This window comes from Bison bison, unplaced genomic scaffold, assembly GCF_000754665.1.
Source record: "Bison bison bison isolate TAMUID 2011002044 unplaced genomic scaffold, Bison_UMD1.0 scf7180017864302, whole genome shotgun sequence".
In the NCBI taxonomy this organism is placed as follows: Eukaryota; Metazoa; Chordata; class Mammalia; order Artiodactyla; family Bovidae; genus Bison; species Bison bison.
This window is the reverse complement of record NW_011494874.1, coordinates 7,280,908-7,338,744: the sequence shown is the minus strand read 5'-3', so window position 1 is coordinate 7,338,744 and position 57,837 is coordinate 7,280,908. Positions and strand designations below refer to the sequence as shown.

The 57,837-nt window shown below is 36.1% G+C and overlaps 2 protein-coding genes across 2 annotated transcripts; both read left to right on the top strand.

The window, feature by feature from the left end:
* The first annotated feature begins 6,019 nt into the window (after window positions 1-6,019).
* Window positions 6,020-47,777, top strand: LOC104996972 (poly(A) polymerase alpha). Its single transcript, XM_010851391.1, has 21 exons — window positions 6,020-9,320; window positions 9,723-9,789; window positions 12,301-12,382; window positions 14,118-14,227; window positions 14,678-14,731; window positions 17,513-17,624; window positions 18,276-18,365; window positions 18,456-18,594; window positions 20,446-20,518; window positions 21,855-21,975; window positions 22,927-23,011; window positions 27,547-27,600; window positions 28,133-28,252; window positions 29,363-29,472; window positions 31,887-32,008; window positions 34,980-35,122; window positions 37,448-37,548; window positions 37,745-37,965; window positions 41,643-41,705; window positions 43,561-43,635; window positions 45,659-47,777. The coding sequence occupies exons 8-21, from the start codon at window positions 18,509-18,511 to the stop codon at window positions 45,752-45,754; spliced, it is 1,470 nt and encodes a 489-aa protein (XP_010849693.1). The 5' UTR covers window positions 6,020-9,320; window positions 9,723-9,789; window positions 12,301-12,382; window positions 14,118-14,227; window positions 14,678-14,731; window positions 17,513-17,624; window positions 18,276-18,365; window positions 18,456-18,508; the 3' UTR covers window positions 45,755-47,777.
* On the top strand, window positions 9,094-17,632 carry LOC104996971 (poly(A) polymerase alpha-like; the record flags this gene model as incomplete). The annotated part of the gene is made up of 6 exons (XM_010851390.1): window positions 9,094-9,320; window positions 9,723-9,789; window positions 12,301-12,382; window positions 14,118-14,227; window positions 14,678-14,731; window positions 17,513-17,632. Coding segments are annotated over 6 exons (660 nt in total), but the record flags the coding sequence as incomplete, so codon positions are not given.
* Window positions 47,778-57,837: the final 10,060 nt, after the last annotated feature.

Genomic DNA, 57,837 nt, shown 5'->3' with positions numbered 1-57,837 from the left:
AATTCTCCAGGCCAGAATATTGGAGTGGGTAGCTGTTCCCTTCTCCAGGGGATCTTCCCAATCCAGGGATCGAACCTAGGTCTCCCGCATTGCAGGCGGATTCTTAACCAGCTGAGCCACCGGGGAAGCCCCCTAAGTTGTAGATTGGAACCAAATTCGACTCTGGGTTCCATGTTTCATCCTCATCCTAGAACTGTAGCATCTGTGTACGTTTTTGGTGTTTCCTCAACTCAATTGGCATCTGTTGATGTGTCTTAAGTATACTTAAGTTTCAAGTTCGGGTTCTCGAAAAATACTTGTTCAGTCTTTGGATTGCAGGTCTGCAGAATTTTATAGCATTTTGATTTGAAAACTTAAGGATTTGGGGAAGAAGAAAATGTAGAAGTTTAAAATAGATAATCTTTATTCCTCTTCTGTTACAGAATTGTCTCTCAAATTTCTATTCCCTCTATATTTCAGAAACCAGATTCTTGTATTTTACAGTCTTTGTAGTTTTTAAGGTTTTATTTAAGAATAGTGTTCCTGTCATTTTGGTTATTAGCATCTAAATTGGGTATCCTGGAGTTACTATGTAATACTATGATATAATACATTGTTGAATATTTTTTTCTGATACACTTTAAAATTTTTTTAGATTCTCTAGTTACATTTCCCTCATTTTCAAATTATGCTTGACAAATACGGATGCAGGAATGCTGTGATTTGGCCATTTTTGTTGTTTTTACTTCTAGCCCCTTTTAGACGGCAAAGGGACAGTTAGAAGTGCCCTTAGGAAAGAGGGGGAAATACCTGGCCTTTGTTACAATTCAGTAATGAGTGCTTTTCTCTGTATAATCAACCGTTTATTTCCAAAGTTTGACCTTGGAATTCATCATAATTTGTTCCCCCTGAGGGTGAACTATTGCTTCATCTGTAGGTGCTCTGATGCTTACTAAATATTGGCTGGATGAGCCACCTGGACTATATATTTTAAGGTTGTAGTTAGGTTCTAACTATATTTAGTACTTCTTACACAGGCTGAAGGTGATACAGCCATTTAGAATAATGTGTTAGCAAATACTGTAAGCTTGACTGTTAAGCTACTAGTAAAATTTAAATATATTTTAAACTTTTTGTGAAAGAGTAGATTGTATTATTTCTGCTAAGAATTAATATTTAGTGCACATTCAGATATTTTACAGAGATCGCATATTCTTACTTTGTTCAGTGTCCTTTTATCCTGCTCGAGTGGACACATTATGTTTACGTTAAGGCCTTTAAACAGCAAATTATATAATTTACACCTTAAGATTATATATAAAGATATATATATCATGTTATTGTGATTTATCTGATTACTTTCAAGGAAGGTAAGTTAAGCTTTCAGTTTTAACTTTACTGACTAAAACTAACAAGAATTGAGTGTTTTCTGTTGACTAGTATCTACATTTTGAGGCAGTTGGCCCTGTTAATATGATGGGTCTCCAGTTCCAAATGTCCCATATAAGGAGGCAGGGATCCATCAGTAGCTTGAGCTTTGTTTAAATTGAGATGAAAGCCGTTAAATATTAACCATTTCCGAAAACACCTGGTGATTTGTTGTCCTTTCGGTTAGTGTGTTATCTGCTGAGACTGCTTTTTTCCAGTTCTCCAGTTGTTGAGAGTGCACACCTCCTTATCCTTTTCCTTTGGCATAGCCTTGATTCTTTCTGTACTATTTATTGTAAGCTTTTACTTTGCACCCATCTGTTGTTTAAAGATCTGAATCCCTGACCAAATTTGAGATTGTCACTAAGGATAGAGACTATCTTTGTATTCCTGGTTTTAGTATTGTCTCTCATACATATTTGGGATCCTAATTCAGTAAATTTCAGCCTAGTAATATAGTTTTTTGGAAAAAATAAATGAGGAAAAAGTGCTTTTAGGAAAATTGGATTAATGAAGTTTGATAGATAACCTTGAATGCTTTACCAGTGCTCTAAAGCTGTAAATCATGATTTGTATTTAATTTTCTAATCACAGAGCATTACACTGAAGAGGCCATCTTAAAGTTTTTATTTCAGTTCTTTATTAAAATAACCGTTTGATTAGGATAAACTACAGAGCCAGGAATCAAAATGCTAATTATTGATTTAAATTGAGCAGTTGTTTGGTGTCTCTTGCTGTTGGTGAATGATTTAGGGGGAGGGGGGTTTAGCCTCTTTACCATCATAAACTTAATGGTGAATAGTAAGAATCAGATTTTCAACTTCTGTATGATTTCATCAATTAAAAAAAATGCTTTAACAAATCAAAACAAAATGTTACAAGATGAAATTATTCCACAAGTCAATTCTGCTTGTTATATTTCTATGCACATATAGACATAATAAACATAGGTGGTTCAGATGGTAAAGATCTGCCTGCAATGCAGGAGACCCAGGTTAGATCTCTGGGTGGGGAAGATCCCCTAGAGAAGGGCATGGCAACCCGCTCCAGTATTCTTGTCTAGCAGGCCACAGTCCATGGGGTTGCAGAGTCAGACACAACTGAGCAACTGAACAACAAGATGGATGTAATAATACACAAATGACTTTTGAAGATACAAGACTGTATGTTGTGAAAGATGTCTGGAGGCTTAACTATTATAGTCAGATGCCTGAGGTCATATCCTGACCCAGTGAATTTAGGTCAGCCTTTCCTGTCTGGGCTTCCTTGGTGGCTCATAGGTTAAAGCGTCTGCCTCCAATGTGGGAGACCCGGGTTCGATCCCTGGGTCGGGAAGATCCCCTGGAGAAGGAAATGGTAACCACTCCAGTATTCTTGCCTGGAGAATCCCATGGACGGAGAAGCCTGGTAGGCTACAGTCCACGGGGTCTCAAAGAGTCAGACACGACTGAGCAACTTCACTTTCAACTTTCAAGATGAAGAAACTCAAGAGAGCAACTTTCCTGTCTTGAGTTTCTTCATCTGTAAAATGGAGACAGGTAATAGTAGAGTCATTCGAAGAGTTGGGAATAATGTAAAGTGCTTGCCACACTATCTGGAATATCCTGAGGTTTCAATAAATACTATTATCATACTTACATCCTGCAACACCTGACATGGTGAGCATCTTTCCATGCTACTACCTCATTCTTTTTATATAGTGTAGATTTAAGTTGTAAGAATGCACCATAATTCGTCAGTTCTGTATCATATTAATGGATATTTAGGTGGTTTCCAGTTTGTAATGCACTGTGAACAGTGTTCCAGCAAACAACCTTGGGTATCTTTTGTACTGTTCCTATGAGAAAGGTCAAATTCCAGAATCTGTGGGGTCAAGAGAGATATTTATTTACAAATACCAAGCATGGTCCCTTTATAAAGGATAATGCTGGAATAGGCACTGCCCATTTCAAGATCATTGTTGCTCTACAGGATTTTGGGCCCATATTTGGCCTGTTTCTAATCCATTGTATTCCTACCATTGAGCAGTAGAAATTTGTGCTTTACTGTACACATTTTATGTATTAAAAATGTATTGTAAATTAAAGAGCATATGTCTTCCAATTTCAGGGCCTTCAGTTTAAGTCCTTGTGTCCTAGTGAATTTGTGTAAGATAGATTGTTAGAGGTGAAATTGCTAGACGTAGCTTTAAAAAAATTTTTGATGACTCCAGATTGCTTTTAAAAATTATATGCCAAGTTCACCTCCTTTGTGATGGATAAGAGTGCTCATTTTCTTATACCATTGCTAACATTAATTAGATGGTTATAAGTCTTTCATTTTTACCAGATAGACATCAGCCCTCTTTTTCTCCAATCTGACAGGGAAAAAAAATGATTGTCTTAATGTGCTTCCTTGATTTGCAATGAAACTTTTTAAAAAGTTGATATAAGAACATATTAAGGATACAGGTTTCCCTTGCTATCCGAAAGTAGAGGGGTCCTATGAAACCTTTTGTAAGCCAAAATGGCATAAAATGAAAAAGCAGCTACCTTACGTGCATCTTGCTAACAGATGCGTAGAATAAATTGAGATAAAGCATAGCAGCTCACAGACACAGTTCAAAGTTATAGCAGTTTGATGGTGAACATACATATTTCCTGGGAAAGGAGGTTGGTAGTAGTGCCACTCTTGCCACTCAGGGTGCAGGCTGTCTCTGAAACAGCTTGCAAAACAAACAGACAGTGTTTTTGCCTTTCGCCTTTTTTTGTAAAAGTGGAAATCCTCCTTGGATTTCATTCAGGTAGTGAAAACAAGTACTAATGTAGTTTTTCATTGGAGTGTTCCTTACTTTCCTCACTTACTTGAAGTGGTCATCAATATACTATATCCATGACTGATCATACTTTGACTGTTTGAAAGTATGGCTACTTAAGTGAAGTCACTCAGTTGTGTCTGACTCTGCGGCCTCATGGACTGTAGCCCTTCACACTCCTCCGTCCATGAGATTTTCCAGGCAAGAGTACTGGAGTGGGTTGCCATTTCCTTCTCCAGAGGATCTTCCAAACCCAGGGATCGAACCCCGGTCTCTGGCATGATAGGCTGTTTGAGCCACCAGGGAAATCACTTAACTAGTTTACAAATGATAGGAACTTGTAGCATTTGAGTCAGCTTTATAGTTATGGCAGTATAAGTGCCATAAGAGTGGTTCTTAATATTTCAGAGTGCAAGTATTGTTTAAACTGGATGCCTAAACTTTTGAAACAAGTTTCTAGCCAAAACAAGCAGCCTACATTCATACTCCAGTTTGACAAAAATGTTGTCATTTCTAAGTTCCCTAATTAGATTTAGATCCTAGACAGCCTAGCATGGGGAAGGGAAGGATCTTTGTGTTTGGAAACTGGTCCTCTGTGACATAAATGTGTTACAGTATTTAAGTTTTTAGTTTGCCATCCAAAGCAGAGAAGAGCTTTAATGACTCCACAGAGGTACAACTTAATAAAAGTGACACAACTAATGGCAGAGGTGAAATCAGAGCAGCGTAACTAGTAGAAGGGAAATCAGGCCTGCTTTCTCTCTATCAGATTGCTTTTGGGTTGAGAGCAGATTTTGTGGACCCAGTTTTGAATGCCTTTACACCAGAAGTCATGTGGTTTTTAAGGAAGCCCTGATTTAGGAGGGTAATGTTTGGTAGGCAGTGTGTATGGCAGACTGGCATAGTCAGGGAATAGAAGAAGTGGGACCAAGATGCCAAGAGTCAGAACAAGTATTGGAATGGAGTTGTTATATAAAATGTTGTTGAAGTTTAAAAACAAGAAAAAAATAAAGGTGGGCATGTGTCATTTGCAAGCTTTGCCTTGATGTAAATTATTTTAAATATTATAAAGAAAATGCCCGTATGTTATAAGAGAGAACTCTGAAAATATTTAGTATTATGCTCTCTTCCTCCCTCCTGACCCCCAAAACAGTAGAATGGGGGAAGGAGTGTTGGGCTGCCCTTTGTAATTTTGTGCATGTGAGCTCACTCACTCAGTCCTATCCAACTCCTTGTGACCCGGTGGACTAGCCCACCTTGGCTCCTCTGTCCTTGGGACTTTCTAAGCAAGAATACTGGAGTGGGTTGCCATTTTCTCCTCCAGGGGATCTTCCTGATCCAGGGATCAAACTCTCATCTTCTTCATTGGCAGGCAGATTCTTTACCACTGAGCCACTGGGAGAGCCCTTTGTAATTTTGAAGGGTAGGGCACAATTTCTGTCTTGCTCTGATCCAGAAAGGATTAAGATTTAAAAAGGCTTTAGTCATATTTTGAAAGCTGGCAAGATGTTTACATTAAAGGTGGATGAAGAGGATGGATCAGGGCAGAGGTATAAAACTAGAAATTAGGGTACTAAAATAGTTCTTAAAGAAGTACAGTGATTTTTGGATTTTTGCAGAGAACTTGCAGGATGACCATCAGTTTTGCTGTAAGAATTCAGGCAGTAGCCTAATGCTAAGTCGCTTCAGTCATGTCCGACTCTGTGTGACCCCATAGACGGCAGCCACCAGGCTCCCCCGTCACTGGGATTCTCCAGGCAAGAACACTGGAGTGGGTTGCCCTTTCCTTCTCCAATGCATGAAGTGAAAAGTGAAAGCGAAGTTGCTCAGTCGTGTCCGACTCTTAGCGACCCCATGGACTGCAGCCTACCAGGCTCCACCATCCATGGGATTTTCCAGGCAAAAGTACTGGAGTGGGGTGCCATTGCCGTCTCCGCAGTAGCCTAAAGGTAGACACAAATATGTTCATGAGATGAAAGTGAACCAGTTATTCAGGAAAAGCACAAGGATTCTTGATATTTAAATGGAAAACCAGAAAGACATTTTAATGGATCACAAATACCCTGGCTCTGTATCTAGTTTTTTTCCTTATTGTTTTATATAATTGTAGAAGTTATTTTTTTTAAATAGTTAAGTGGGAAGAAAACTGCATATTGGTAAAAATGTCTCTAAAAAGTGATGGACCATGGACAGGTGGCTCCTGTGCTCAAGAATTTCAGGAAGAGCTTTTGCATTCTTGGGATTGATAGCTAGCTGTCTGGTGTATGGTTCCAGGAGAAATTCTGTAAAGGAGAACTTTTCAAATTACCCAATATTAGAATGTGTATATTATCTTTGTTAGAAACAAGACAGCAAAAAAGATCCTTAAATTTTGTCCCTCTCCTTAATTTCTAATGTTAAAATTAAATGGAAAAATTTGACTTCTTCTATTCAATCATAGCTAATGTTTCTACATTTCAGACGTTCAGAGAATCTGGCATCCTAAAATTCCTAGTCTAGCTACTTAGGCTAAGCTTAAGCTATTTTTATTGGAGGCATAGGTGTCTTGTACCTTTCAGAACATGTATTTATTTCTTTCCTTTCATTTGGTTGTGATTTATTTTTATTTCTTTCATGCATGTTCTTGAGTTAGTACATATTCTATATATAACTTGTATTAAATATGTACACATATAGAGATAGGTGATGTATATGTTCTTTATTGCATTAGATGAGTCAAATAAATGTGGTTTATCTTCTATGATGTGACTACATTTTGAATAAACATTTACAGCTGGGGTATGATTTGTTTCCCCATCAGAATGTTAATAAGGAAACTAATGTAGATGTCAACATTTTTCCCCCCAATTAAAGTAAGCAAACTTGGTGTGAATTTAGAAGTCTGAGCTTACTTGGTGTGAATTTAAAAATCTGAGCCTATATCCAGTATTTTTGGCAATATAATTGAAATAGACAGTGGACTTTCCTAGCATTGTTTTTTGTGTGACAATGAAGAACCTGAATATTGAGAAAGAAAAAAATGAGTCTGCCAAGAAAGCTTAATGCCACAGAGAATGGGCACCCATATTTTGGTGATATTCAAACTCAACTGGTAATGAATTTAGCCCCTTGAGAAAAGAAGAGTGCAGATGAACTATTACTTGCTCAAAAAAAAAAAAAGAAAAAAAATCAGTAGAGGTTTAAGTTAGGAAAATATGAATTCAGTTTATACTTGACTTGAAAGCTCTCATTACTTGCTTGAACCAAATCTGGCTAGAATGAACTTTATATTTGTTTTCTTTTCTGGCTTTACTTACATTAAAATCATTTATAAAATATTTATAATCCTGGGGTGGTCATGAAGGGCTGTAGTTTACTTGGAGAAACTCATATGAAGCAATGAACAATGCACGAGAATTTAATTATGCTAAGATATGTGGTAAGTGTATTTTTTTACACTTAGTATGTAATTTATCTGGAATCTATTAGAGCATGGTGGGAAGAAATGGTTGGGCAGTTTTGAGGGCTACCTTTTTTATGTCAGTTTTATGGAACCTGAGGATAGCTATTTGTTGATTGACAAAAATATGTATTAACCAAGATACTATAAATGTATTTCCACTTAGGTTAACTTCTATATTTTAATCATAATATGAGATATTTAGTCTTTTAACAGTGCTTGGTGCTCACGTGGAGCCCCAGCTCTGAATTGACATCATAGTCTTGTGTAGCAGTGGAGTTTATATTAAAGTTACTAGGAGGAAGTGATCTGACATAAATTAATTGCTATAAGAGATAAATCTGATTCATATTTATTCAGCAAATGTTACTGTAAGATCTGAATTAGAATTGAGACAATGCATAACTTGTAAATGCTGTACAGCCTATTGACTAATTAATAAACACTGTGGGTTTCCTGGCATTCTTAGGTATTATGTTGATATCAGAAGACAGTATAAGACAGGGTCCCACCTAGTATAAACCAGAACCCAGGACAGTAGTGAATAAATGCATAATGGGACTTAGCCGCATAGGATTCCTGCACCTTATTGCTCTAGTAGGCTATTGCACTTAAATTTAAATATATATATGTACATATATATATATATTTAGGACTTGGAAAGAAATAGAGATGTCTGTGTATATAAAATAAGTTATTTCTTAAAGAACAGAATTTAGGGCAAATACCTGATTCAAATGTTAGCTTTTTCTCCTTACCTGGTTTTGTACATTATTTGACCAGGCAGTTTTTAGTTAATAATTGTGCTACTTTAGAATCCCTGTCCATTGACTTATAAAGGGAGGGGAACAAAAACAAGAATTGCTTTCACACAGAAAAATTGAGTCAGGTTAATTTCCTAAACCATTTAGAACATACTGGACCTTTTTACTAGTTATGTTAAAACCCTGTTGGTTTGTAAAAATCTAGAATTTCTCTTAAAACAGAAAAACATTTGACTAATCATTGTTAAAGTGTAAATCTAGTTTAGTGTGACTATAGTTCTCCCCCTCCAAGTAACTTTTCTGTTATTTGCCTCATTATCTATGAGTTATATTCATTGCTAGTCAGATGTTAAGTTCCACTTGGTGAATCTCTTGTGTTGGTAAAACTTTTTGTATTTATCTCATCTCTTTAGAAATAACAATTTAACAGATTTGGCTTCTTTTCACGAAGTGAAATTTCTCAGAAGTTCACTGTATCCTTGATTGCATTTTCTCTAGCAATATATTTGATCGGATATTCATAATTTATTTAGATGTTTAGATAGTAGCAAAGTTAAAATCCTTGGAGTGGGAGGAGAACTAAAGTTTTCTTCTTGGTCATTTAGTTTTTGCATTACTTTTTGTTTTAAAACATGTTTTTGGAGTGAATCAACTCTGTAGAAATGCATTTTTTCTAGTTATGCTGATTTGTTTCAAATTGTGGAAATTTTTTGGCAGTAATTTTATCCAGTTCTGTTTGCAGTCCAGTTACAACACAGGGATCACAGCAAACACAGCCGCCACAGAAGCACTATGGCATTACTTCTCCCATCAGCTTAGCAGCCCCCAAGGAGACTGACTGCCTGCTCACACAGAAGCTGGTGGAGACTCTGAAGCCCTTCGGGGTTTTTGAAGAGGAAGAGGAACTGCAGCGCAGGTCAGTGTGTGTATGTTTATGTTTTCTTTTAAGGGACAATTTTTTATTGACATAGTAGGTTAATTTGAGGAATTCTTTACTGAGAGAATTTTTCGCCCCAGTATATATCTGTTTCAAACAAGAATGATACCTCAAAAAAACTTTCCATCTATATAAAGGTCTGTTTCCTTTATTTTGATTTGCAGTAATTTTGGTTAGTATAGTACTAAAGCATTGTCAGAAAGAGGAATGCCTTGCTTAGCCGAAAGATTGTCTTGTCCAGTGTAACAGTGCCTACATGTAGCTACATGTAAACTTTCTTTCTGATAACTTAAAAACTGGTCAAAATTTAGGAAGCCACATATTAAAAGTGATCTGGAATAACAAACAACTTGATACTTGACTGATATCCTCTATCAACAGGATTTTAATTTTGGGAAAATTAAATAACCTGGTAAAAGAGTGGATACGAGAAATCAGTGAAAGCAAGGTAAGGTGACTTAATTGTATGGGAAGAAATTTATCAGCTGAACATGGCAGTTATCTTATCTATTCTTACTGAGTGAATTTAGTGTCTTGAATGTTTAGAATCTTTTGTTTTAGACTGTTGACAGTAGAATTTATAGTTGGTGTCTAGCTATTTTGAAAACAGGAAAAACTGGATTAAATTCAGTGATTTCATAAATACATTTTAGTTGAACACTTCAAAGCTGAAATTCTGTGATTACTTACACATGTCAGAAATATTATTTCCCCCAAAAGGTGCTTTAAAAAAATGTATTAAATATGTATATTAAATATTCAAGACTCTTGTTACCTTTTAAGGAATTCTGCAACAGTAAGCATTTTTAGGCCTTCAGTTACTAAACTCAAACTGAATATTTAGTTTATTTAGTTTTTTATAATAACATTCCTTGAGTTTCTAATATTTCATAATAAATAATACAACTGTTGAATCAATGACTAGACTTCTGGTAAAGGAAATGTATATATATTTCAAGAACTTGACTAAAACTTTAGCAGCTGGATTATTCAAAATTGAGGATTCTGTGTGTACTATTTGTCATTGATAGAGTTTTGGTAAAAATGTATTTTGAAAAGAACTTCCTTTTGAGCTAAAGCAAAGGATGTGCAGGTTTAAGTATTTTTACTCATTTATTGAACTTTGTGATTCGTCATTGTGTAGAAAACACAGCTTTGCTTTAATGGGTTTTTATTAGACCTTTAAGTTGAAAACCGTAGACAAGGCCAAAACTTAAGATTTATTTAATGTGAAACAAGAGTTCCAACTCATTGATAGTTTTGTTTCAGTAATTTGAGTACCTTGTTAGTTTCATTAACTGATAATTCTTGATATAATTCTTCTTCCTCATTTTCCTGAGGGTAAGAAAAATTATTTGGATTAATGAAATTAATTTCATGGGCTTGCCTGGTGGCTCTGCTGGTGAAGAATCCGCCTGCAATGTGGGAGACCTGGGTTCAGTCCCTGGCTTGAGAAGATTCTCTGGAGAAGGGAAAGACTACCTACTCCAGTATTCTGGCCTGGAAAATTCCATGGACTGTATATAGTCTGTGAGGTCACAAAGAGTTGGACGTGACTGAGTGACTTTCACTTGGTGAAATAATGCTCATTCCTAGTCACACTTGTGTCCTTTTCTCTGTAGGCTGTCAGTAGTAAATTGGTTAGAGAATGGGACTTGAGAGGTTAGGCTTTACAGGTTTGATCTTTCATGTCTCTTTTCCTAGGGGCCATTTCTTTTGTTGGTTTTAAGACTTGATGCAGAATTTCTTCATATTGACACTGTTGATACAGTTGAACCACATAGTTCTCTCTTTGGATCTTAGTTCCCAACCCAGGATTGAACCTGTGCCCTTGCAGAGTCTATACCACTGGATGACCAGGGAATTCCTTATATAGTTCTTTTCTGGGGATTATGCTGGAAGATGTTAAAAGTAGCACTCTTCCAACTGAATGCACTGCTTCTGTCCGGTCTCTCCAAATTGTGACAACCAAAAATATCTCCAGTTAAATCAGTAGAGAATTTTTAATGTATTACTTACAATTAATTTATAAATATTTTGGGGAAATTTTATATAAAATTTGAATTTTCACTTAGTTTGATTTATTTGCCATTCTGTATTCTGACACTTAAAAAAAAAGGTTTTCAATTGTTTTTCTGTGATGTTGTATTAATTAAGAAACAAGAGAGTCCCTGAGCCTGTTACAATTTGTGTTTAGGATTTTTGGAGTATGAAGTAACAATTTGGTTACTTTGCTTTTGAAAGGGTGGTGGGGAAGAGTTGTCTTTTTTATGTTCTGCTACTGAATAAGACTTCACTTGAGCGACTGAACTGAACTGAGGAATTAGAAAGTAAAGAGAAACAATGACCTAGCACACATGAAGATTTTGTGTGTGTGTGTGTTGAGACATTATCTTTATCCCCAAGGGCAGTTAAGTATTCTCCATAGTGTGGTAGTGCCAGGGTCAGGAAAATGAAAATCAGTAAGTTTCGTTTTTCTCAGAATCATCCCACTAAACTATTAAATCATCCTACTGAACTATTAAGAGTAGCATTATTGACTTTAAAGCCACTCTTGATACAGTAAAATTTTATAGTCTAATGTACTGTTATATTCTCACATTCATGATTTAATGCACACCTTGTCATGATTAAAATATGTGATTCTAACATTGCTTCTGTGGAATCACATGATCTCCTCGACCACCATCTTCTATAAAGAAGTTATATAAGTTATAATTCAGTTTCCAAAAATGTGGCAAAATATTAGCACTGATTAAAAGTTGAAAATTGCTTAAATTTCAAGTTAGGTTGATCTGTGAAGGCCTGGTATTTTATAGAGCTTATAGTTCATTTACCTTGTGTATAAATTTGCATGGAAAGTGTTGTTTTTTTTTTTTGTCTAATGTACAGTGTTACTTGAAATAGTTACCTTTGTGCTCCACTGGCAAAATAACTAATTTTTTGTTTGCTTCAACAGAATCTTCCACAATCTGTAATTGAAAATGTTGGTGGGAAAATTTTTACATTTGGATCTTATAGATTAGGAGTACATACAAAAGGTAAATACTGTTTTAATTATCTTGAGAAAGAATACTTTTAAAATTAAAAAAAAAATTGTAACAGCACATCCATCTCAGTTACTTATGGTGTATTATACAACTTAGGTTTGTATGGAAGTACTTCAGGAAGCCTAAATTTGATAAGAAGAATGATATAAAGTGATGCCTTCTATACCTGTAGTCTTCAATGTAGTATTGAGTAAAATAAATTTCTGTTTCTTAGTAGAATTAGCCATATTTTCATTGTTGAATAACCACATGTGGTTAGTGGCTATCATATTAGAAAGTGCACATAAAGTACAGGTTTTGCCACTGGGGAGTGATTTGGGGCAGTGCTGCTCTGTATATCATTTGATGTACCTGAAGAATATCAGTTTGGAAATCAGAACAAAAATGAATTAAAGTTTGGGGGGGGAAATCCGTGTCTTTCCTTGTCCTTTTTATTACAAAGTCATGGAAAAAACCAAAAAAGGAAAAAACCAAAAAAATTATCTTCAGTCAGTATCAATCACTAATAATATTTTCTTAGTCACATTTGTAGGTTTTCCCCCCTGTTGGGGAGAATATTATTGAGGTCTTTTTTTTTTTTTTTTAAACTGAGCGTAGTTAGTAAGCTTTTGGTCTTAATGATCTTATTTATTCTTCAATATTCTTATGTAACAGATAGGAGTCTGAGACTTAAAGAGATAATACAACTTGAACAGTTGCTTCCAGCCATCTCCTGGCAGAGCTAGGATTCTAACTCTGGCAGTCTGAGGCTGTAGTTTTCAACCATTAACCACTACCCTCTGTTAAAACTATCTGGCAGGGGACAGTCCCTGGTGGTCCAGTGTCTAAGACTTGGCTTTCCAGTGCAGGGGATGGGGGAGCTAAGATCTCACCTGCATCCTGGCCAAAAAGACCAAAGCATAAAATAGAAACAGTATGGTAACAAATTCAGTAAAGACTTTTGGAAAAAGTTATCTGGATTCTCTGTATTGTGGCATTATTCCTTCTCCCCATCTCCTGCTACTCTGTGCTGGAAGCAGTGCATTTGCTTTGGATGTGTCCTGTGAATTTTACGTTCTTTTCTCCCTTCATGAATACGCCAGATGTCCTGCCTTCAGAGTTAGTGCCTCAGGTATTGAGTCTTTTAGGAAAATGACCATGTTGACCTGATTTCATATTGATCTCCTCTGTTTATGACCCCAGTTACTGGTTTTGATCATCTTTTTTTGTGCTTCCTTATGTACTCAATGCTGGCCTTCTATCAAGTCCTAAATTAATAGCAACCATCTTACCATGGTCTGCCTTTTTGGATTCTTGCCGATGGTGCTTCTTGCAGTGTATAGGTCCCATTTAGGTGCAGGTAGGAGCCTGGAAGCAGCAGTCATGATGTACAGACAGGAACTGTATGCTTTTTGTTTCCCTGATGAACATGGCTGTGACTAGTGACAACAAGATATTGGATGTATTCTTGACTAATTCCTTCTCTTACCATAAAAGTTCCCATCTGAGTCAGGTTTCTTTGACTCCCAGTTGACCTGGGCCACTGCAAATAGAAGTTGCTTTAGGAAAAAATATATCCCATCAATTAAGGTCATGTTTATTATACTGACTGGTAGCTTTTCTTTTTGTTTTTTTAAGGAAAGGGGTGCAGTTTAGAGGCTCATTACTGTCAAATACTGCCATGATAAGGTGCAAAATAATTTTCTTGTAATACTAATTAGTAGTTGGGGCTTAATTTTTTTTCTAGGTGCTGATATTGATGCATTGTGTGTTGCACCAAGACATGTTGATCGAAGTGATTTTTTCACCTCATTCTATGATAAGTTGAAATTACAGGAAGAAGTAAAAGATTTAAGAGTACGTAAATGTTCTGGGTGAAAGGGGAGGAGTTAAAAAAGTCAGTTTAGTCAGTTGCGTGAGTTTTTTATGGTGTAGCCATCAACTTTATTGAACTCTTGTAATTTGCCAGACCTTTTTAAGCTTAAGATAATACATGCTTGTATTTTATTCTTTACAGCAGTCTAAAAATTATAAATCTGTAATCTCATGTACAGAGTAGGAAATGAGGCTAAGCAACTTGGCCACCATCATATATCATAGTAGCAGAGATCAAGGGTTTGAACCAAGGCTTGTCTGATTTAGGATTCTAGTGTCTTAAAGTATTTATTGAGAACCTAGTTTGTGTCAGTCATTATGGTAAATTATATTTAAACAGTTTTAAGTATTGCATTTATTTAAGTGTACTAAAACTAGTATAATTCTAATGTATAGTTTCAGAGACACTAAACTTACTTAATTTTCTCACAGGCTGTTGAAGAGGCATTTGTACCAGTTATTAAACTGTGTTTTGATGGGATAGAGGTAAGGTTCAAATAGACAGTTCTTACTATTGTAATTTTGATAGATACAGGTTAAAAACTTGATTTATTTCAGAGTTTTGTAATTGGTGAGATGGTGTGATATTAATAAGAATTTTTTTAATGGAAATGGTAACCTGTTCTTTTTAGTCTTTTTTAAAAAAAGAGACTTGTGAAACTAGAAGTTAAAATACAGACAAAAATGTACTGACTTTGAAATGCTGCTGCAGAACAGTTTCCTTGATAGGTTTTCCATATGCAGATTCTATGTACTTTTAATCTCACTAAGGCAGTCCATGGGTCACAGAGCCATGACTGAGCTACTGAACTGAACTGAAAGCAATATAACAGTGTGTTTTTGCAAATAGAACTTTTCCTTGACTTTCATTTAAGTGAAATATGTAAGAAGTTGAGAGAAAATTGTGACCTGGTGTTATGTGTGCTGAAATGTTTTCTGATAGAGAAGGATACCTGAGCTTAGGTTCTTGAGGTGGTGTGCCGTTTTCTTTGCTGTTTTCAGCATGTGTTGTGACAGCAGCTGCAGCAAAGCTGACAGTGCAGCAACTTCAGTATTTGTCACGTTACTTCCGCACACATGATGGTGCTGGAGCATCACTGACAGTAACTGTGGTTTTAAAGTTTTACAAACTAGAAAGATAATACTTCATTTTTGAAAAAGTGGTTTCTGTAATTGCTGCATACGGTGCCTAATATATATGACTAATAAGTTGACATAAAATGTTAAATTTGGTAAAGGATTATCAAGTTCAGGCAGTTTTGATTTACTCAAGTGAAAGTTGCTCAGTCGTGTCCGACTCTTTGCAACCCAATGGACTATACAGTCCATGGAATTCTCCAGGCCAGAATACTGGAGTGGGTAGCCTTCCCCTTCTCCAGGGGATCTTCCCGACCCAGGAGTCAAACCCAGGTCTCCTGCGTTGCAGGCGGATTCTTTACCAGCTGAGCCATACTTACTGTCAGTTTATTAAATATAAAAAACAACCTGTAACGTAGGTGATTCCTTGTTTTCCCAAGATTTTTTTTTTTTTGGTGGAGACCCGCCTCATTGTGTAAATTTTTCAGAATGGAGACAAAAGTCAAATGGTTAGTTGAAATATTTCATGTGTTTGTTACCAGTGAGTTGCTTTTTGAGTTTACGTTTTTCCCTCCTCTGAGCCTGTAGTCTTTATTGAAAGTGAAAGTGAAGTCACTCAGTCGTGTCCGACTCTTTGCGACCCCATGGACTGTAGCCTACCACGCTCATCCGTCCATGGGATTTTCCAAGCAAGAGTACTGAAGTGGATTGCCATTTCCTTTTCCAGAGGATCTTACAGGGATTGAATCTGGGTCTCCCCCATTGTAGGCAGACACTTTACCGCCTGAGTCACCAGGGAAGTCTGTAGTCTTTATTATTTCTGTCTAAATTGGGGGAGATACTATATTTTGGTATCTGTATCATTGGAAAATTTAGACTATACCAAAAACTTGATTTGTGTAGTTTTTTTCCTGATCTTATAGGTAGGTGCATGTTTAAATGATTTTTCACAGTGAGCTCTTAAAGTATACCTTTTTAAAGTAGTCTTATAAAAAGACTTGTTTCTCTAGCAGCAGAGTTTGGAACCATGAAATCATGCCCTCAGGAATAATTACCAAATCTTTGCCAAATTTTCTTTTGCTTCCATCTTTCCTTGAAAAAAGGAGAAAAAAACCAATTTTGTCAGTAGCATTCTATGAATAGACCTCAAAATAAGCCAGTTTTTGTTTCTGTTAGTCAAAACTAAGTTGGAGAAATAGACTAATATTATAAATACATAAGTTCATAAATACAAGAAGCTTCCTGACATGTTTATTTGGGCCACAGTTAATCATATTAGCCTTATATTTGGGAACCTTTCAGCATATAATCAATACACAGTTCATGTATTAATGGATGGAAACTTAAACCAGTTATCTAAGTAATCCAGTATGTATGCATTTAGCAAGGACAGTGAATTTAACTTAGTAAGTATGATTAAAATGGCAAGTAACTATTTATAAAAGTTCAGTTTAGTATTACCATGTTTTAAGATCTGGTTAAAATACCTATGGTAAGAATTTTGTTTGAACTTTTGGAATTATCATGTTAACAGCTGATGAAAAGATTCTGGTTTTAAGGAGTATTAAGTGTTTTCTTTTTAAAAGAAATGTCTTTAAACTGGTTTGGAAAAGAGTAGTACATGCATATGTATAACTGAATACTTTGCTGTACAGCTGAAACTAATACAACATTGTTAATCAACTATATTCCTGTATAAAATTAAAAGTTCAAAAAACAGTTTGACAGATATGGAATGTTAAACTTTGTTGTTTTTTTTTTTTTTTTCATGAGAAAGTCTTTTATTTATTTATTTATTTTTTAATAAGAAAAAAAACTTTATTTGAAGTATTCACAAGAATTTTAACATAGTAAACCTCAACTCAAACATTGACACAAAAACAATAAAAAATATTAAAGAGTATCATCATACATCATTTTGGCAAAACAAGATGGTCCAAGTTCTTGTTACAAAACATTGCATAGTGACATTTTTCCTGTCAAATGACTAACTGGATGAAAATACCACATTTCTTTTGTGTCCTTAAGAATATGTAGGTCATTTATCGATTATTGAGTTTTGAGAAGATTCATCCACAATATATTCCTCTGAAAGCTCATAACCTGACCAATTTTGCCATCATTAACAGAGTCTAAGAGTGCTGCTACCTGCCTCTTTCCATTTATCCTTAAACTTTGTTTTTGTTTTAGATTGATATTTTGTTTGCAAGATTAGCACTGCAGACTATTCCAGAAGACTTGGACTTAAGAGATGACAGTCTGCTTAAAAATTTAGATATAAGATGTATAAGAAGTCTTAACGGTATGTAAAAGCCTACTTCCTTTTACATAATAGCAGTTTTGGTCAAATATGAAATGGCTTTCAACTCAGGTTTTGTAATGAAGCTTTTAATAGCCCTATTGATTATCTGTAGTGAGTCATATAAAACGAGCTTTTTACTTAATAGTTAGACTGCAGTGAGATATCTAGTAATTTGTTGTGCTCATCGATGTCTTGCACTATTATTTCTTTGCTCTCTGGAACTTTTAAATAATGTCTGACATTTGTACTCTGTTGCTAGAGGTTTAGGTCTCACTGTGTAACTGTTTAAGTTTTGATCCCAATAACCTTCATAACATTTTCATCTATTGCTGCATTTGAACACTTATTTTAACATTGCTTGTTAACAGTGCTCTTAAAGAACAGTTCTGAGAAACTTAAGTGGATCATGCTCTACTCAGTGTGTCTGAACTGGAAGACATTTTAATTCTGGGTTGAAAGTTTGCGATGAAGCAGAGTACAGTTCAGATTCTTTGGTTTAGGGTAGTGCTTGTAGTGCCTCTTAATTAACATTACTGATTTTAGAAGCAGATTTTTATTTAATTTGACATTAGTCTCAGAAAATTTAAAAGAAATACTCTCATTAAACCTTTGATGATATGATTTTTTTTTCTTTTTACTCCTATTAATCAGGTTGCAGGGTAACCGATGAAATTTTACATCTAGTACCAAACATTGACAACTTCAGGTTAACCCTGAGAGCTATCAAACTGTGGGCCAAACGTGAGTTCAGAATTTGTTGGCTAGCTTATTAAACATGTTTAAGCTTTGGTTCAACACTAACTTTTCCTTTTTGCTTTTCCCTATCAACAGGCCACAACATCTATTCCAATATATTAGGTTTCCTCGGTGGTGTTTCCTGGGCTATGCTAGTAGCAAGAACTTGCCAGCTTTATCCAAATGCAATAGCATCAACTCTTGTACATAAATTTTTCTTGGTATTTTCTAAATGGTATGTGTTTAGATTATATTAAAATAAAATTGATTGTAGACACTGAAGTTTAGTCTTATTTCTATGACATTTCTGCAGCTGGTCTCAGATTCAAATTTAAGTTCACGATGTAGCAGTGTAGATAGCCTTGGGGAGATCGTGTTGCATATAAAGTGACAAGCCTAATTCTGTTCCTTTTGCCAGCTTTCCCAGGGTAGTAAGGCAGGTCCTGTTTGTACTTCATGCGTAAACCTACTCTCCAAATAAACTCTGAATTTTAGCTGTAATGTTTGCTAAAATCCAGTGAGTTGATAGGTTGGGATATTAGTTACTTTGGATAAAACTTCCCACCTCGTTTACTCTTTGTTGTTTGTTGTTAAGTCACTTCAGTCGTGTCCGACTCTGTGTGACCCCATAGACGGCAGCCCACCAGGCTCCCCCGTCCCTGGGATTCTCCAGGCAAGAACACTGGAGTGGGTTGCCATTTCCTTCTCCAGTGCATGAAAGTGAAAAGTGAAAGTGAAGTCGCTCAGTCGTGTCCGACTCTTCGCGACCCCATGGACTGCAGCCTACCAGGCTCCTCCTCCCATGGGATTTTCCGGGCAAGAGTACTGGAGTGGGGTGCCATTGCCTTCTCCACATTTACTCTTTGAATTCTTCTAAATCTGTAGACCGTTAGTTTCTCATGGTTGTTTGTTTTGCTTTTAGCTGCCCATTTATCTTTGGTAGAATATTAAAGATATAAATGTTTATATGGCTTTTAAGGGTAACTATAAGTGCTTGAAAAGCAGTTGATTATCCCTTTGAAATTATTAACCCAGGAAAGGTTTTTTTAAAGCTCTTCCTCATTTAAGCTTGGTCACATTTGTCAGCCATTATTTAGGTAAGATAAAAGATTGCTATTTCATATTAGTTGCTTTGACCCAACAGGTTAGAGTTCTTGGTTTTTAATCAAATTGATCTGAAAGCTTTGTCTTCCCTATTTGTGTCAACCTCTCTACCTTCTCCCTCTAAAATGGTGTTTTAGTAAGTTTTATAAAAATTAGAATTATTCAGAGATAATTTATAATTAGAGCTTTGTCACACTTTTCAGAACACACCCTGTAATTTATGGATTTGATAGCATTTAATTATATATAACCAAAATTGGTGAGAAAAATGTCAGAATTTCTCTTTATGCTGCACGTACATAGCAAATAATATTTTTAAGAAGCTAGTCTTGATACTGTGTGGTGTAGTCCACGGGTTTGCAGAGTCAGGCACCACTTAGTGAATGAACAACAACAACAATCTTGATACTAAAGGTGCCAAATGTTTTCCAGTTTTTTTGTTTTCTCTTATATAAAGACTGAAGTAGCTAACTCAACAGGACACATCTTTAAAACAGTGTGTTCACATCATTACTCATATTCATGTTAATAAACTTTAAGTCATGAGATAGAGATTATAATTATTCATACTCCTTTGCCTATAACGAATTAGCTTTTCATCCTGGGTTGTCTTTGGAGCTAGCATAAAGATAGGATTTTTGTCTTTTCATGGGAGATTCTATCCTGTTCAACTTTGAGATGAACACATCAGATTGTCTTGGGGTGGTACTTTTTAATTTGAATAGTGCTTTATCCGTTCTTTGAGAGGTAGAGAAGATGTTTGACTTAAGTCTGAGAAAGCTACCAGGTGGTTGGAGTTAATTTCATAGAAAAAAATTAATCCAAGTAGTCTTAACGTCGACAGAGGAGTAAAAAGTTATATATACCAAGAATGCAAAATGAATGAAGAAGAATCACATTCACAAATGCTGTATGTTTAGCAAAATACGTGTAGATGGTAATATCCAATAGTCTTATCAAGTGCTACAATCTTTTTAAACAGGGAATGGCCAAATCCAGTCCTATTGAAACAGCCTGAAGAATGCAATCTTAATTTGCCTGTATGGGACCCAAGGGTTAGTGTATTATTTTTTCCCCTACAAATTCGCACTGTGCAATAACAAGTAGAAGTCATCTGCATAAACTGAGGGAGACTTCCCATTCTGTTACATATGAGTGGACATGTTCGTATCACACTTTTTTTAAATCTCAACTAGAATTGTCCTCTGGTGTGAGAAGCATAATTATGTACCCTGGAACCACATTTAATTGTACGTAGTTTATAATATCAAAGTCACTAACAATTTATATATAGAACTACCTTGTAAGTCAAAGTTGTGTGGGCATTTGTGCTTAAAAAAATAATAATAAAAGGATACTAAAAATCCCTGTATTTTTTTTTGTTCGATCTAAATATTCTGTTAAAATTGGGTTATTGTAGGAAAACTGTTGCTTAATGTTTAATCATGACAGATAATGTCTAAGCAATATCACTTCAATTACTATGATATAATTGTAAAAATTGGTTTGGCGAAATCAGATTACAAAAGCATGGTTGGGCTGAAGAGGAGCCTCCATTCTGCTTTTTTGGAAGTTATGACCTTCATTGCTAACTCAGTTTAAATGTTAACAACATGCACTTTATTAATGGATAAAAGAAATTTAGGTTTGTAAGGCTTTCTAGGTTTATAAAATTCTATTTATCTACACTGTTTATTTTTTCATTATAGTATCAAAAATATTTTCAGTTTTAAGCCTTGTTAATGACATCAGGTTGTATATTTTCAGGTTTTCCAAACCTCAAGACAATTTAATTTGGGAAGGATATGAATTTACAATTTTTTCTGTTAAAAAATGGCACTTTCGTCATTAGTTATATGGATTAAGATTAATAGTTATTAAATTGTTTTGTTATCTTTTAAAATGATACCAACATGGATAATGTAGTTGTACCCTGTGTTAATAAGCTACTCCTGATAAGTTAAGGGTATATTAAAGACTTTAAGTTTCCAGCTTGTTTAAAATTCATTTTACACAGAACATGCTGTAATGTGACGTTTCTCAAAAATGTAATTGTGTGTGCATCCCTATTTCTGTTGTTGACAAAAGAAAAACTAAACATCAGTAGGTGCCAGTTAGAACCTTTATTTTGCTCAACAGGCTCACTGTTTCTAGTACAGTCACCAGAGTAGTCATGCCCAAATGATTGAAACAACCCATTAGTTAAGACCAAGTCACAGTTTCTGTAAAGAATTCCTTAAAAAAAAAGTCTCTTTACATGGTTTTTCTTTCTCAACTCCAGCTATGAATGAAATAAAGTTTAATCATTGGTTCAGTTTAACAAGGGGTAAAAAGTCCAAGTATCTGTTGACTATGTACTTGAAGAAACTGATTGGCTGTTGTTGTATGTAGGTAAACCCCAGTGATAGGTACCATCTTATGCCTATAATTACACCAGCATACCCACAACAGAACTCCACGTACAATGTGTCCGTTTCAACACGGATGGTCATGGTTGAGGAGTTTAAACAAGGTAAGTGTTTATCCTTATGCTCTCCTTTATACAGGAAGGATTTACATACCATTGTTCACCCAGTAATCGGGTATTCAATTAAATGGAAGAAAGCATTCACCAAAGTGGATTCTGGTGTTATTAATTACAGATTATATTTGAGAATTAACTTGAAAAACTCAGTTTAATTTCTTTTAAGCAATTTATTCTTAATTATATATTGGAAGATTTAACATTTAAAGCTGTGTCCTTAGCTGGGCCTTTTATGATTTAGTGCCATACTATTGCCATGTGAAATTTTAAATAGTATCAGTTTGTCTCTATTGATTGACATGAGAGGCTTTTAGCAGGCTGTATACTTGGAAAAAGCTTTGAGTAGGATTTTGGCCACACTGCCCACTGTTTTAGAATAACCTCTAAACTTCTGAATCCTATGAGTATTGCTAATTTGAAGGAGTAGCTATGGTAAATGATCTTTGAGGGAAGTAGCTTGAACTGGATTATTTAATTTGACACAAGTCAAGGAAATAGAATCAGCTGTATGACTACCAACTTCAAACTCAGATTTGTAAAGTTGTTTTTGTAGTCTAAAGGGGCTCTTCATGGGAAGATGTTACTGTCCTTTTACAGGAAATTTTTTTAGAAGGGCAGGAAAGTCTATGGAAAAAAATTTTTTTTTTCTTGGGTAACTCAAGTGCTTCAGTTTTAGGAGGGAGGCATTCTATGAGCATGGCATTTTAAAGTAATGGCAATTTTCCAGAAACCTGAATCTCAAGTTCTCCAGCTTTTTTTGTTTTTGAAAAGAGTGGACGTATGTAAGAATCTTTATGCTGTAGAGTTTGTAGACTAAAATTGCTGTTAAAATTATGATTTTAGGATTATAATGAATGCATGTGGTATAGTTAAAAGATCTTTAAAATTCTAGATTCTTAGACTGAAGCATGCAAATATTTTAATATGTTTTTAATTTAGGTCTTGCTATCACAGATGAAATTTTGCTGAGTAAGGCAGAGTGGTCCAAACTTTTTGAAGCTCCAAACTTCTTTCAAAAGTACAAGTATGTATTTTAAGGCATGTCGGACATGTTGCTCTCTTAAGTATTGATTTTAATGGTAGCATATGTGACATCTCTTGCTAGACTAATGTAGTTTGAATTTTGCTTTAAACATGTATACACGTTTTCTTCTTGTTACAAAGGGCATACTGTTTTAGAAAACATACGATTATTTGTCAAGGTACAGTGTAGTCCCTACAGTCTTGCTGCCTGATGTAACCGAATTTCTGCATTTGTAGCAACATCAGTTCTGAGGGTTTGCTAGTCACCACCAAAACTCTAAATCTGCATAATTTGGCAAAGGAGTGAACTGTTAAAATCTGTAGTTAATATTCTCTTCTAAGTAATTATTTTCATCCAGTTCTGGAAGCTTATTCTTAAGATTTTCTATAACACAGGCAGAGCTAATAATATGTCAATATATGTAGTCAGCAAAATGTTTGCAGTCGTTACAGCACATGATTGGCCTACCGTTTCCCCTTACTGTTCATAAAGCCCCTCAAGTATTTCTACAAATATTTTCATGGACTCTCAGTGGGTGTCATATTTTTTACTAATGGTTTTAATATAATGATTTAATACTTCAGAATAGGTTAATAGCCTGATTGTGTTGGTTTTGATGAAAACTGTAAGTTATAATAAATCTGACTTTAAAAAAAAAATGGACTTGCACTTTTATTTGCCCTGAGCTGAAAACTTGCCAAAGTCCCACTTAAAAAAATTTTTTTTCTTTAATGCCTGAAACTTTCCTGACCATTTGATCTTATGTTGGATTGTGTTTTGTAATAACCTAAGCAAGATTGCTTTATGCTATTTCCCCAATTAAAAATAAGAATGATGACCTTCATGATGTCTCTGTGTTTTGTTTCTGTATCTTTTGCATGAAAAAGCAATAATGGAGCCAGCTTAATTGTTGTGTTCTGGGAGCACTGCATTGTCAGTAAAAATTTTAAATAGCGTAACATTGAATGTTCTTGTTTACTATTCCCCATAAGTTGTGCTTTTCCATTTGGCGGACAAGTTTGCATCGTTTTTTATTTTAACCACTGTTGAGCAAGTACCTTTGAACATTTAAACTAATAAACATATTTTGATACTTTAAAAACTGGCATGAGAGAGCACATGATTACTTGTAAAGAGAATAAAGAAACTGATCTTGTAGAAGTATCAGCATCTCTTAATCCCTGAAACTCCAAGATGAAGCTAGATAGATTCTTCTTTTTGTCCCATTTTCTTGTAGGAATGAGAAGTGGGTAGAATGAAGTTCTTCTAAGTACGTACTTAAGGGGTTTCTTTCTCTTTTTTCACTTTAAGAAAGGTTAGTGTTGAAGCTGAACAAATCTTGATATTGTCATCTATTTAAATTTGTATTACTAGAACTTGGAAGGGTGTGTGTGTGTGTGTGTGTGTGTGTTTTGACACTTGTTTAATCTTTCTTTTAAAACTTTTAAGGTTATCCTTCAAAACGTGTGCCAAGTAGTACATGTAAGGTGTGGTCTGTTGACTGATTGTCTTCACTGAATTCTCTTGGAACAAATTATTTTAGGTTATTAAAAGCAACTTGAAACATAGAAATGAGGATGCAGCAACAAATAGAGGAAATTGTATCAGATAATTTCAGCTGTGAGCCCTGGGAAAAAAGATTTGAAAAAATGACAACAAGCAGCTGATTTTACCTATACCAAATTCACTTATGTCTTAATTTTTCTCAAAAATTTTCCTCTTAAAAAATTGGTAATTGTTATCATTAGACTGAGTATTCCCAGGTTTGAATTTTTCTTTTACTATATTATATGAAATACTCCAAAGATTAGCTGTTCAACTGAATTGAACCGCTTAGTTTTTTCTTGTCAAAGTTGGTTAAGCTTATTCAAGTATATCCTGAAAGTGTTGTGTTTGTTATGTATAGGATTCTAAGTCATCTGTGGTCTACCTGCCTACCTTTCTTGGAAGGGAGAAAACCAGGAAGGAAATTTTCAGTTGTCTTAGAAAGCTTGTGGAAAAGGGATAACATTGCCTTGTGGAATTTTACAGTCTTAAGAAAATACTTTTCATGTTCTACCGTTAAAGATACTTAAGCTGACATAAGTAACCAGCAGTAAAGTAAATCACTATTGACATAGGAAGTGTGAAGACTTACTTCAGATGTTCAGTTTCCTTAGGAAACAAGGAAGGAAAGGTATTAGGGGAAAAAAACTAAATGTTCTCAAGAATAAGACTAATGATTGATCATTTCAAGGAGTCTGTATGTATAGAATAATTTAGCCTCAGAACGTGTTAAAAGCTTTAAGAGCAATGAACTCTATAATTTCTTGAACCTGAGTTACTTGAAGATGGAACTGCAAGGATTTTTGCTAAAGAAATAAATTAGATTTTCGGTATAATGTCTGGAGTTGTTACCTACCCAGGGAAAATGTTCATGTGATGAAATGGCCAGGAAACCTACCTAAAAAAATGCTTTTGGGGGGATGAATAGTTGTGAGGTAATAAGAACAACTAAAGTGTTTTTAAAGAGGTTTTAATTCAGTATGTGGTAGGTTTTTATAGTTAGGTTTTAATTGAAAACTGATAATCTTTAAATCTGGGGAAAAGTTAATCATTTTTGCATTTTTCCATTTTAGTACCTGAAGCACAATCATGACATTGTGAAATAGAGGATAGTATTTTTTGAAGCAGCAACAAAATTGAATATAGTCTAAGTTTAGAGCTATTTTTAGTCTCTGTGCTCTGATAGGAAACTTATTAATGGTAGATTATTTCTATTACTGTGTTTTATATCTCCCACTTCATATTTGCTTAAATGAGGCTGAGTCAAGAACATTTAACTTCAGCGTACATACTTGTTGGTGGTTTAACACTTTCAGCTATATTTAAACAGATGCCTTTATTGTAAACCATGTGCAGAGTAGACCCCTCCCCTGCCCTGGCCCATTGGCTTTCAGTAAGAACCAAAGTTGAACTCTCTAAGCTTTAGAACTTTAAACTTTTAATTGCCAACAAGATTATGTTCAAGTGAATTTATATTTTGCCATAAATAGAAAACACTGTGTATCATTTAAGCTTTTGTTAAAGACTCAGATGGTCATTAAGAGCGTCTTTTTCACTAGTGTGGTGCTAGAGTGATTTGGAGATCTGAGTTTTGTCCTAATAGGTGAACCCGGACAACTTTGTCTTCTTGAGTTTTTGTGTGCATGCCTGCTTTTTATACTTTGTCTTCTCCTGTTACAAGTTGTTATACTTTTCAATTTTTCTCCATACCCCTGCCTCCCCGCCACCCCCGCCCCCCTCCATAAAGTTTGTTGTCCATTCTCAAACTCCCAGGAAACTGGAACTCAGGTTACTGAGCTTATTAGGGTTTTGTTTGACTTACAAGAGCATGTAGGGCCGTAAGAGAATTTTCTGTATACGTAAAATGCATGAGCTTTTAGTGCTTTTATGTGACTTTTGACTTCTATTTATTTGGGCCATCTGTGTGTGTTTCGTATGTTTGGTTTGCTCTAAATAATTGCTGAACAAATTAAACTGGTGAAGGAAAGAAAGTATTGGTCTCTGGAGTTGGACTGCATATTTACTTTTCTCTCTGCATGTTTTCATATTTATGTGTATTATCTCTGTTAACCTTAAGTTTCTACATCAAGTTTATTTAAAATTGTGGTCATACTCTTGACTTTTCCAACTAGTATCTGGATTCAGTAATGATGTCAGTTTGCCTTTTGAGGTAAAGTTTCTGGTGAGAAGTTTAACTTCTGTCACCATTTTAATGGATTTTGTAGAAAAGTACATTGAATTGAAATTTTTTTTTTCAGTCTTAGGAAGTTGAGTTATACTTTAGATTTAAATAGTTTGTTTCAAAAACATTTGAAAATAGATACTTGGTCATGATCATGTTTTCTGAAATGAAAACTTGATTTTGTTCCAATTTGAATGGTATTGAATTCCACATAGAAATCATATTACTTTGTTACTCTCACGTTAATGATGTCTGCTTCTTTGTTATAGAAATTCATAGTGTTGTTTGAAAAAAATGATGAGGCATGACTTAAGTATTGTTTACTTTTTGCTACCTTTTAATTTGAATTAAAAAGCATAATGTATTGGATACTATTTTTGAAATTATTGATGTAGTGTGTGTATATTTAGTGATCCTGCTTTTGTGGCTAAAGCCTTGGTGCTTTATTTCCATCAAAGCAATTTTGCTTTAATGGGTTATATTTTAGTGAGGTGGCTCTTTAAAGATAAGGCACTCCACTAGAATCATTGAACCAAATTATCAGTGATGTTTAGTCAATGTTTTTGAATTAAGCTGCTTTGGGGGTAATTTTTCGTAAAATTACTTTCTTTTACAGAAGAATTAAACTTGCCCAGTAGTTGCTAAACTTGTGGAATTTAGTGTTTATGATTTTATGTGCAAACTGAAATTGCAATTCTCTCTTGCTGAATTGATCTATAACTGTCACGAAGCTTATTACATTATGGTGTTAATATCCAGCACAAAGCACTTAAATGAAATAAATAGCATGTTGTCTTTATCTTCAAAGGCATTATATTGTACTTCTAGCAAGTGCACCAACTGAAAAACAACGCCTAGAATGGTGAGTAAAAGATTAGACTTTACAAAACAAAAAAAATACTTCAGAACGAATCAGATAGCCCCAGAACACAGTAGGAGATGGAAGTCCTTAAAACATCAAGTTTGATTTTGTTCATAAATACAGCTTTACTACTTAAATGGAAGTTTTAATGGAAGTATAGAAATTTGGAGATCCGTATACAACTTTGTTTTTTTTTTCTTATAGAGATCCATGTATTATTTCTTAAGTGTATTTAAAGTGCTTTCTTTTAGTTTACTGATTTTTGTCTGTAAATATTTCTGGGGATGTCTTTTGTAACCTTCCTTGTTTGAAATGTGACTTGATTTGCTTCTTGCGGTTTTTACTTCATTATTTTTGAGCTAGAACATAAGGTTTTAATTTTATCTATGGGAGTTGAGACAGTTGAACTGCCCTCGTGTATTCAAGTTATCTTCATATTATAGCTTTATACAAACTTACTTGACTTTGTGCATTTTGTTTTATTTTTTAATTAAAAAATAATTTTCATTAATAATGAGTGACATTTGTTCAGGGTGGGCTTGGTGGAATCAAAAATCCGAATCCTGGTTGGAAGTTTGGAGAAGAATGAGTTTATTACACTGGCTCATGTGAATCCCCAGTCATTTCCAGCACCCAAAGAAAATCCCGACAAGTAAGCAATTCTTTAAAATCTGGATTCCCCATCTTTTCAGCTTTTGCTCATGGAAGTTTTATAGGCAGTTTTTAATAACTCGAGTCACTATTCTTTTGAGCACATCAGGGTCAGACCAGTGAGTTCCAATTCTTCACTTTAGCAATATACCTTCTCCCCTTTTTGTAGAGTGGTTTTTAGAATAGCTGCTGTATCAAACATCAATCTTTGCTTTTTTATTTTTTTTACAAAGAGAAAATGCTTTGATTTGACCTTGCAAAAATTTGCTTTGTGGTGGGTTCTGGGAATTTAAAAACATAAGTTACTAAAAGCTGCCCCACTTTATTTTAAGAATCTTTTATAGGTCAGTTTCCAGTTTGATTGTTGCAGTTTTATTAAGCATATGAAATTCTACTTTGCCTATAACCACTTTATTTGGTGGGCGAGGGAAGTTTTAATAGCTTTTTTTTCAAGATATAGTACTAAAGATTGAAAAATATTGGTAAATAGATCACTTAAGTTGGTGGTGTAATAGAATAGCTATTACTGTTTTTATAGATGAATTTCTTTTGCATTCATGTAAAAGAGTTGCCATTTGAGTTTTTTATACATTTTTTTTGTTGCTGCAATCTTAATCATTAAAAAGACCGATCCGTTCAATAGATGTATCATTAAATGTTCAAAAGTAGCTGAATCACCCATTATTATTCTTGTTATGCTGTGGTCAGACTTCATGCTACCTTTTCAGTTGAGTTTCAGGAATTATATATTAAGGTCTAGTTAAATTTTTATATCTAGACTAGTTTTGTTTCAGATTTTTCTAAACTGTCATTAATTTATGTAACTTTCTTGGAAGTGCCTTTGGTACTTTTGATCATTAAAAACACTTTATGTTAGTACATAGATAATGAAGAGGATATTTGTCGTAGGACTCCAGTTTTTTATAAAACAGTAGAAATACAGAGGGCAGATGTAGAGGAGGAATTTGAGTTTTGATGGAATTTGGTTTATAACTTAGTTTGCTTGTGTATTTGTATTCTGAGTTTTTCCATGTACATTGGGTTGTGAAGCACATTGATAACTGTTTTCATGAAATCCTTATAAATTATTATAATACTCTTTATTTTACAGGGAAGAATTTCGCACGATGTGGGTGATTGGGTTAGTGTTTAAAAAAACAGAAAACTCTGAAAATCTCAGTGTTGATCTCACCTATGATATTCAGTCTTTCACAGATACAGGTATATTTCTCCTTGGATAATCAAAACATATACTTGCATATTTGAATCATCTTCATGTATACCATAGTAGAATTTGTAATAACTTGGGAATTTGTAATTACTTGGGAATATTTTACAGTGATCATCAAAATAACCTTAATATTTTTGGATTAGGTATTAGTTTCAGTAATGTCTAATATATTAAATAATTTTTTTCTTTTGTGGTATACCTAAAATTAAACAGTTGAACCACTTTAAATTTAAGTTGTGTGTGATTACTTTATGAAATTAGAAATAGCCTGGGTATTTGATTCTCTTAAAAGACTGAGTCTGTGTCTGATTGCCTTAATAGTCCTGAACCTTAGAAAATTTTGGAGCTAAACTTTGGTGAAATGAGGTTGTTTATCCTGTGAATTATAGACTCAAGTTTTAATTCATGAATGTGCTTAGTTGCTCAGTTGTGTCCGACTCTGCGGCCCCGTGGCCTATAGCCCTCTAGGCTCTGCCCATGAGGAATCTCTAGGCAAGAATACTGGAGTGGTTGCCGTTTCCTTCTCCAGTTCATGACTAGGGAATACAGTATGAGTTACATTTTGGATTGACCTGAGATACAAGGTAGTATGGTTTAACTAAAACCTTACTACTAGAAGTAGTTAGCAGAAGCTAAGGCTCTACAGAAGTAACAAATCATGTAGAGATACTTGGACTAGAAAATTTATTTTGTGCATTATACCTTATTGAACTGCTTATCACACTTTGTACTTATGCTCCATCAAGATTTTATAGCATATTAAAGAAATATTGGGGAAAGAAATATTTGGTTGTCCTGTATCTTGAAACATTTTAATGGAATACTTTGTGGGATTTTCTGACAAAACAAATGTAACTTGTTGAAAGCTCAAGTTCTTGCCCTTGTCTCCTTTAGCATTAAATCTTTTTAATCTCAGGTGAGAAATGAGATCTGGCAGCTGTGAATTTACAGTTGCTCAAGTTAGAAATCTTACAGTCTTTGAATCCTGTTTTCCCCATACTTGGTATTAATCTATTAAAAAAAAAAATCTTGTCCCTATTTTCAGAGTACATTGAGATTCTTGGTACTATTTGCTATTTCTCCTGCTTTTACCCAAGCCTCTTATCACTGGTCTTTTGGATCACTGCCATTGTTGTAATTTTCTTATTCTGCCCTTCATCTGTTCTCAGTCAGCATCCAGATGATACTAAGCTAAATCATGTCTCACCTACTAAAAGCGTACCCATCTCCCTCTGAATCAGTCCATATCCTTACTGTGGTTTGCAAGCCTTTATGTGACCTAGTCTTCCCATTATGACTTTGACCTCATTTCTTTGTAATTGTGTACACATATATATAATTTCTTTATATAGAAAACTTATAATAAGTTCAGAATCCTTTATCCATGTGTCTTGAGGTCAGGAAAGTAATAAAGTAATAATATTTCCAGTGGGGAACAACATTCTATGGTCAAAGACAGTAATATTTCTATATAATATTTACATACAGTATAGGTACAAATAGTTCAGATCAGAATCTGTCTTTGGGGACTTTAGGGTTACAGGTAAGGGCTTATGGGTCTTCTACTTTCCCTTCTCCCCATGGCCTTTTTGTCATTCCTCAAACATCCCAAGCATGCTCAGGACCTTTTGTTCTTAGTGTTTGCGCTTCCTAGAAAGGATCCCACAGGGTACTCTGAGCTTATTTACCAACTTTCATGTGAGTCTCCACTCACATGTAATCTGTTTCCCTGCTAAGCTTCCTGTCTTGTTCCCCTACTCAGTTTTTTCCTCCATAGCACTTATCACCCATCTGATATGAAATATACATTACATTTTGTTCTCCACTAGAATGAAGTTTGAGGTTTTTTTGGTCTCTTATTTCCTGCTATATTCCCCATGTCAAGAACATATGATATTTTCCATTTGGGTACCTTCTGACTTTTGTTTTGTTGCAGTTGTTACATACTTGGTCTAGAATTTTATATATTGCTAGCATAAATAGAATCCCAGGGATGGGGGAGCCTGGTGGGCTGTCGTCTCTGGGGTTGCACAGAGTCGGACACGACTTAAGCGACTTAGCAGCAGCAGCAGCAGCATAAATAAGTATGAATTTAAGAAGCCCCTTTTCCCCAATTGTCACTCCTTGAGGAGTTAACTCTTATTACTCTAAGAGTTAATACACTGGAAGAATTAATATAGTCTCTTTTTATTCATTATGTATACCTTGTGGTAAAAGACATTTATTAGAGTTTGCTCAGGCAATGAATTATGTCAGATCAGAGATGACATTTTGACCAGATAATTTTACTGATAGGCAGTATTAACGAAGAACGGTTTCCTACTTGAGAATAGCTTCTCCTGAATGAGTTTAACTGCCTTTATTGCATGTTCTTTTGCTTGTAACAATTTCCTAATTTGTATAGTTTATAGGCAAGCAATAAACAGCAAGATGTTTGAGGTGGACATGAAAATTGCTGCGATGCACGTAAAAAGAAAGCAACTCCATCAACTACTGCCTAGTCATGTGCTTCAGAAAAAGAAAAAGGTAAATTTAGAAAGTACTTAGAAGGCATTACTAATCAGTGTTTTATGTGTCCAGCCTATCAGTATTTCAGAATTTAGGCTCAGTCAGTAAGTTGTATTTGAAATATAGATCACAGCATTTTGAAAATCTCTTATATGGGGAAATTACGTTACGTGAAACTTTGTTCCTAATCAGTTTCTTTCACATAACTTCCTTTAGACTTCAGATTAGTTGAAGTACTTCACAGCATTATTTTATATATATATTTGTGTTCTCTTCAGAAATCTCTTCTTCTTATCAATTTAACATCACACATTAGTATGTACTTTCCTTTGAAAAGTAAAGAAAGTTAAATTACATAATATGTAGATCAAGTAAATTATATGACTTTTTAAATGAAAATGATTTTATTTTATAAGAATTACACGTGTGTATTATTTAAAAATTAGAAGTTATTATAAGATGACTGGCAGTGGTAACCAGATGTAATGTTTTGTAGTATGTTCTTCTGTTGTTGATGCTTCCTGTTGGATAACTTTTGTTAGCCATGTTTTTCTTATTTGGATTTATTATAGTTATTAAAATTTTAGTACAGAAATAACGTTTTTACTTTAAGTGGTTTCCAAAGTGTCTTATTTTTAAAATGAAATACAGCAGTGAAAATACGTGAGCTCGAGGTACATATGTTGGGTTAAAAGTACAGATATTCACACATATATATATATATATATAGGTTTGCAATATATTTTTTAAGATACAATACAAAATAAAAGGATGTGTTAGAGGATAAGGACTGTTGCGTTCCGGATGGTGGTTTATTATCTGGGCCTGGGATTGGGAAGAAAGGAATGAAGTTACACACAGTTCAAGTTCAGGTTCCACTGCCTCCTAGCTGTGAGACTTGGGCAAGTTGTGTATAAATATCATGTTCTTGATTTGCCTTAGAACTGTGGTAATTTTATCTACCTTATTATGTAATCTGTGAGGATAAAATGTACCTAAACCTGTAAAACTAGTAATCCTCAGATTTGTTTCTGTTACCACCACCATCATCATCATTCATAACATAGAGGTACTATTTTTTTAGGTGTAAAATGCATAAAAGTATATTTCATTTTTTAAAATAACATTATATTAAAGCCTTTCTACACACTTATTATTACTTCTCATGAATTATCAAATCTAGAACATGACAAAATGTATTTCCTATTATTGAGCTTATTATTTTTTTCATAAAGTTAGCGTATAATTTATCATTAAATTATTTTATTTTTAAAATAAAAGTTTGTCTTCTGATTGTACCTTGGTGTCACATTATTAATGGGTTTAAGCAACTATACTTGCATGTGTGTTTACTGCATACGAAAATACATAAACATTTTGTGTTTTTAGAAATGAATGTGCATAATTAGATTATGTTCTTCCATGCTTAGCCATTTTAGTGAAATAGAAATATTTATAAAGGAGGTAATTAGGTTTTCCTGAACCTTTAAAAACTGAATTAAAACCTTTAATTCAGATTAAAGACTTTTAGAATTCCTGTTTACATGGCAGTGTTATATTTGGAACAACTAGATTGTAATTAAAGTAAATTAATTTTTTATTCTATTACTTAAGATAGTACCTAGATAAAATCTTCTAGATTATAAAATGTATCATTAGTGATCAGACATTTATTTTGTCCAAAAATTGTATCACATAGAGTTTAACCATAATCTCACTGTCGATTTCACCTGTCTCAATATTTTAGTGTATATCTATACAGACTCTTAGTGCATGTATGTAACCACAGATGATGTGCATTTTTTAAGAGGTTTTTAATGATACCTACTCTTTTGTGACCTGCTTTTTCGGGGTGCTTTCAATTTTGTGACCATTTATCCAGATTATATTACAAATACTAAGTGTCTGGTTGGTATTTCTTTGATGATGGTTAAATCTCATCTTCCCCACTTGGTCATTATTGATCTGTAATATACACAAGTGCTATCTCTGAGGCATTCACTCTAGGTTATCTTGTCATTTGGGAATTGGAGTGGTATACATGCATTGTACACACACACAGGCACGTACATACATATGGGGTATGGGTTTTTTTTAATAATGCAAATTACTTCCATTAAAATGTTTCTGTAGGTGAGTGAACACAAACTAAAAGTGTTCTGAAAAAAATGAAATGAATTTGATGTTATAATAGTGCTGATTGCAGAAACAGAAACTTTAAGTTAATTTAAAATCAACTTTTATCCCTTAGTACTGTTTATAGCTTTTTAGCTTTTGGTTTTCCTGCAATGAGTAACTGTTTTTGAGTACTTTGTTAAGAGTCAGGACCAACATTTGGATTTACATGTGGTCATTAAGTTTTCAGGAAACTATTTTTGGTTTTATTTTAACAGGATAATTTATACTATTAAATATACCATGTTAAAATCCTAAGTTGCAGATAGAGCTTTGGCAGTCTCTTGCTTTTCAGAGAGGCTTGTACAAATAACTAGGAATAGGCACTGAACTGTACTACTTGATAATTTTTTAAAGAATCAACACATTTTTTATCTTTGTTGTAGAACAATTTGAACTCTATAAACAAAAAATTACTTCTAATCCCACTAACCAGAGATATTCATTGTTGCTATCATCTTTTACTGTTGACGTGTGTGTGTTTATAGTCCTATGACTTAAGTGACCTGTATTTTCATATTAAAGTCCTTTTTAATTTGAGGTGTGTCTTACATGGTGTGTATGTTTAATATATATCATTCCTCCTCCCCCCCACCCCCCAAGGAACTGTAGTTAAATCGAGGACCCCAAGAAGTCAGAAAGTATGTGTCCCAAATCTGCCTTTTATATTTTGGCATGACACTTCTGGTTATCCTAACCTTATTGATTTGTGCTTTTCAGTAGAAGTCATTTATCTGTTAAGTAAAAGATGTTCCTGTTTCAGAGATCTGGATAACATAAAGGTATAATTGACTAAATACTGTATTAATTGCAGCATTCAACAGAAGGCGTCAAGTTGACACCTCTGAATGATAGCAGCCTCGACTTGTCTATGGACAGTGACAACAGCATGTCTGTGCCTTCACCTACTAGTGCTATGAAGACCAGTCCGTTGAACAGTTCTGGCAGCTCTCAGGGGTAAGGAAAAAGGGAAAGGAAGTGGAGTGGCTGTTAGAATAACCAGTTTCTTAAGTTGAAATACCTACTGCCCGTAGTGAACTACACGGTGTGCTAAGGAGAACCAGAAAGAGGGACGCAATCACATTTCTGTCCTGGAGATGCTTATCACCTATGTAGCAGGGGGTAAATATCTGAAAATACTGGAGATCTTCCAGAGAAGATTTGTGTGCGCTTTTTTTAGTGGAAATTTCTTTTGAAGAATTGTCTCTTTAAGAGCATGTAAAGCAGCTTCCCTGATAGCTCAGTTGGTAAAGAATCTACCTGTGATGCAGGAGACCCTGGTTTGATTCCTGGTTGGGAAGATGCCCTGGAGAAAAGATAGGCTAACCAATCCAGTATTTTGGGGCTTCCCTTGTGGTTCAGCTGGTAAAGAATCTGCCTGCAATGCGGGAGACCTGGGTTCGATCCCTGGGTTGGGAAGATCCCCTTGGAGAACAGAACGGCTGCCCACTCCAGTATTCTGGCCTGGAGAATTCCATGGACTGTATAGTCCATGGGGTCGCAAAGGGTCAGACATGACTGAGCATCTTTCACAAAGCAGCTGAACATTTTTATCTTGAAGAAAAAACATGGCTGTGGTGGCAAAAATTAGAGCGAAAAAGCCATATTTATGTTTAACTTCTGTGAATCTTCATAGTGTATCATTGCAGATTTTTTTTTAATGGCTATACTACTGTATTTTCAAAGGGAGCTGTTTATTGTAGATTTTGAGGGGGCTGCTGGTATTTTAAATTGTGATGGTTACATCGATCACTTTGTTTAGTGAGTTGATACTTAAACCAGGAACACTGTTCTAAATGCATGTTATATATTATTTTTTTGAAAAGAGGAGTTTTAAAAATTAAATTGTTAAGGTATATTGTTAAATAATAGCCAGTGGCAAAGATGCAGATTGGGGTGAATTTTTGGATTAGCATGAAATAGAAAATGCCAAGGTGCAATAGATGATGGGGATTTAGTTTTTTTCTCTTTGGCTTTGAATGTGTGATGTGTTTTTAGGCCAGTCATACATAATCTGAAGTCTTTGGGCATCAACCTGGTCCTTAAATCTTGCAGTTTTAAAGCAATTCTGCATTCGTACAGCATTAACTTCCACATTTGTATTTTTAATGGTTTCATCTGTTTTTTTTTGTTTTGTTTTTTGAGTGAAGAAGCAAAAATTTTAGTAAGAATTTCAGAAGTTGTATAAAAACCTTTGTGTACTTTGAGTTTTTTCACATGTATGTAAAATAGATCTTTGCTCAACTATTTATTATGTACTGTCCTTTGCTGTTTTATTTCAGGTTTTCTCTTGCATCTGTGGTGGTTCTGTTTTTCTTTTCTGTTTAATCATTAGATGCTTGTGCCTTTTCAGGGCTCTCTTTTGGTCCTGTGTGCCTTCTCCGTATTCGCTTTGAGGGTGTGGCATCACCCACTCCCTTGACTTCATGTCCTCCCATGTACCAGAGAGCTCAAAACTTTAATAAGCTGACTGCTCTCGCTGCTTGTGCATGTCTTGTAAGCATCAAAAATCCAAGTCCTCTAGTTTTGCCCACCTTGACGTGGCATTCAGCAGTTGGAGAGTGTAAGTTGTAGTGGAAGGAGAGTGAATAACCACAAGAGATACAGGATTTATTTGAGAGAGAAAAGTTAGAGATAGGAGAGTGAAGGAGGGGGGTGATTTGAGTTTCCTGAGACAAAGGGTGAGTGGGATCCGGAACACTGAAGGAGAGATTGGGTTTTGAGATCTTTTGTTGTTTATCTGGACCACTGGATGGCCTTTTAGGATTTCATGAACCCTTAGGTTTTGCACATCGAATCTTATTTCTCAGACCATTTTCTTGTTTTACAGCTTTTGATGGCATTTTTTTATACCCCAAATCATTTAAGTCAGTTACCCTAAATCAAACAAGAACAGGTGTTTTTTTTAGCTCTTCTAATATGGTAGTCATTGGCTGTATGTGCCACTTTAATTAATGTTAAATGAAATCAAATATTTTGTTTCCCATTTGCTGTATTTCAGTGCAGAGTAGCTGCCTGTGTATAATGGTTACCATACTGGTTAGGGTAGACATAGATCATAGTTACAGAAATTCTGTTGAGCAGCACTGCGTTAAAATGTTTCTGTGCTTTTGATTGTTGATTATATTTGGTCAAAGTTAGTTACTGATGTATACATATGTATGAGAAATAAAAGAATCAATCATTTACTTTAAAAATAACTTCACATATTAGATTTTGTTAGAGTTTTATTTATCTCTATTTGCTCTTTTTCACTTTTTAATTTTTGTTCCCCATTTTTAGCAGAAACAGTCCTGCTCCAGCTGTAACAGCAGCATCTGTGACCAACATACAGGCTACTGAAGTTTCTCTGCCACAAGTAAATTCCAGTGAAAGCTCAGGGGGTAAGGAGATGCCAGATAAGGAAATACTTACATTATATTTGGTTTTGGCCTTCATTTTGAAAAATGGCTTTGTTAAGTAGTTTGAATTTAGTTTTTTAATACCATTTTTTTTTTTCCCTTGTAGACTTAAAATAAAAAACTTGTAACTTGGTGTTCTGTAATTTAGCGCTTGTGTATTTATATACTTACTACTTAGGTACATCGAGTGAAAGCATTCCTCAAACTGCCACACAACCAGCCATTTCATCACCACCAAAGCCTACGGTCTCCAGAGTTGTTTCCTCAACACGTCTGGTAAACCCACCACCAAGACCTTCAGGAAATGCAGCAGCAAAGATACCTAATCCTATAGTAGGAGTCAAGAGGACATCCTCACCTCATAAAGAAGAGAGCCCCAAGAAAACCAAAACAGAAGAGGTATCTATATTTAGTCAGTCTTGAGAATAACTACCTTGCCTGTTTTAATATCCAGTGGGAGAAAACCTTGTGAGCCCAGATTTAGAAGCAGCGAGGAGGAAAGCTTTTCGGTCATTTTAGATGGTGCTTCAGTGCTGTAGTTTGCTCTTTTACGCTTTCCCTCTCTTTTCAGTAACTAACTCTTGCATAAAGCTGTGTTTGCTGTTTAAACTTCTGCGGCATGCCTAGGCTATGACGCACCTGAGCCTGGGTTTGCATGTCATCTTCACATATTGCTCTCTGATGACTGTGTCTTTCACATGTACCAGTTCTTCAGCAGCCCCTTTGCAGACAATTTTCTGCTTCTGTATTCTGTATTCCAGGTGGAGTTTTGGAGCTTCTGCACTGTACTTGGTATCAAAGGGTCACTGAGAGGTTCTCAGGGAATTCTTACTGAATGCCTGGCCATAAGTTGCCATATTAGATTAGTTTTGGTACCTTGAATGATTGTGATTATATCCTCCAGCCCTTTAGGAAATTTTCTAATAGTACTTCCACTTTTCATAGTGGTTGGTTTACCTCGTCAAAGTCTCAGATAGTTTTAGGAAAACTGCTAAAAGTGTACATTGATTTTGGTGTTTATCTTAAAATAGAAGTAGCCTTGTAACATACTTTCATTGTTCCCTGGAATCGCTATTACTGTGTTTTCCTGTTAATGAGGCATTCACCATTGTCCCAGAGATGACAGCCCAAGACAACAATTTTGTTAAGATTTTTGGCTGATAACTTGTTATTTAGGAACCTCCTCGTTACATGAAAGTTTCTTTAGAACGGTGGCAAGAAAGGAGGGCTCTTATATAGTGATTTGATTTTTAATGGTGAAAGATTATTGTCTCTAAAAGTGTTATTCCAAGCTTAATCTGAATCCTTTTGGTTTAGATTTTTTGGAAACAGTCACTGTTAACTAAATATGAATAATTTAATGAATTTTGTCACTCTGACAATGCTAAATGAGAATGAAAAATGGGTATAGTATATCATGTTTGGTACCATGTATTCTGAAACACATCTGTCTCTGTAATTATCTCAAGGCAAGTTGATTTTCAGCCTCAGTTTTTCAGATTTTGTTGTTTTGATTTTGCTTTTTAAAATACAGATTTTAGGGCTTCCTCCAAATATACTGATTTAGACTCTCCAAGAAATAGACCTACTAATGTTTTTATTAAAGACCCCGGTTCTACCTGATACTGTTGAGCAGCAACCTAAGAATGTAGTTTTGACGTAATACCACTTTCTGTCTAGTGGTGCTTGTTTGGAGTTGTCAAAGCATTTCACAATTCATGTTTCTTTGTGCCTGTAAGGTATGTGTAAGCATAACTCTAGATACCTATCATTCTGTTGCTTCATGTTAATGGCCTAATTCCTTTCCCTGTAAGAGTTCCAAAATATGTATCAGCACAATACTTAAAATTCCATTTGTGCTTACCTTGGTAGGAAATACTCTTGTTTCACGTCTAGTTTAGAGAGGCAATAGGAATATAGAATTTTTTAACTTCATATAGAAAAATATAAATACACACAAGAGATCATTTAATTTTTAAATAAGACTTCAAATATATACAAGAGTACCCATCATGCAATTTCAGGTGTAGTGAATTCAGACAGTCCCTGTACCCTTAATTCTTTTCGCTTTCCATTTTGCCTGTACTTGGATTATTTAGATGCAAAACTCAGATTTCAGTCATATTATTTCATTAGTATTTTTAAAATCATGTATCTAAAAGGTAATACTTACAGGAAAGAAAGTATAAGGAAAAAAAGTCTACCTAGAAAAAGATGAGCAGTCAGATATCTAGTGAGCACTCAAATGCCTGTGATTGTGTCATTGATTTTTTTTAGTAGTTTTTGTTTATTCAACTCTGTAAGTAAGATCCTTGATTGATTTTTTTTAAGTATCTTTAGAAATACAGATTCATCGCTGCCCTCTCCCCCTTATAATTTTTTGTTCTATGTATTTTCTCACAGTTTGCATCTTACTTAGGACAACTTCTTGGAGTTGACTAACAGAAGTAGAATTTTAAGATAATGAATGGATCTTAGAATTTTAGGTTTTCTCATAGATCATCTCCTTTCCCAGAAGAGGAGCTTGAGGTTCAATAACTTTCCCATTTATAAAACTAATGAAAGTCAGAGTAAGGATTAGAACTCAGGCCTAAATGTCATGGTGCTAAAGGTGAAAAAGTCTGTTACAAATGCTTTGATTTTTGAAGGTCTCCTACTAGGTGTTTCATTATTTGTTAATGAGTCCTTAGTATTAGAGGTTTGAGTAAACCGGAATCAAACACTGGCCTACTCAATAATATACTAACACGTGTACAGATATTTTAGGTATCGTCAGGTAATTTAGTTTTGCTTTTTGCTTAATTTTTATCATATGCTAAATCTTTTTGGTAGAAATGTAAAATAAATATAGAAAAAGTTTGCCTTATCACCTGAATTCTATGGCTAAATGCTTTGTGTGTATATATGTGTGTATATATGTATATATATAATTTTTTTAAGTTATGGAAAATTTCAAACATATACGAAATTGTAATGAACAAGCTATGTTTGCGTTACTTAAGCTTTTAACAGTCAACAACTCAGGGCCAGTCTTGTTTCATCTACAAATCTACTCTTTTTCCCATTGTTATGAAGCAAATCCCAAGCATGTCATTTCAATCGTAAATATTTGTGTGTGATTTTATATTGGTAAATATACTGATAACGTGTGTGTATATGTATGTATACATATATATGTATACACCTATCTTATATTTACTGAAAGTAATAATAATTCTATAGTGTCACATAGCCAGTCAGGTATTGAAATTTTCCCAGTTGTGACTTAAGTTACTATTTTTTAAGTTTGTATGTTTGCAGGATACAAATAAAGTCCTCAAGGGAATGGGTTGATACTGGTGTTAAATCCTTTCTACTTTGTAAGTTAGCTGTGTTTCTTATGTCTTGTTTTAAAGCCACATTTACAAATAAATTTTATTTCTGCCTACTAAGGAGAGCAGAGAAGTTAGGGTCAAAATTGTTTTTCTTAGGAAAGTGATGTTTATTCCAAGTCACTCACTACAGGAGTGAGAAAGTACAGCCATTTTTGGTTTCTCATTTCTCCTCTTTACCAAAAATAAATTGTTTTAAATAGAATTACAGTAAATTAGGGAGGAAAAACCTGAAGAGAATATTTTTCAGGCCTCCTCCAATATGTTAAACACTAAGCCAAGGGGATTCTGTGGTTAAATTAAGTTTGGGAAAGTTAAAAAGAGATAGTCTTTCTAGAGCTTCTCAGAACCTTTTATGTACTAATATATATGAATCTCCCAAAAAGGAGGTGATTCCAAGTTCCTATGTTTGATCAGTGAGCTTTTTTTTCTCTTCCTTACAAGTAAAGTGTTTTATGAACTCCATAGTTTGGGGAATATACTTCTGTCGATGACTGATTAACAATGACAGTGTTCCTCATGTTCTTTTTAAAGCCTAATTTGTTAACATGAAAAAAAAATTTAAGCAAACCAGTAATCTATTTTAAGGACAAACTGGATCTTACAGGTTAATTATTTTGTACTTTAAAAATTTTTATAAGTCATTGGCAAAGAACAATCTAAATTTTCGTTTTAGAGAATAAAGCTTTTTTTTTTTAAAAACAGGATGAAACAAGTGAAGATGCTAACTGTCTTGCTTTGAGTGGACATGATAAAACAGAAACAAAGGTATACTAATTTAGCCTCAGAATTCATAAACAGTTAAGAGTACAGAAGATGCGATAGAAACGTCTTTAGAGTACTGCACTGTATTTTGTTTTGTAGGCTTTAGGTTGTTTTCAGTATTGTGTTTAGAGATGTGTTTGTTCCTTTTTAATACTCATTTATGGCATCGAAATTGAATTCCTCAAGTGTATGAAGTCCTCCTAGATGTGGGGGTATCTGGTGGGCACTAAATGGAATAGAATAGTGAGATGTTCCTGCCTGTATTGGAACTTGTATTTAAGTAGAGAAGGTAAGAGGTAGATGTGGTTGATTACATTAAAATGAAAGCAGTTGATGGTGATGAGAGGTAAGACTGCAGAAATAATAAAGACATCACAGAAGGGAGAACACAGTATTTGGAGTGATCCTTGAAGGATTCATAGGGTTTAGGGTAGTACAAGATGAGAAGGGCATCTCACTCTTGAGGTGAGAGTGTGGTATATTTACAGAGCCAGTTTTTGGCACACAGCTCTGGCTAGAACCTGGGATGCAGGGGGCTTGAATCAAGGTAGATGGGATGGGAAAGACTGGTGTAGCCAAGTATTAGATTTTGAATATAATTTTTTTCAGAAATTGAAGTGTACTGGAGGCTTTTAACTTTTTTCTCCTAGTTGTAGAAAAACTGCAAATCTTCCTCCTTACCCGCATATTATCCAGATCGATATGTTAGCAAATATTATTTTGGTGTCTATAGGTTTTGTTTGTGCCTACATATACCAGTGCCTTCTGCTTTCAAATCTTTACTCACTCTGTAAAGCAGAAAAATAGTTATGCCATTGCATCATCTGCAGATACTACTTATAGCTGCATTGAATGCTATTTTAAGGCTTTAAACCTTATTTTATTCAACTAGTTGCCTATTGTTAGCAATTGTTTCTGTTAAAAAAGGGAACTTGGCCCTTTTCTACAGTGTTGACTGTAGCTAAATACCTGCCATCCATTTCTGTTTATTTTATTAGGATAAATTAATGAAAGGAATTCCTGGGAGAAACAGATGTTTTAAAGTCAGTATGTGTTGCTGAGGTTATGCTGCAGAGAGACTGCGCTCTCCCATTTCTACTCCAGTGTTAACGTTTTCAGTGTCACAGAGAAATTTGGTGTTTTGTAGTTTTATTATTGTATATATTTTACAGAAATTCACATTTTTGTATGTTTATTTTCACTTATATGTGCATATCTCTGTTATTTTTTGTGCACTGCTTTGAAAAAGGCTAGGGCAGTGGAATGACACAGTTCACCCTGTATTTTCTGATGATTTTCAAATAGAATCAGTGCATTGGTTATTGAGAAGGGGAATAGAAACCAAAAGGAAGGAGGACTGTTTTAGAGACATTTTCTTCTTTTAATTAAAGGCCTTAGAACAGTTTTGTGCTTCTGGGTAATTTAATTTAATAATACTGAATTGGTTTTATTTTATTCACATAGCTTAAGCTGAGCTTGGGTTTATACTCTGTTAATTATTGTCCAGGCAACATTTCATAATATGCATATATGTGTCTTTAATAAGTGCTTGTTTAAAATGTCCAGGTTGAAGTTGGTTGGAAAGTCATGAGATATTTTGACCATGCCTTATAAAGTTTACGTAGGCAAATAGAAATTCATGTGTATCTGAAATGGTTAAATAAATAACCTATGAGGTTTGTTTTTTTCTTTTGATGATTAACCATTTGATGTGATAGATGGTTTTGTAATGTAGTCACATCTTTCTCTTGATCCCTCCTGTCTTCCAATTTGTCTTTTTTATTAACCACCAAACCCAGTTATGTTCTTTTATCATTTTTTTAAGTCTCTTTCCTCCCCCGTCCTCTTTGTCTCACAGGAACAACTTGATACAGAGACAAGTACAACTCAATCAGAAACCATTCAGACAGCGACTTCTCTGTTGGCCTCTCAGGTACTAAGTGCAAAAAGCAAGGGGAACTTTATAAATGTTGTTAAGATTAGTGTCGTATAATGAATTAAAGTGACCACATCAGAAGTTTATTGAAATTATCTTTCTGAAAGTAAGTGCTCACCTACAAATATATTTATAGTATTCAGAGGTGGAGCACTGGTTGTGATGAAACCATTCTTTTGCACAGTCAGGATGCTAACTCATCCCCTTTTTATATTATTTGACATTGCAGATCATTTAAATCCTCACTGCACAATATGCCGTCTTCACCTGGAGGTTTTGTTATAAGTCAGAGAGTGAACTTTAAATTAGAACTTAAAATCCTTCTTCATGGATTGCTTTTCAAATGTTTTATTTTCAAAATGTGTTTCTGCTTCACTTTTCACCTCTGCTTTTCAGTTATTTATTTAGTGTAATGCATAGTTCTTTAAAGCTATTTTTTCATTTGTCCTAGAAATTCTGCTGTGACAGTCCCTTTGTACAGTAGACACTTGGACTCTTTTCATTAATTTGTGGACCTTCATTTTGTTTGTGAAATAATTAATTGTTTTCTTCTCGAATCCTTTCAAACTGAATATACTCCAAAGTCTAAGTCAGGCTCTGACATAAAGTAAATACTTCCTTTAAGTAGACATTAAACTGGTTAACTTCCACAAAGCTACTGCCAGTGACGCTGCGGGACTGACGAGACAGTGGAACTACGCTGCTTTGTGGCTCAGAGTTATTTTAATGTGATAATTTTAAGATGAGTTTTTGCTGGCTGTTAACCTTCATAGTTCCTCTTGATATATAAATGCTATGATTACTTTCTGAAATGTTTTATTTTCATAGCCTTTAGCTAGTAAAAATTTTGTGGGGTGGCGTGGAGTAATTCCAACAACATTAGGAAGTGTTGTACTTGATACTGATACACAGACAAACTTATTTATCAAAATTCAGTTCTGTGATTGTGACTGCATGCATTTAGGTTAGCCACATTAATCTCTAGGGAACTGTTTTCATAGTTTGTTTTGTTGACTTCATTCCTCTAGTGATTCATACCCTTGGGTGTTTGCCTTTTAGATATTTTTATAAGGAATTAGAATTTTCTTTGTAATGAAAAGATCCCTAGAACCATTGAGAGAAAAATCACCAGGTTATATATATAATATAAAAAGTTATGTCGATTAAAAAAATTTTTTTTAATCTCTTTATTTGGTGATAGAAGGGAGGTATTAATGTTGTGACTGTGTCTAACAATGAATCTTTGAGATAAACTTGAAATATTTACAGAAGAAATGATAGGCTCTCTGGGATTTGCTTCAGAATAATCTGGGAGTAAAGATGGGAGAACAGTGGATTGGCTTTGATGAAGTCGGTAATGAATACACGAGCATTCATTATATAAGGCTCTACTTCTGTGTATGTTTGGAATTTTCCATAATAAAACAATTAAAAATGCCATCTTTTTTTGTTGTTGTTGTTAAAAAAGGCTTTGTGAGTAATTGTTTTTAACATAATAAAGCCACCCTAAATTTTGAATAAATCAAATTGTTGCTCAGTAGATTTAAATTTTAATTGACAGAGTCAGAAAATAATACATTCACTGTTAACTGCTACTGCTGCTCCTGTGTGTAAAGTGAACTTTAAGTATTCTTCCACATGGTGGTGCTCCAGTGCCAGTTAATATATGACTGTTAGTGCTCTAACTTAACATGAACTTAATAAGTGTATGATAGGTTATTGTTTGGAGGACTGTGTTTATTAAAGCTGTTTTTGAACTTACTTAGTTTTTGTATATTGCTTAAAATGTTGGCAAAATATTGTTCCTTATTTGAAAATTTCTACAAGTGTTAAAACAATTTTGTAGTAATAGTCATGTTTTTTTGTGCTCCATTTTAACAACATTTTAGAGTGTTTTTAAGATTTTAATTCTTATGAGAAGGTCCTCTCCATTTCTTAGGAAGTAGAGCAGTGAAAAATCAATCTCATTGATAAGTTACAGTACTTTGAACAGTGTTGTGTTCTTTGCTTTTATTCTCAGAAAACATCCAGTACAGACCTTTCTGATATCCCTGCTCTCCCTGCAAACCCTATTCCTGTTATCAAGAATTCAATAAAACTGAGATTGAATCGGTAAAAACAACCTCAGGGGTCCAGAAACAGTGTCTGCCAACTCAACCTGTTGTCTTCAAATGCTAAAAAAGGAGAACGGAGGGTGCAAGACTAGACGTGACTGAAAGTGGATTGAGGGTTTTTTTGTGACCTCCCTTACTGGGCTAATCAGCACTTGATCGGAAGTCCAGGTTAGTATGTGAAGCCAGGAGTACTATTATTATTGTGTTAGCAACAGTTGCATTAACTATTTCAAAAAATTACTGCCTTTAAAAAAAAAAACAACCTCAAGCTATATTTGTATTCATAATTGACATCTGAACTGGGTTTATGTTTGCTGCATTGTTTGGAAAATTTGCAATACAAACTGGCATAAGAATTCTTTATTCTGATGATGCACTTTTATGTATTTTTTATTATTATTATTAGAAAGTAGAAATAATTTTAGATTTTCAGCTTGATGGATTTTCATTTTTTCCTGAAGCATTTCCTTTACCATTAGTCTTCAAATCAGATGCCGTTGCGCAGTGATGTACTGTTATGCTTCAGAGAAAGGATAAGAGTACATCTAGGTCAGTCCCTCTGAGGTAGCTGTAACCTTTAAAAATGAAATGTCAACACTAGGGTATATATTTGACATTGAAAGAATAATTAGGAAATACTTCGTTTTGATGGGGTCATGATTAAGAAATGATATTGGGTTTTATTTATAGAATTGTTTAGAGTGCATACAAATCAGCGATCAGCCAGCGAATATTTTTCTTTGAGCTTTTTAAAGCTCCATATTCTTTTGCCTTCAATCTGTTGTCTTTGAAACCAAGCTTTTTGCTCCCTCCCTCTTCTTCCCTCCCCCACCCCTTTTGCTTGTATGTGTAAGGTAGGACTTCTTTCATAAACAAAATGCCAGTATTTTCTTAAGCCATGATGTGAAACCAGTGACTCTGTGGCTGTATGGCACAGAACACTAAATTTTGGTCCCATGGCTGAAACTTTAGGGTGACTACAAATAATGCCTGTGAAACATGGTATCTATCTTGGATGGCCGTTTGATCTCTAAATATGAGGAATTTTGTACACTCCACAGAACTCCTGTCTATAGTAGAGTTGATCTTCAATATTAAACATGGGCAAAAACGCATTTTCTCCAAGAATTTTAAACTAATTTTTATTTTTAAATGGTTGACCAAAACTTGTCAGTAAATTTTACATGCAGAAATATTTAAAAATCATTTCTAGCAAGCACTTGACGTCTAGTCAGCTCTCTACTCCTTTTTCCATTTTGTTTTATCCTATCAGTAGATAATTCCTCATAATTACGCCGCAGAGCATTCATCTTCACAAATATACGAGGGAAGCCAGATGTTGATAAACTTATTCTTTCTGAATCTGGACAAAACAAACCTAACATTTTTCTGGTGAGCATGTTTTATGATCCTCCATTGTGCTCCATTCTATCACATGTGCATTTTTCATGTTAAACTGCAATTACTTAAACTCTTCCCCGTTCCCTCTAAATTAATTTTCCAAAGTTGGAGTGTAGTCTTTTCCCCCTTAGGCTATGCATTAATTGAGGCTTTCTTTTCACCATACTTTGTAATGTCTAGTATACAGTATTCCTACTTCCCGCATCTTTGCTCTGCACAGTCAGCTTGCCCTTCCTCCCACCGCCTAAGAAGATAAGATGGTCAGACTAACAGGTGAAGTCTACAAGGTGTCTGTGTGTTTTGTGTAGCTTCAGAGTTAGATCGAAATTGCCAGGCACAGATTTAGTCTTGTCATTTTGTTTACACATTGGGGAAAAAGAATTCAGTTTATTAAACGTTTCATGTAACTGCACCCAAGTTTTGCCAAGCTGGGAACTTGGACCTTTTCTGTGTAGTGACTTTTTAATTCTAGTTTTCATAACCTGGAGATCAGACTGTTGCTTTCGCATGATGTACGTAGTGTCTCATGACTGGAGTTTGCTTTGTTTTATAGTATCTGTACTCCTTGTATTTTTCAAGAGCTATTTTGTAAACAGATGATGTATTTCTCCATTGAAAACACAAAAAAAAAAAAAAACAGCACAATCCCACAGTTGGCTGGTTTCTTTTGACTGACTATTTTTTTGTTTTTTTCAGTGATACCATTATTGCTACTTGTAAGTTAGAGTATAGCTCTAAATGAAGATTTGCTGAAGAATTTAATTTTGGTTACTTTTAGAAAGCTCTATATCTGATTAATTTTTGCCATTAGTAGCAGCCTAATAATTGACATCTCACATCAGGTATTTGTTCTTCATATAATTGATCATTAGGGAGGAAAACATGAATATAGTACTTGATAATTAATTTTCAGCTGACCCATCCTCCAAAATACTGTCTCCGTTTGTACAGACACCATCTCTTTTCTTTGTATTTATTCCATGTAGTCAGCAGTGTACGTGCCGCTGCTGTGCTTCCTTTCAAAGCTGGTGGTTTTCGGAGCAGCTGCTGCTTTATCTCCAATGTCAGCAGGTGGCACTGTTGTTATTCAGTGAATTGAGGAGCCTGCGTTTCTCATTTTATTAAACGCAGATCAGATTCTACTTTTCGTAAATCTTTAAATGGTCAACAAGGCATACATAATTTATGGATTAGGAATGAATTCTGTGTGCATGTGATGGTCAGCTTTTGGGTATGGTTATCTTAGATGCTTTGAGTGGAGGGATTGACATCCTTATGTTAAATTATTTCAAGGATGTGCAGTTGTGCATATTTTCATCCCTGAAACTCCAGATTCTAATACCTTTACTATATGTAAAAATAATACATGCAGTGTGGAATAACCTTTTATTAAGGAACATTTAACTTTTGGGTCTATTCAGTAAAAGAGAAACTTGTTAAAAATTACCCTTGACTCCATTGTTAACACCTACAGAATAGAGCTTACCATACCTACTTTGATAAGACACCTAACATGGAACTGGATATCGCAACTTTGTGAGTTTTATCACCCACATAGCCTTTTGACATTTCATGCATCTTGCTGAATTAGTAAAATGATCATTGAAAATGTGTTTTGTGGTTCTGAGTATATTCTGGAATAAAGTTTGTATTTTTCTAATTAATACCTCTGTTTTTTTTCTCCACACAGAAAAATGTTTTAGAGCTCTGCATAGTATTAATTCTGGCTGCACTCAAGGTGGCAATAAATGATGAGCAGCTCCAAGTAGTAATTGATATATGAAAGGATAAATCATTAATATACACAAACTTTAGACCAAGCCCTGGAAATATTAACTGTTAGTGCACTTCAGTGCACTTAAGCAAAAAGATAAACTGTTTACCTAAAAAGGCATTGAACAGTCCTTTGGATATACTTTGGCCTATTTTAAAATAAAAGAATAGTACAAGGAAAATTAATTGCCTTTTACCCTGAATTGTATGTTTTGCTTTTTTAAAAAACTTCTCCACTTTATTTCTTTTCTATTAGCTTTTCTTCAAACCAAAATCACAAACGGATGCTGTCTCAATTGCAGACCTGAACTTGGGGGGCGGGGGGGAGGGGGGGAATTGTGTGTTCTGTAATGAACATGACCTTCAGTCATACAGAGACAAGTGGTCTGTTTAATTATGTGTGATATGTTTCTCATTTGTAAAATCAATTTATTCATCCTTTCTCCGTACTTGTCAGTTTAAAAATTCTTGTGACATTTTATGTAGCTTCTGGCACCAAGAACGATGGCATCAGTAGTTCTGAGCCGTGTATTGCAGAAGTGATTTTATGTACTTAATTCTAGAAATGATTTCAAATACTTGGAAAGTCATTTCAACTTCAGCTTTTCTTCCTTAGAGACATGCTTTTGTCTTAATGTTCTGGGAAATTCATTACAGCTGATCAGACCATACACATTTGCTGAAAGGGATGGAATTTTAAGTACATTGTTCCTTTCCTAGTCCCGTCTCAGTTCGTAGGACATTGCTTGAACGGGTAGAGTTGCGGTTGTGCACAAGTTCCTGTTTCAGAAAGCTCATATTTGTGTGAAAGCTTGTGACTGTAATTGTACTTTGGTCATGTTTTTAAATGCTTCATGTTTTCAGATAGCTGCAGACCACATCTACAGTGGGCACAGTTTTGTTTAGAGTTCATCAAGTTTAGCCACCTAATACTTAAAATGTAGATGTTGAAAATAATCATTCTTTACAATAATGTAAATAAGGCTATGTAGTCACTTTTTTCCTGTTTTGGATCTCTTCAAATTTCACTAATAGGTGAAATGAAGAACAGAACAGTCGGTGTGTGTGCTCCAATCAAAGCTTTATATTTTTTACTATGATATTCCCAAGGTACAAGATAATGCCTTATCAAAAATAGTTTCCTCCTTGCCACCCAGCTTAGAGTTTTTGTTTACACGTGTTATTTTTATTTTTTAGTGGGAAGAATGGATTTATGTTAAGTCTTTCACAGTCTTTCTTAATGGGTCCCAGAATTGACCAGGGAAAGAGTTTGTTGGTTTTGTTTCAACTTTACAGAATAAACAGTTCTAGAAGCCCCAGAGCTGATTGACCCTGCCTTGAACTTAACACTCAGGTCCTTTTCTACCTGAGCACAAACATCACAGCCCTAAGACAATTTACCTAAGACACACTATAGCAAAATGCATTATTTAGAACAGTGTAAATTCAGTTGTAGTATCAGAATCTTAAAAACATAAAAATTTGTTTTACTTATAGATCTAGAATATTTTTCAAACAATTTTGTCAATAGATTGAAATGTAAAACAGATTAAAAGGGAAAATCATTAAAGGTAAATCCTGATCTTTGGTGGGTTTATGTCGTGGGCTGAGTGTCATGTAATTAATACTTGCAGTGATGAAGTATCACTTAGTCTAAGTACCATGCATCTCAATATTTAGAACTACCAGACATTATACTCAGTTTTTACTTAACTTGGGTGTGTTAAATTTCATATTAATCATGTGATTATGACCCAGTTAAAAAAATGTATATATAAAGTCTCTTACAAATGAGCTGTTTAGCAACACTTCCGTTAATTAGTGCTATTTTTTGATTCAGCAGATTTCCGTCCCCAAATACGTGTTTTAAGTTCAAAAATGTCAGTTTTATGAGTTTCATTCAGGTCATTGCAGACATTTGTCTCAGCCCTGTATGTTTTCTAATCATGATATATAAGGGGTTATCAATTTTATGGAAAGGCAGAATAGCAAAGTTATCTCTGGGAAGTAAAGTGATCTTACATCACTACTGTGCCCCTTTCCAGTCCCTGTACACAAACGTGGATATTGAGTAGGTTCTTTTCAGGATTTTAGGCATAAGAAAGTGGGTAGTGTATTTTAATATAATAATGTAAAATGTCCCAGCTTTGTGCTTATTCCTCATGGATGCTGTCTTTCTCTTGGCACAACACCCTCCTTACAAACTTTCACACTGTGTGCTGCCTGGTGCTATGTGATTTCCAGAAATCTGGCATGAAGACTGGTCCTTGTTTGCGTTTTCTGACTGCAGTGGAGCTGTTAATAAAGAGATTGATGATAAAGTTGTCGAGAAGAGACAGTTGGGCAGAACTACTCCCCATGAGTGACAGAGGGCATGATCTGCCTTCACAGCCAAGAAAGCTGCCCCCAGCGGCGAGCCGACCGTGCCTGGACCCTATGCCAAGACTATTAGAAGGAGCGTTAGTGTACTCCTAGGTTACTGCAGCTCTTTAATTTAGACTTGGTTTCACATTTCCATTTTTAATCTATGTTTGTGGCATGTTCAGGACAAATATATTTGTGAATGTTACACACTTCCCAACTATAAAATAATTATCTTTGCAAACTCTTAAAAGCACTCATAATTCATTCTAATCTGATTTAGTAAAATTAGGTTTTATTTAGAAAATGTTAAGGTTCTTACAGAAAGCCTAAGTCCTTGAAGTCTTAAGGGAGTCAAGTCTCTGATGGTCTTGAGAATAAGCACTGGCTGCATTAAGTATTGGTTATGGGATGTTAAGTATCTTGGTCATAGTGATTATAATTGTATATATCTTTCATCTATCACTTCTAGTAAGTTTGAGTGAGTGGTATTTGGTTATGCTGTTTTCTGTTTTGTGTGGTCTCCTTGAGAGTCCATGAGAATTTTTGTTACTCTATAACACTCCTTTAAAGATAGAGATTCTGCTGATGATTTTTGAAATCATCCTAGGTTACATGTCTTCTGTTTTAGTTTTCCTGAATATGTGACTGTTTTGGACAGACTTCTCTTTTGTATTGTTGTGGCCTTTGTCTTGTTAAATAAATAACCCAAAATGTGGATAGTTTAGTTTCTTGACAAGGAAAATTTTTGAAAAAGTTAATTTTGCAAGTATGGTTTTTGCCTGTGCCAGTCAACGGTTGAATTCGAAGTATGTGTATCTATCACAAGGCTTTCATTTTTTTTTCAATGTGTTGATAAGATCTCAGAGAAGGAACCTAACGGGGCATCTAGTTCATTGTACTCATGACAGGCTCATCCACTTCCACGGAGGGGAGGAGTCCCTCTTTCATCCTTGCCTTTGCAAGGCAGTAGTTAAAATTTTAGATTGGGCTCACAGTGATTCCCTTAATCTGCAGCCATCTTTTTCTTTTTTTTAAATTTATTTTTAATTAGATAATTACAATTATTGTGTTGATTTCTGCCATACATCATCATGGATCAGCCATAAATATACATATGTCCCCTCCTTCCCACCTCCCACCCCACCCCTCTAAGTCATTTTCAGTAATCTTACTGTTATCTTTAGAAGCAGGTTCTGACCGATCTGTACTTCCTTCAAAATGGATTCCTGCATGTTTGTTCTGTTGGACTTGCTTTTGATTTGGGAGGAAATACGATGGGTGTTTGCAGGGCCCTTGATACAGCAAGCCTTCCTTGAGCCACAGGGTGTCTGAGAGCCTGTTGTCTCATCGCCAGGTTTGTTCTTGGTGTCCCCTGGATCTCCCAAGAAGGTTCATTGGCCTGACTTCCCAGGGTTGGTTCTGATCACAGCCCTGTAAACTGAAATCTATAAAGTAGACGCTATGGTGGCTAGAAGAAAGGCGAGCTATGGGGAATCCTAGTGTTTGCCATCAACAGCTTCTTGGCCTTGTAGTCTGGCCAAGACTTTAAAAAAATTTTAAATTCAGAACTCTTGTTTTTCATTTTCACTTGTTTGGCTGCACTGGGTCTTTGTCCCGTCATTTTGTTACTTGGGGTCTTTTGTCACAGCACGGGCTCTGGAGTGCGCCAGCTCAGTAGTTGAAACACACAGGCTCTCTAGTTGGAGTCCCGCGGGCTTAGTCGCTCTGTGGCATGCGGGATCTCAGTTTCCCGACCAGGGATTGAACTTACGTCTGCCACGGTGGAGGGTGGATGCTTAAACGCTGGACCACCAGGGAAGTCCCAGCCTTGTAGTACTTTTATGAAGAGTTTTGGATTTGATTGTTGTTAAGCAAACAGGCTGTGGGAGAGGTTGAAAATTTTACTGTATTTCCAGAAGAGTTTGAAATAGCTTAGACCTTTGAAATGGCTAACAGTGTAGTTTTTAAAAAGGATAATGCAGTTGAGATAAAGGGGAAGTAAATCTATAATAAGGTGAGGTCAGAAACTTAAAATAATGTCCCCTTTCCTCTTGTCTATTCAGTAATGTTTTCAAATTCTCTCTGACCCAACTCTTTGCAAGGCCTCATGGAATATGGCCTGCCAGGCTCCTCTGCTAAGGGATTCTCCAGGTCAGAATACTGGAGTGGGTAGCTCTTCCCTTCTCCAGAGGATCTTACCGACCCAGGAATCGAACCAGGGTCTCCTGCATTCTAGGCAGATTCTTTACCAGCTGAGCTACCAGGGAACTCTAGGTCAGACTTTTAACTTGCTGGCTTCATGGGATTTGTATCCTAGTGAGTTAATTTTTTATTAGTAATGGCTGGTAGGAAAATGTCATTCAGAATTATTTTAAGTTCTTGTGATTTTTGGTTTGTTGACGTCAGTGGAGCTTCCATGAGTAAAGGATTAGAAGTTAAAGCATGTCAGGGGCTCTGACTTGAGTGGTATTTTATTTGAAACCTTTCATACTGGTTTTCATGAAGAGAAGACAGGGTAGGGAGAATCCCACCTGGTGTTTGAGACATGACCAGACACCAGAGCCAACTGGAAGGCGGAGCCTCATGGAGAGTAAGACATGAGATGTAGGCTTCTGGTTCAGTAGAAGACTTGAGCTGCCGTTTGTGAAAGTGGCATTGTGGTAGAGGTGCCTAGTCCCTGGTTTAGGAATTGAATCTCATAAGATACTGGATCATCTGTGACAGGCTTGTGACATGCTAGGGAACAGTCTTCAGCAAAGCTATTCATTAAGACGTCCGAATTGACTGCCGTTTTATCATGTAGCTGAATTGAAACATTTAACTTAACAGCTTTTCTGTGCTGGTAGCATAAAGAATGCCTGTTTGGCAGAGGTGCAGTCAGATTGCTGCACTTCAACATTTACTCAGCAACACTCAATTGGCCTTAAAGTTTTGACAATTTTAGTTCTTAGCCAAATGGCTTAGGGCAGTTTGAGCTTTGGTCCAAGGTAGGGTTTAGGAAATCCACGTCAGAAAGGGTTAAATGCCAGAGTCTGTTAAACTTTGTGTCAGGTCAATCTGATTTTTATTTGGAGATCAAAATCATCTGGATTTTGTTTGTAAATCATTACTTGAGCCAAATACTGTCACCAGTTAGTTTCTTGAAATTTTGTATCTGTTTAGCTGTGAGCAGCCTGAACGTTCCTCACCGAAGCTTCCTATAATAATGGGAGGGGAAGGAAAGGATGGTCCTAAGTAGTTTCCCTCTGATTTATAAGTTGAATATTGCCAGAACATGGCCTTGCAATTGAATTGTACTCAAGGCTACATCAGATCTTGAGCCTTGATGCTTCTGAAGCCATTGCCTGTGGTGATATTTGGTGCTGATGGTGAAACAAAAGAAAAAGCCCCAGGTCTTGTGGCGAAAACGAAAAGCCCAGGTCCTCAGGAAGTACTAATCCTGTCCTGTCCACCAGAGCTTGGTGACCCTGGGCAAGTTGTTTAAAGCTTTCTTTTCAGCTTCCAAGTAAAACATAATTCTTTCTGTCTTTTATTTCTTTTTGGAATTTAACATGGATTAACGAGTAAATAACATGTCTAGAGAAACAGGTTTTTAAGGATTTGTTAAACCTAATTTGAATTTGGTAGAAGGCGGGCACGGAGGCCAACTGCAGACAGCACAGGAATATCTGACAGACCCCACCCCTCCTAATTCCCAAAGCTGTCTTCCTGATAGGAAATGGGCAGGACCAGAGAAAGGAGAAAGTCTGGAGTCAGGCAAAGCCCTCTTTCTTGTCTTCCTTTCTTCTAATTAATGTGGGAAGGGGGGCAGACTGGTCTCTTCACCAGAAAACGTTCTCTGCCTGAGTGCCAAGAGAAGTGCAGAGCACAGCTTCAGAGGGACACAGCATGCCGGTGGTCCTGCCGGAGGGTTCAAACAGCGGACCTGGGCAATCTTTGGGACAGTGTCTGGTGTCAAGCAGTAGGTGTCGTCGTAAGAACACCCTATGAGGTCGGTCCCGACATGGCAGATGGCGCCGCCATTTACAGATGAGGCCAGGCTTAGTTTGAGAAACGCCTTGCAAACTTGCTTTATTCTAAGGACTTAATCCTGAAATAGGCCCTTGTGTTTTCCCACTTGACACTGTTGCTTTTTAGTATGTTTCTTTGGCTATTGGAAAGCAGGGTTATTACCTCTTTTTTTTTTTTTTTGCCTAGGCTTCTCATTTCAGAACAGCTCAATGCATTTTCTGCTATCTGGATGTCCTTACAGCTGGCCTACTGGAAGTGAGAGGGATGGAAATCTGCAAAGACAGTCTGCAGCGGGAGATGAACTTGGAAGAGTCTAGAGGAAGTGAAGGGGTATTTATTAGTGCTGGGGAGGTTCAGGCTGTGGCTAGTTCATTCACACCGCTTGACAATTAGCTTGTCTAAATTTAGGATTTTTTTTTTAAGAAATGTTAATTTTCCATATGAAGGTGATTTCTTGCTTTTTTTTTTTTTTTAAAGCTAAGACAGCAGAGTACCTAGAGTCTGCAGTAGCTGAGACTCACTGAGTGTCTGTATTGTGCTGGGCGCTCTGGGGCCCTCCTGGGTGTCACCCTTAGCCACAGTGACAACTCTGTCACAGTTAAGCAGCAGTGGAGCCAGTGTGGGTGCAACCTGTCTGGTTCCAAAGCCCAGGCCCTTTCTGCTTTGAGACACTGACTCATTCATTCAACAGCTGTGTAGAGGCCCTGGGTATCTGTGGTCAACAAAAATGGCATTATAACAGCCCCTGTCGTTAGGCAAGCTTGTCGTTCACAGGGAATAAGGATGGCCAGCAAAACAAACGGGTCACAGGTCACACTAGAAGGCCCCGAAGGGAGACAACCCAGTGCTTCCAAAATAGCAGGAGCCCTTTCTCATAGTGGACAGGTTTCCAGTGAGGCAGCGGCAGTTGAGAGGTGCAGAGCAAGAGGGGACAACGGTTTTCTGAAGCAGCAGAGTGAGGACGGTCCCAGAGTTCCTCACGCCGGGTGAGCAGGAGCTGGGGTGAGAGGAGCGTCTTGGCGCGATGGTGAAACAGCAGGGGAGTTGGTGTTGCAGGTGGAGCCAGGGCTGGTCAGTCGGGAACCAGAAGGGGACATCGAAGCTCTGCTGTGAAGGGACCTCAGGGACGTGAACATTTCAGCACGACCACAACCCGGTCCAAGCTCTGAGGGGGTTATACCCTACGTGGCGGTTGGGGCACAAACCGAAAGAACACAGCCGCGTCCAGTCCCCCTTGGCCTTGTCCATGACCCTGCCTCCAGACCACTGCCTCTGCTTGCAGACCTCACCATCTGTGGGCAGCCAGGAGGAACAGCCCTTTGCCAGTGACCAGCCTACGCTGGGGCACCTCGGGCCCTCCCACTGCCATCCCCTGGCCCTGGCTCCACGTTTCATTCCAGATCCAGGGTCCAGCCTTCCATTTTGCTCACCCCTACTCTGTGGCTACAGCTCAGGACACTCTCTTCCTGCCTGTTGTGGGTGTTTGGGGGCAGACCACCCTGCCCTGTAAGATGGGCTCTATGAACCCCCACCTCATACGGCCCTTTCAGCCCCACAAAGGATTATCTTCCAAATCCCGTGGTCTTGACTGAACCTGTTTGTTCCTTGCGCTGGGGCTCAGCACGGAGTCAGAGCCACTACCCCTGCAGTCAGACTGTCACTGTTCCCAGCCCGGCCACCTCCGCTTGCCCACGACCCCCCAGGTCTGCACTAGTTGGTAGCGCTTCTCTCGTGGCTGCTCTGGGTCCCAGGTCCCTGAAACAAGTTCACCAGGCTTGTGATCTGTCACCGAGGCCAGCGGAGGCTGTGAGCCATGTGCCCTTTCCCTTCCAACACTTGTGTGGGGGCCGTGACATCACCTAGGAAGACAGGGGCCCACGTCTCTGCTGGGTCCTCCCCCAGAAAGCCTTTCAGTCCTTGACATCCTTCACTGTGGGAGCTCAGCTTTGCTAAGCGGAATGTTTACAAGTCTATTAAGGCTAGAAGCAGCTCTGCCTATTCACTGATAGACACGGCCACCCCCACTTTGCCCTCATTGCCACCTCCCAGCCACGACCCACAGCCAGCCTGTGCCTGGACTCACTGCTCCCTCCCTCTTTCTGTCCTGTGCTTCCTGCACCCATCCATCCGGCGACTGGATCGGTCTCAGTGTCCCCAAGTCGTGGAGGAAAAGTGGGAGGTGTCCGCTGTCATCATTGGTGGGAGAGGCTACCGTTTAACCAAAGGCACCTTGTGACCCGAGCAAGAGACCCCGGAGATGACAGCCCCACGGGGTGTGGGGCAGCGCCCCGTCTGCTGTTATTAACGACAGCCTCCACGGAAGGCTGGAGGGGAGGGTACCCGCCAACAATAAACATCTCTCAGCGGGGAGGGGAGGTCTAGGGGGGAGGCGGGGGGAGGAGAAATGACAAATCTTTGGGAACCATGGCTAGAAAGAGCCCAGGGACTCGTGGCCCGAGAGGGCAAGATGCACACAGCTCAGGGCCCCTGCTCCCTGGCCCCTGGACAACCTTACTCGGAACCTCGGCTCCAGAAC

Coding starts and splice junctions, on each gene's coding strand:
- LOC104996972 (XM_010851391.1), top strand. CDS start 18,509: ATGCTAGTAGCAAGAACTTGCCAGCTTTATCCAAATGCAATAGCATCA. Junction 41,706..43,560: donor ATGATAAAACAGAAACAAAG/GTATACTAATTT, acceptor TTTGTCTCACAG/GAACAACTTGATACAGAGAC. Junction 43,636..45,658: donor CTTCTCTGTTGGCCTCTCAG/GTACTAAGTGCA, acceptor TTTTATTCTCAG/AAAACATCCAGTACAGACCT.